At 61.3% G+C, this 68,629-nt stretch overlaps 2 protein-coding genes across 2 annotated transcripts; both read right to left on the bottom strand.

Annotated features, from left to right (window-relative positions):
* Positions 1-4,205: 4,205 nt before the first annotated feature.
* On the bottom strand, positions 4,206-26,255 carry MMEL1 (membrane metalloendopeptidase like 1; the record flags this gene model as incomplete). Its single annotated transcript, XM_081144335.1, has 21 exons — positions 24,904-26,255; positions 18,154-18,210; positions 16,970-17,131; positions 16,699-16,779; positions 14,783-14,878; positions 14,171-14,289; positions 13,602-13,667; positions 12,463-12,597; positions 12,273-12,362; positions 10,053-10,189; positions 9,595-9,688; positions 9,068-9,196; positions 8,504-8,602; positions 7,961-8,044; positions 7,458-7,561; positions 7,123-7,181; positions 6,543-6,662; positions 5,642-5,775; positions 5,501-5,566; positions 4,890-4,985; positions 4,206-4,457 (listed from the first exon to the last, which is right to left on the bottom strand). The coding sequence occupies exons 1-21, from the start codon at positions 25,055-25,057 to the stop codon at positions 4,206-4,208; spliced, it is 2,334 nt and encodes a 777-aa protein (XP_081000461.1). The 5' UTR covers positions 25,058-26,255.
* A 2,793-nt stretch (positions 26,256-29,048) lies between these two features.
* Positions 29,049-48,828, bottom strand: TTC34 (tetratricopeptide repeat domain 34; the record flags this gene model as incomplete). Its single annotated transcript, XM_081144008.1, has 8 exons — positions 29,049-30,986; positions 33,769-33,983; positions 34,800-35,070; positions 36,086-36,252; positions 37,197-37,401; positions 38,418-38,643; positions 39,730-40,576; positions 48,048-48,828. The coding sequence occupies 8 exons, from the start codon at positions 48,826-48,828 to the stop codon at positions 30,459-30,461; spliced, it is 3,240 nt and encodes a 1,079-aa protein (XP_081000134.1). The 3' UTR covers positions 29,049-30,458.
* Between the last annotated feature and the right edge of the window lie 19,801 nt (positions 48,829-68,629).

A 68,629-nucleotide genomic window follows, 5' to 3' on the forward strand; every position in this document is an offset into this window, starting at 1 on the left:
CTCCCCTATCTCTCCTGCCCCCTCAGCTGTGGCCCCAATCCGCATCCCCCTGTCCTGATGGGCCTCCCACTGTGGACCGACAGGGTGGTGCCAGTGGTGACTCTGGCCTGGAATCAGAACCAAAAGTGTTTACTGGGTCAGCGGTACCCCTCCCTCCCCCCGAGTCCCAGCTTTGGTCACTGTAGAGGAGACTCTGAACTTCCCAGATGCGCCTTCAGCAGGAGTCGCTGGGACAAGAGCCCAGGCGAGCTGCCCCCACCTCCACCCCCAGGACCGCACCCTGGGCACCCTCACAGAACTCAGTGGCCGAGTCACCTGTCACCACTGGGCCTCAGCCCATCCCTCTAACAGTGGGGACGCTCAGCCCTGCTCTGCACCTCCCTGCCCTTGGTGGGCGAGCTGGACACCTAGGGTGGACAGAAGGCTGGGTGCAGGAGGGTGAGCCAGGGTGCTGGGCCAGCCTGGGGCACGCACCTGCGACCTCTGTTTTCCGGAGCTCTACCTGAATGAGAGCAAGGGGTACTACAAGGTGCTGAGCTTCCAGCGGTGAGGGAGGGGGGCATGGGGCCCACTGCTGGTTCCTTGCTGTCCTCTCCCTGGGCAAGCAGGCTTTGGAGGCACCCACCACCCTGGCCAGGCCTTCTACCCAGCTCTCTCTTGGGTGCTGTCTGTTGTGGGCTGTGGGTCAGGTTTCTCACCCAGGACCTATCCCCAATGGGTTGCAGAGGGGTCTTGGACCCTAGAGCCTCGGTCAGGGGCCATCCTAGCCCCATAGGGTGCCTGTGCCACAGGCTGGCTGCCCCTCCTGATTGGTGGCGCCAGCTGAGGCAGATCCCTGGGCTTACCCAGCCTGGGGGCCCTGTCCATGCTCCCGCACCCTTTGTGGGACCCTAAGCTTGCCATCTCCTGGCTGGGTGCCCCAGGGCTCCTGCCACTGCTCCTGGCTGAGCAGGTGCTCCTGTGGGCCTGGCTGGTTGCTGGCCTGGCTGCCCTGTGCCCCCTGAACCTCTCAGATGGCTTGTGGCCTGCTGTGGAGACTAGTCTGTGCATCCAGTGGAGATTGGGGGCAGGCCATGGGACTGAGTCTGCACCGACAGTTGGAGCTGGGACAGGCCAGCTGTGTCTTTGCAGGTACTACAGTGGAGCCACCTGCCGGCTGCCCTGGGAAGCCTGTGCCTGAGGTGGTTGCCAAGGTTTGTGACGGCCAACGTTCTGTGGGACTTGGGGTGGCTGGAAGCTCCTGGGGACTTCCCTCTGGGGCTGTTTTCCTCCCTCCAGGCCAGGCTGTCATCCAGGTGAACCTGTCCGAGGGCCTGCCGCCAAAAAGAGGGCTGCTAGTGGTCAAGAAAGTGGGCTGCTGGGCCGGCGTGGCTCAGTGGCTGAGCATCCTTGAGTGTCCCCCTATGAACCAGGAGGCCACAGTTCAATTCCCGGTCAGGGCACATGCCTGGGTTTCAGGCTCGATCCCCAGTGGGAGGCGTGCAGGAGGCAGCCGATCAGTGCCTCTCATCATTAATGTTTCTATCTCTTCCTCTCCCTTCCTCTCTCTGAAATCAAGTGGAAAAAAAAAAAAAAAAAAAAAAGAAGCTATGCTTCCTGCCGGTAATACTGCTATAGTCAGAGGTCTGGAAGCTTGTTCAAGAAAAAAGTAGCCCGGCTGGGCATGGCTCAGCGGTTGAGCGTCGACCTAGGATCCAGGCGATCAGGGTTCGATTCCCGGTCAGGGCACATGCCCGGGTTGCAGGCTGCAGCCGATCAATGACTCTCTCATCACTGATGTTTCTGTCTCTCTCTCTCTCTCCTTTCCTCTCCCTGAAGTCAATAAAGATATATTAAAAAAAAAAAAAAATCATTGTTAAAGGAAAAAAAAGAAAAAAGCTGGCCAGAGGCTGAGGGATGTCAGGGGCCAATGCCAGGTCACACGGGGTGCCAGGGCCGCATCCTCAGGTGGGAAGGCCTTGCTGCCGTGGGTGGGGGTGTAGCAGAACAACCCTCATCTCGGTAAGCAGGTGGGGTCGTGGCCGACCAGGCTGCCTCCATCTTCCTCGCACACCGGCACCCTGACCAGCCCCCGTGGCTGCCGGTGGTGACAGTGCTCCTACACTTTGTCCAGGTGTCCCCAGGAGGCTATATCCCCCGGAAGCGCATCCTGCAGGCCCTGGATCTCTCTGCGGAGGTCTTTCCCAGTAAGCGGCCCCAGGGAAGCTCCGGCTGGGGCAGGCACTGCCTGCCAAGAACCACCCCCTTCTCCCCCAGCCGACTCCCCTGGGTGAAGCGCTTGCCATGGTCAGGGGCTGAGCTGGACCTTCACCTTCAGGTCACCCTAGGATGTCAGTGTCACCCCACTTTGCAGAGGGGAAGCAGGCTGAGACCAGTGAGGGCCAGATTCAGGGGGGCTGGCTGGGCAGGCACAGCAGGGCCCTCCCCAGGGGCTGCAGGCGGGGCAGCTACCCATCCCCGCAGTCTCTGGAGGGCGAGGTTTGTCCCAGGTGACTGTAGGGTGGTCCTGGTGGCTGACCTGTGGCCTGAACGGAGGGGAGGGTCCATTTTTTCCCCTCCTCTACTTGGGTCACTGACTGCTAGCGGGTGGGCCCAGGGCTCTTGACATCGGGGTGTGTGGCCGGCCTCCACAGTGTGACAAGGAGGTGTGCTCGAGGTGAGGGTGCCGGGCTTCTGAGGCCCTGGGAGGCGTCTGCTGCCCCCGGCACGCTGAAGGATGGACGTGAAGAGTTGTTCTGGCATCTCTGGGCTGGGGTGCTGAACCCCGCCTGGTGGGCCGGCCGCACCGAGCATTAAGGTGCCGTTTTTGCTTCGGGGCAGCGTTTCTTCACCCACTCAGAGCCTGTGTCCTCAGGGCCAACGGGGCAGTCATGGGTCCCTGCAGCCTCCCTGGAGAGCTCAGGGCTTTGGCACATGAGTGCCGGGGGTCTGAAGACGGGTCCAGGGTGTGGGTGACGAGGGTGGGGCTGGGCTCCACGGGATCAGGAGGGAGCAGGAGGTGGGATGAGGGCTCCCGCGGGGTGGGAGCTAAATGGGTCTCCTGGGAGGAGATGGTCTCCGTGCCACCACGGGAGTTGGGAGGACGGTCAGAGACTTTGGGAGAGCGGGCTAGTCTGCCCAGAGCACCTTCACTGATATGAGAATTAGTCCCTCGCCCTTGCTGGGGGTGGGGGTTGTCTTGGCCCATCAGGCCCTTCCGGCTACCCCAACACCTTTTCTAAGGGGTGCAGCAGCTCTTCCAACCTCACAGGCCCAGAGCCCAGCTCCCACCCCCACCTCCTGGGGTGCTCTCTGGACTGAGTGGGTTCGGGGTCAGACGACCTTCTCGGTAGCTCCCTGTACCCCCCTGGTCTGGGCCTTGATGACCACAGCGGCCTCCTAGCTGGCCATGCTGCTGACCCCCACATCCCCTGCTGGATCCAGTCCCCGTCTCCCTCAGTGGGCATCTAAAAGCTCAGGGCAGGGGAAGGTGTCCTCCCGGGGCACGTCTCCGGTGGCTTCCAGGTCCAGCTTCTGGCCTGTGGCCCTGGGGTCCCCACGAGCCACCTCTGACCTCGGCTCCTTCCTGTTAGTAGCTCTCCACCTGGATGGGTGGTCCCTGAGGGCCAGGAGCCATCATTTCAGGGGGAATCCTGATCACTGCCCAGGGCGGCTTATCCGGGACACCGCTCCCTCCCCAGGGTGCCCTGCTGTTTCCTCACTTGGCTGTGGTGTTGCCCAAGGCCAGCAGTGGTCAGCATGAGCGGCAGAAGCCGATGCAGTGGGTGGACAGAGCCGGCGCTTACCCTCCTGGCACTGCCCCTCCCGCACACCCACCGGGCCCAGAAAGACAAGGGAGCCGACTTCTTTGAAGCGTTTACTTAGCTCAGGTCTGAAGCTCGCGGACACCCAGCGAGGACACCTGGCGAGGGCACCTGGCGAGGGCACCTGGCGAGGGCACCTGGCGAGGGCACCTGGCGAGGGCAGGCTTTGCAGCGGGCAGAAGGCGGCTGAGTGCGTCGAGGAGGCTGCGATGGGGAGGCCGCGCCAGGCCCGCCTCACCCTCGGGACCCCGGGCGGGGCCCCTGCTCCAGGTGGGCACAGAGGCCCTGCCAGGTGCGGCTCGGGCGCGGGGCGCAGGCGGGTCCCGCCGGCCGCTGCGTCTCCGGCGGCCCGGACGCCTCGGGGCGCGGGTGGGCGTGGGCAGTGCTGGGTCTCGGCCTCGGCTACCAGACGCGGCAGCGCACCTCTGGGTGCATGGCGGTGCCCGGGGCGCAGTGGAAGGCGTCGGAGAAGGCCGCCAGGTTCTGCAGCGAGCCCAGCACCCTGCGGGCAGACGGACGGGCGGCGGGCTGAGCGGCTGGCGGGGGGCGCGGGCGCGGGGCCGCGGGGACCACTTGCCTGTACTTGAGGGGGCTGTGGACGTCCGTCTTGATGGACTGGACGGCGAACTCGGGCCGGTAGGACCCGCACCACACCTGTGGGGCACGAGGGGCGTGGCTTCGGGCCTGGGGCGGGGCCTGGGGAGGGGGCGGGCCTCGGGGTGGGCCGGGGTGCGCGGGACCGAGCGGGGCGGGAGGGCGGTCTCCTTTCTCTCGGGCGCCCGCCGGCCTCAGGCGGCACCTCTGGGTGCGGGAGGGAAGCCGGCGGCCGCCTCTGCCCCCTGCCCCCTGCCCGCTGCCCCCTCCTCCAGGAAGCCGGCCAGGCTGTCGGCTCTGCCCCTGCCCGCTGCCCCCTCCTCCAGGAAGCCGGCCAGGCTGTCGGCTCTGCCCCTGCCCGCTGCCCCCCTCCTCCTGGAAGCCGGCCAGGCTGTCGGTTCTGGTTCTGCCCGGCTCGCCCGGCCCAGGAGGCACCGCACGGGGGGGGGGGGGGGGGAGCCGGGGCGGGGGCGGGGTACCCATGGCCCCCACCTGGGCGTAGTTGATGAAGAATATCTGGTCGGAGGTCAGCTCCAGTCCTGGCAGGTGCTGGTCCTTGCCCCCATCGGCTACCCACTTCAGGTAAGCCTGCGGGCACCAAGCGGGCACTGGGCCCCAGCCTGCCCTCCTCCCTCCTGGGGACGCACCGCCCCTGCCAGAGAGGAGGTCTCTGCCTCCCTTTGGGGGCCCTGCCTCTGCAGCCTAGGGACCCCCCTTGAGCACCCAGGGAAGGCGCTCGCCACCTTCACAACTCGGTGGCCAGCTGGACACGGACACAGGCTGGGCTCGCGCGAGGTTCCCTGCCCGGGCGGCATCCACAGGGTCCCCACCCCCAGCGTGCGCTCCTGACGCCCAGTGCCCGGGGACTGCGGGTACAGGGCTGAGCGATGACTGGCACTGTCTACTTGGAGCTGGACAGTGCCCCGCCTCCCCCCACCCCTCCAAGCACAGAGGCCTTGGCTGAGGTCAAGGTAAAGTGTGTGTGTGGGGGAGCAGCCAGGGGGCTGTCACCTGCCCACGGCCGGGCAGGGTCCCCCAGGGCACGGCTGCCTCCCAGCGGGCAGCAGCGAAGGGTGCGGGCCACCTGGGCCTCTGGGACCCACCTTGTACGCCTGCCGTATCCCGCCGTTGTCAGCGATGTTCTCCCCGAGCGTGCTGAAGCCGTTCACCTGCGCACAGAGACGCGATGGGCAGGGGGCTGCCCGGCCGCCCCCCACAGGCCCGGGCGCCCCGCGGCCGCTCACGTTCTGCTGCTCCGCCAGGTCCCAGGAGTAGTTGCCGTACTGGTAGACCATGCACTCGGACTGCTCCCTGAAGTGCTGCGCCGAGAAGTTGCTCCACCAGTCCAGCATGTTGCCGTTCTCGTCGAAGTTCCGGCCTGCGGGCGAGCGGCGGGCAGAGTGGGCCGTCTGTGCGGCCCGCGGGCCGAGCTCAAGCTTGCGAGCAGGGGGTGGCCCGTGCCACCCTGGACGGTGGGGCCTGGTCTCAGGTCGCAGGGCCCAGAGACACTGCGGTTCCATGACCCTCCCTGCTGTGAACCCAGGTGACAGTGGGCGTGGTGCTGGGACGGGGCTGCCCTGGGAAGGCGCCCATGGTCCAGCTCTGGGTGGACCAGCCTCCCCGGGCTGCAGCTGCAGTCCCTGTGCCTGGTCACAGGCCCCTAGACCCAGGCAGGGCGGCCCCGCCCGGGAGGGAGGTCAGAGTGTTTGGTCAGCACAGCCCAGGGCGGGAGGCTGCGGGCTGCCCTGGAATGACCCCGCGCTGGGCTCAGAGCGTGAAGGTGCACTGGGCTGTGTAGCTGTCCCCGGGTCACAGGCCCAGGGAGGGGAGGGGCCTGTTCATGAGGTAGAGTCAGGACCAGGCCCTCAAACCCTGTCCCCTCTCCTCCATCCCTCTGTCCAGGGGCCAACCCTGTGATTCAAGACCTGCTCTGCCACTGTGTCTCCCCTGGCAAGGGGGCCTGGCAAGTCTTTTCCATGTCGCGGGCCTCAGTGTCCCTGCCTAATCACAAAGGGGTTGGATGGACAGCCCCGGGGCCCCTTCCCAGCAGCCTGACTTGGCCCTCAGGCCCCTTCGGGGCTGCTGCTCAGTGGAGGGGGGTCTGTGGCTTGGAGGTGCAGCTCTGACCAAACAGCAGCCTCCTACCGTTGTCGTCAAAGCCATGGGTGATCTCGTGTCCAATCACCATCCCAATGCCCCCGAAGTTCAGGGCCTGCGGCTGCTCCTTGCTGAAGAAGGGGGGCTGGAGGATCCCAGCGGGGAACACTGCCCCAGGGCGGCATTGGGGGGGACAGAGAATAAGCCGTGAGTGAGCCCACCTTGTGCCGGGCCCTCTGGGGGTCCTGCCTGTTAATCCCATAGACCGGGCCCGGGAGATTGGGACCCCCCCATTTTACAAATGAGAAAGCCAAGGCTCAGAGCTGAGGGGACCGGGTAGGGGGTGGCAGGTCCAGGAACCCAGGTCCAGGTTCCTTTTTATGCTGCGTCCCAGGAAAGGGTCTGCTGCTCTGCCCCCTAAAACCCTCCCAGTGCTGATCACAGACACAGCGAAACCGCCCCTTGGGCTGGACAGGGTGAAGTTCCTACAGGTGGCAGAGGTGGTACCTTTTCCCCTTTCGAGAACGGGCTGGGGGTGCCCGCAGGGGAAGGGTGGGCCGCTCAGGCTCCCCTCTGGCATCAGAGGGATGAGTGCGGGTAGGTGGGCAGGAGGGCGGGGGGAGCGTACCAATCTGGTTCCGGTTTGGAGAGTAGAACGCATTGACCACAGCGGCCCCGATGATCCAGCTGGGATAAGTGAGCGGGTCACCTGTAGTCCCTGTCTCCAGGGACCCTCCTGTGGGCCACCTACTGGGCTGGCCAGGGCGCACCCTGAGGGCCCATGCCACAGCGGCCATGCCATGGGACCAGCACTGCCAACAGCAGGGGCAGGGTCCCGGCCAGTCCAGACAGCTGGCTCCTCCCCCGGCCTCCCTGAAAGCTGGGTGGCTCTGAGACAGACCCAGCTGCCTTCCCCGGCTGGCCTGTGTCCCGTCCTGGCCCCCACGTGCTGTCCCCACTCACAGGTTCTGGTCCACCTTCTTCCGCAGCCTCTTGAGACTCCGCTGGGCGACAGCCTTGAGGTTCTGCAGGCCGTTCTCAAAGTACAGGTGCTCCGAGAAGTTCAGCTACAGGAGAGGAGCTGTCACTGCCAGCGAGCGGGCGGGGGGACGGAAGGTCAAGGGCGGCTGGGGACTGGCCTTGGGACTCCCCGGGCAGTCCTGTGTGTGGCTAACAGGTGCTGGGTGCAGAGGGATGATGGGTGGGGGGTGGGCAACCCTGGCTCTGCATGTTTATGTGTCTTCGAGAAGGTTCCTTTGTCCCCTGGGGCCTCAGTTTCCCCATCGGTAACCGTAATGCTAGAGCGTCCACAGCACATGGAGAGGTGGGTAAGTCATCGACAGAGCCCTGCCTTCCCACCCCAGGTAATCAGGGGCCGGCCCATGGTCCACAGGGGCCGGTCCAGGGCCAGATGGGGCTGGGCGAGGAGACAGGTGGGGCCCTCGAGGGCCGGGCTAGGGGCGCACGTTGGAGTACTCCTTGTCCAGGTGTTTGTTCCTCTCATCCAGAATGTAGTCGGGGTACCCGATCTGCACCTTGATGTTCATTGCCTGGAGAGGAGAGGCCCGGTCCATGCCCGCCCACCACGGGCATCCTGGCTATGCCCCCCCAGCAGGTAGTGGGCTGTGAGGAGGTTAGTGGAGGGACTGTGGAAGGGCTGGGCCCCAGGCCAAACGTTGCCTCGGACATCCGGCCAGGGGTCCCATGGGGTGGGGCCCGGTGGTGCTGCTGGGCTGCTGTCTCACTGGCCCAGAGGGGCTCCTGGAGGGCCTGGCGTCACTTCTGGGCACCCTGCTCCCCGGCCCCTTGTCCTCTGCACCCATTCCCAGGGCGCTGGCGGGTCTCCCAGGCTCGGCTTCCGGTCCTGTCTCTGCCCACAGTCCCCTGCCGAGCCAGCCACCCCAGCTTCGATGTCCGCACTCTAAAGCGAATGTGAGAGTGATGGCCACGTGCCCCCGCCCTGGGGCCGCCGGGAAGCCCTACGCTCGGCATTCCAGCCACCTGCCCACCTTCTCCTGGGCCTTCTTCTTGGACACCTCGTCCATCCAGCTCAGCTCGTCCAGGGTCTCCACGAACACGGCCCTCACCTTGTCGATGAGCTCTTTGACCTGGGGAGCCAGGGCCCACGTGCCCGGGTGACCAGCCGTGGGGTCTCGGCAGGGGCCTGGTCTAAAGCCCCTGCACTGTGGGGATGGCCCTCCTGGGACAGGGTCCTACAGCTGTCTCTGTCGTAGGGGGACCTAGGGCCTCCCACCCCCAGACATACACCTGAACCCTTTCCCAGGCAGCCTGCAGGGCCAACGCCTGGCTGGGGCACAGGCCCCGACGGGCAATGCTTCCCCCTTGGGGAAGGCCGCCAGGGCAAATGTGGGCTCCCAACACCCCCTCCGTCCCCACTGAAAACACCCACACTGCTGGGGGCGGGGGGGTGGGGGGCACAGGGCCTCCTCTCTGGGAGCTCTGGGTCCCAGTACCGGGTGGTGGCGACGGGACCTGCCCCCAACCCTCATAGGCCTGTGTCCCTGCGTGGGCTGCACAGAGTCCCCTGACCGGAGCCGGGTGCCGGCACCCACCAGCGTCTTGCTGTCCCTGGAGAAGGCCTTCTTGACGTAGAGGGAGCCCACGGCGCTCTCCATGTTGCTGTTGACGTAGCTGACGCACTCCCGCCAGCGCACCTCCTCCACTGTCTTGCCGTACAGCACCTGGTGGCCGTTCGTCCACTCATGACCTTGTCCACTCACGGACTCCACGGCATCTGCCAACCTTTACCGCCCCGTCCTAGGCTCCAGGGTGCCCGGGGGTCGGTGGGCGACAAGGGATGAGCTCAGAGACTCGCCTTTGAATGTGGGCGCAGGCGTGGGGAGAGCAGAGTGTGCAGCTTGGAGGGGGCGCTCGAACCCAGGCAGGGAGGGGGGATGGGGGCCCAACCCAGCCCCACGCTCCTCCTGCTTCCCTGTCCTTGTCGCCCTGGGCTCCTGGATGGCTCTGACCCCGGGACCTCAGTGCCGGGCCCCCAGCAGGTGCTCAGCATCACAAACAGACCGAAGGAACGGCGGCTGGCTCGGGGCCGGGCCGGGCCGGGGCCCTGGGTCTCACGCACCTTGCGGTAGTTTGCACGGGCGTCCTTGAACCGCTGGCTCAGGCTGCTGATGCGATCCTGCACCAGGCGCCAGACCAGGTAGTTCTGTATGGTCCTGCGGGCGGCAGCGGAGCGTGGACAGGACGGGTGAGGGGTGTTTGCTCAGGGAGGGGTATTGGTTCTGGGTCCTTGGCCAGCAGGTTGTTCCCCAGGCAGGCAGTTCGGGGTGGTCGGGAAAACCTCCCAAACAGCCCCCCAGACACAGCCTGTCCACCCTGGGTGCCTGAAGGCCTCAGGAGGGGTCCAGAGCTCCGATGGAAGGCGCCATGGACCATCAGCATTTACCCCCCACTGCCTGGGCCCTCAGGCCTCAGAGTGAATGCTGGGGGGGGGGTGTCTCCCTAGAGGAGGAGCTGGTGGGGAGGGGACAGAGCCCGGGCAAAGATTCGGAGGCCTCCCGGGACGCCCTTGGGCTGCACCTGGCCGAGAAGACGCTGATGATGTTTTCGAGCTTCTGGAGGTAGGGGATGCCGTAGACCACCACCTCTTCATCCGGCAGCATCTCGATGTTGACGGAGGACAGAACAGATTGTATGAAGAGCGTCCAGTTGAATCCCTGGGCGGGGGGATGGGAGGGAGGGGGGGGAGGTGGGCACAGCGCCTGGGCGCCCGACACCCAGCCCCACCGGGCATATCCCAGACATAAGAGGGAAGGTGCCGATCATGGGAGTGAGGGGAAAGCACGAGGCGACATCGCGGCAGAGCCTGCAGGCTGTGGAAAGGGCACGAGGCTACGCCGGTGTGTTTGCAAACTTAAGCATAACGGAAAGATCCTGGAAAAACACGGCTTAGCAAATATGACCAAAGAAGAAATGGAAAATACAAGTAGTGTCGTGCGTCATGCACCGGGCGCCCCGTGAGGCCGGCGCTAGGCTGGGCGTCGGCTCTGTAAGACGAGGGAATGACACGGAGTCAGGAGGGCTTGGGAGGGGAGAAATGACACTGCCGGTCTTCACCCCGGCCAGTTTGGCGCAGTGGTTAGAGCGTCGGCCCACAGACGGAAGGGTCCCAGGTTCGAGTTCAGCCAAGGACGTACCTCGGTTGCAGGCCCGATCCCCAGCCCTGGTTGGGGTGCGTGTGGAAGGCAACCAGTCGATGTCTCTTTCACATCAATGCCTCCCTCTCTCTCTCTCTCTCTCTCTCTCTCTCTCTCCGCCTTCCATGCTCTCTGAAAAGCAATGGAAAAAATATCCTTGGGTAACAATTAAGAAAAAATTAAAAACAAAAAAACTGTCACGCTTCACCAAGAACGTGAATTTCTGTGCATAAAACATAAAATCAATGAATATCTACAAGGTGTTAGAGCCAATCCGTGCATCGAGTGAAAGTGCTGTATGCAACGTCCGTGTTTCTGTATATTCCAGCCACAAAGAAGATACATTACAAACGGTACCGTTGACAATCATATAAAAAACGAACTGGGGGCAAATCTCACGAAAGGTGTGGGAGGCGCTGAAAGAGAAAACTACAAAACCTGCGGAGAGAAATGACAGAAAACGCGAACCTACGGAAACATACATCTGGTTCCTGGGTCGCAAGACCCGACAGGAAAGAAGGTGTCAGTTTTCCCCAAATTCACATTTAGATTCAAAGCAACCCCCCTCAAAATCTCCGCAGGCTCGTGTGTGGAGTTGGCCCGCTGACTCTGGGTTTTGTAAGAAAATGCGAAGGACCCAGAATACTGGAGATGACCGGGAGGACAGAGCCGCGAGACTCTCGCTGTCCTATGAGAATTGCCCCAGATCCGCAGCCGTGGGGCGGTGGGTGGTCGGCATGTGGCAGAGGCCCGTGGAACAGAGAGTGAGGACCCACACGCAGGTGCACACTCACCACAAGCCACACAGACTCGATTTTAAGCAGGGGGGCCATGCAGGGAGGGGTTCTGTTCAATAAATGGTGCTGGGTCACCCGGGCATTGGGACGGGAGGCAATGACGTCTACAGGGCTCTCGGTAAAAAAATAAACTAAAGGCTGATTGTGGACCTAAACCACCTTGGATGGGGGGGGACAGATTTCTCGCAGAACCACGACCCTAGCCATGAGGAAAGGTGGATCGTCTGTGATAAGTGGACCAATGGGACTATTTTAAACTTCTGACCATGGGTCTGCTCCAACCTGGTCGCTCTGACTTTGGCCCCATCTGCACCCACACCCTCCTCCCTCCGCCCAGGCAGCAGCTGGCAGGGCTAGACGCCTGTTCCCGCCCCTCCTCCTGCAGGAACAACCCCTCAGGGCTCAGCCGCCCCTCCTGAGGTCTGGCCGGGGCTGAGGGTGGGGCAGGACTGTGGGGAGTTGTGTTGGGGGCCAGAGCAGGACGGGGTGGGGGTCTCCCCAACTCAGCAACCCCTCCCAGCCTGTTTCCTGCTCAGGAAACTGGGGTTATCACAGCAGCCAGCTGGTGAGTACAGTGGCCCCCCTGTTCCCAAACAGCCCAGTGGACACCGGTTGTCCCAGTGGGAAAATGTCCCTGTTTCGGTGACCAGTTCCTGGGCCCCCTGCTCAGGGTTGGGAGGAGTCCTGAGGCTTCAATGAGAGAGGCAGGAAACAGGGAGGGCTGGGGTCAGGGTCTGTCCCCTGGGCAGTCTCCTCCCACCCAGGCTGGCACCACATGGTCCCCCTCCCCCACCACGTGGACTTACATTCAGACCAAACTTGGTCTGGAGCTCCTGCACCCCCATCCTGTGGTACAGGGTAGTGACGTCATGCCTCTCCTCCTGAGGGGCTGTGGCCTGCATCGGGGTGGGGGTGGGTGCCGGGCAGTGAGAAGGGGGTGGTGGCCAGGGCCCAGGTGTGCCCTCCCCCATCTTCCACCTGCGGGCTTGGCCTCACGTTTGCCAGCTGCATCTCCAGCTTCAGCACCTGCACCATGTCCTCCTGCACCAGGTGGCTGTTCCTGGGGAGGTTCATGTCCCCCCGCAGCATCGTGGCCACCGACACCATGAACTGCAGGTAGGCATCACGCACCTGGGCCAAAGGATGCAGGATGGGGTCGGGCCACCTGGCCACCTTGGCCCCCATGGAGCTCTCTGTGGGGTGGGGGTGGGTGTATGACACGGAGCAGGTCCCCAGGGTGCTTGTCTGCCCTCCTGGGCCAGCAAGTTACAGCAGGTCCCAAGGAGCACCACAGATGGTCAGGCCCTCAGCTGTAGCTCACACTCCACAATATGCCTGCCCAGGGGTGGACATGCCTGCTTCCCAGACCTGATCCTGGGCCACAGGACCTGGCCAGGCCCAGACAGCTCAGGGCTGGGAGCCCCATCCTGTCCCTTCCAGCTTGCCCCTGTCCCTGAGCTTCCACGGGACACAGGGGCCTATTCTGCTGGGCTGCCTGGCTGGCACTCTGCAGGTGTTCAGGAAAGGTCCAGGGCCATGCAGGGCTGTTGGGTGCCAGGGTTAAGAGTGGGCTGCCCTAGCCAGGCTGCCTAGCCAGGAGATCAGGAATTGGGCCCTGAGGACGTGTGCCCTGCCTAAACCCTAGCTTGCGGCCCCTCTGCCTGCTGTGGGTCACTCACACCTCCTGCCCTTCCTTCCCGCCTCTCCCTGCCCCCGGCTGGCCCTGGTCCTGCCCCTCTGCCACTGTTTGGCTCTTTGGATCCTGTGGGTGGGGGAGCAGCGTGGCCAAGGGAGCATCCTGGGGTCTGAGCCTGCATTCAGGTCTCTATGGGCCCCTTGCAGGAAACTAGTGGTGTGATGGGTGTGCCCCTGGAGGCTGCTGGGCTGAGCTGGGCTTATCCCCAAGGGTTTAGGGACACTCCCTATGAAGGTGACAAAGCTCGTCCCCAGCCCACAGCTCCAGGCTCCACCCACTCACGTGCTCACAAAAGCTAGCTGTGGGGGAAAGGGCTAAGTGGACAGGGGACACCCAGGGGAGCTGGGCCCCAGGTGGGCCCTGAAGGGACGGGAGGAGGGGCCCAGATGCGAGGGGCCTGCAGTAAGGGCCCTGGGCACGAGGCCTGGCCCGGACTCACCTTCTGGTTGCTGTGCTCCTGGAAATAGTACTCGCGGGATGGCATGCCCAAGGTGGGCTGGTCTATCTGGAGACACAGAGGGTGTGAACCAGGGCCAGGTGCCGGGGGTCCCCACAGCCTGGCCGAGGCAGGCAGCAGCCCTCTCCTCTACCCCAGGAGCCAGAATGGGGACCATGGGGGTGCATGCAGGTGCCCTGGTGCCTGAGCCCTGCTCGCTGAGCAACAGGCGGAGGGCTCCCAGGCTGGACTGCGGGGTGTCTAAGGATTGCACGGGCTCTTTTTGGCCTCTGGCTGTGGCTTCTTAAGGTCAGGCTCCCTGCCCAGGTGCCAAATGGCTGAACAGCTGGTCCTGAGACCCAGCTCAGCTCGTGGGCCTCTGATTAGGATTTGGGTCATTGGCAGCCAGTCCCCCAAACCGAGAGCGGAGACCAGAGCAGAGCCCTGGGGACACACCCGGGGCCCAGCTGCTGGTATGGCCCTGCCCCTGGCCGTCTCCCTGTGCTGCGAGAGCCCCAGCCAGGCATGGGGACCCCCCGCCCGCCGGCCCCCAGGTCCCGTATGGTCCGTACATAGATGATGTGCCTGCTGGAGTTCTGGTCGTCATTCCAGATGAAGAGGTCGATGAGGATGCGCTTGTTGAACTCAGAGTTCAGCACCGCCAGCTGCCGCTCCAGCTGCCAGCTGTGGCCTGGGGAATCAGTGCCCCACGCTGGAGACAGTTGGGGCCCTGAGATCCCAGCCCAGCTCCTTGTCACACCGTGGACCCTGGCCTCCTAAGTCCAGACCTCGAGGGACAGGTAGGGGACCCCTGCACGGCTCACCTGTGGGTCTCAGGGGCTGGGAGACATGGGAGACACACTTCCCCATAGTCCACAGGGCACCACAGGGCCCCAGGAGCAGTGTGTGCTGGGGGCTGCCAGCCCTGCGTGTGCCCCATGCCTGCCCCCCAACCTGGGCTGAACCAGAGTGCAGAGGGCAGAGCCCACGTCCAGAGCTGGGAGCCCTGGGTCCCCAGGCCTTGGCCTAGAAGACAAGTCTTTCTTAGGGATCTGGAAGGGATGCCCCTCTTCAGAGCTGGAAGGGACCAGCCACAGGGAGCCTTCCCACCTCTGGTGCAAAGTCCCCAGCCCCAGGCTCAGGGTCCCCCTGTCTGTGCAAGCTGCCCCAGGCCCTGGCCTTACCTACAGTGTCGTTCCAACTGTCCACAGCCACCGGCCAGCCTCCTACCACCTCTAAGATGTCCAGCAGGGGCTTAGAGTCTCGCTTCTCGATTATGCCTGGGAGGGGAAGGGGAGGGTGGTCTCTCACCCAGACACTGGCGGGTGAAAGACCATGTCACACAGACCCCGGGGATGCTGCACGTCCAGCGCAAAGCTCGGCCTTCCTGTCAGGCTGCAGCTCGAGACACAGAAGGGCCTGGAAGTAGCAGGAACGGGATGCAGGTGTGAAAGGGGCTTGGGGTGGATAACCATACAGGTGCCACCAAAGAGGCCAGAGGGAGGACAGGCCTGGGGGCTGCAAGCAGGCCAGCGACTGTGGGGGAGCCAGTCGGAGGGGGGACCTGTGGCCAGGAGTGGGCGGGGCTCAGAGCTGCCCCAGGTACACTGGGTGCGGGGTGGGGTAGGGTGGCGGGGACCAGCCCAGGGCAGCAGTGGTTTGGCCAGGAGCTTGGAAGAACTTGGCTCCTCTGAGGACATGGGGCGAAGTGGGGATATGCATGTGGAAATAAAGGGAGGCTTGTCAAGTGGGCAGGGGAGGGGAGGGGGAGAGCCCTGTGGGGGGAAAGGGCCTGGGGAGCTTGGGGGCACTGACACCATGCAGCAGGGTGTCCGTGGGGTGGGTTAGGGGCCCCCTGGCTCCTCTGGCTGGTCCTGTTTTGAAAGTGGGGGCTGAAGCGAGGGATGGAGCCCTGTGTCTGGGGCCCATTGGTACAGGTCAGTGTGTGGTTGCCGGGGCTGGGTCCCCGAGGCGATGGACTGGCTTCCTGGTCCAAGTTGGGTTTTTATATATGGTCTGGCCATTGTCCTTTTGTATGTTTGGTCTCGGGCCAGAAGTTCTGCGCAAGTGGGAAGACAGGAAGTCTCCACTGGGCGGGGACTGGCCGGACTGGACGAATGGCCTTTCAGTTGCCATGGGGAGGCGAGGAGATGAGCCTGGGCCTGTGCAAGCACAGCCATGCAGCCAGGGTCTCTGTGAGCCTGTCAGGTATATGAGAAACCAGCCCTGCCCTCCAGGAGACCCCTGAACAACTGCAGGCCTTGAACCTGGGCACCAAGCGGGGAAGCTGGCCCCCAGAGCCTCTGCCCTTCAGGCTGGGTTTGCAAGCCCCCGAGCAGGGACTTAGGTGTCCTGAGTATGTAAGTCCTCTAACAGAAAGGGAAGCACTGGGAAATCCCACAGCACCCCCACAACACAGACACACAGACACACGAGTACACATATATAAACACACAGGCATATACACACACAGGCATGCATGTATGTATACACATATACCTACACAGACACACATAGACGTGTACACACAGAGACAAACACATATCTATAAACATGCATGCACACACATGTAACACACATGCACATGCATATACACAAACACACACATATACACACATACATATATAGATATACGCATGCACACACACATACACAATAGGCATATACATGCACAAGTACACATATACACACACATATGTACACATACACATATACACGTGTACATATACATAAACACATACATATAGAGATATACATATATATATATACACATACACATACACACATGCACACACATGCTTTTCCTGGGGCTCCCAGCCAGGCCTCTCACTGTCTTCCTCTTGTCTGAACAGAGTGTGGCCTGTGCTGGGGTCGGGGTGTGAGGGGGTCACGGGCAGCTGGCCGTAAGCCCGGTCCCCACGGGGAGCCTGGACTCAGTGGCCAGGTGGGGGCCCAGCGCACAGCCCTTCTGGCCTGCGTCCCGAGTGGCACCCACCCCACCGTGCACACTGCAGCGGCTGGGGGCCCGGAGCTGAAGTGGGTCCCGGCAGGGGCAGCCCCCCCCGCTTGCCCCGTTCCTGCCGGGGCGGCCCCCGCTCACTCTCGTTCATGCAGGAGCGGTACAGCGTCTTCGCCTTCTGCACAGCCGGCCGGTCCTTGGCGGTGGAATTCTCCAGCACCCCTGCGGCCAGGAGGAAGCCAGACAGAGGCTGAGGCGGCTGCTGAGGGGCCAGGTCAAAGGTCCCCCCACTTCTACCACATTCAGGGACAGGCCTTTATCCCGGGGGTCCCTTCTCCCCTGTCCACTGGACGGAGGGCTCAGCGGCTGTCCCGGGGCCCCGCTTTGACCTTGGGCAGGCCGGCCAGCTCACTTTTGAGGATGACCTCCAGCTCGTCCCGCAGGATGTCAAAGACGCTGTAGCGGGAGCTGGTCTCGGGGACCACGTGGCGTCGCAGCCAGCCTCCACACGCGTACTGGTAGAAGTCGTCACACGGGTCCTTGGACTCGTCCATGTTGTGGAGGATCCTGGCGGCTGCTCGGCCCCAGGAGGTGGAGAGGAAAGGGGGGCGCGATTGTGAGCCCCCGGGGGGCTGTCCAGACTCAGCTGTGTGCCCTTAGGAGCGTTAGTCACCCTCTCTGAGCCTCGGCGACGTTGGAAACGGGACTCAACTTCTAGAACCACCACATATCAGCCACATGACCTTGAACCCCCGTGACCTCTCTGATCCCTCCATTCCCTGACCTTGAATTTTGGGAAGGCAGCCGTCTGACGAGGGGGTGACAGACAGACTGCAGGCTGACAGGGTGCTGGGCTGGCGGCCAGGTGTCCTCAGGATGCGAGGAGGGGCGGCCCTCACCCACCACTGTGTGTGTGTGTGTGTGTGCATGTATATGCGTGTGCATGTATATGTGTGTGCATGCATGTGCGCACATGTATATGTGTGTATGTATATGCGTGTGCATGTATGTGTGTGTTGTTTTCTGTGAGAGGAGATAGCTTTGCCCCCGGAACCCCACGTGTGCAGGGTCAGTGGGGCCCCGCTCCTGGCTGCCCCGTCAGCAGAGGTGGCCGGGTTGGGCCCCTCCAGGACCCGCCGTTGGTTGGGCCCCCGAGAGGAGCAGCAGCTGGAGCCCTCCCGACCCCAGCGATTCCACTAGTGATTCCTCACACCGTTTTCACTGGTGTTTATCTGCAACTAGCAGCACCTGACCCCCAGTTTTAAGACCAATTCCTGGGAGAAAACGTGATTGAGGGTGTACGTTCGTGTGGCTTTTCTTTCCGTAAATGCAAAGAATTGCCCCTCGAGTCCCGTGAGGCCAGGGGCCTGAGCGGGAGGGGGGGCGCTGCCGGGACGGGGCGCGGGGAGGTGAGAAGGGGGAGCAGAACCAGCTTCCTCGGCCCAACACGGAGTCCCATCGCTGGGCCCATGTGTACCCTCGGCCCAGTGCCAGTCTCCAGGCTGCCTCCCTGGCCTGAGCAGGGCCTGTGCCAGCGTCACCGGCAGCCCCCGCCCCCCGCGGGCCGGGGCAGGAGGCGTGGGGGAAGGGGCTTACCTGCTATCACGCAGCCGGCGCTGGTGCACGCCTGGTCCTTCTGGGGCTCTTCGACGGCTGCGGGCAAGGAGCAGTGTGAGCCCTGAGGCCGGGAGGGCGCGGGCGGGAGTGGGTGGGGCGCAGGTGGGCAGGCCGGCCTGGGACCCTGAGGCGTGTTCGGAGGGCAGCCCCGGGTCCTCCCGAGGGCCCAGGCCTGAGGCCTTGAGTGAGGGTGAGTCATTCTGGCTCGACCACCCCCGTGCGAGCGCCAGGCCCGCCCGGCGTGTCTGGGGGAAGGCAAGGCTACCTCGGGGCTTTCGCTTTACAGTGATCTCTTCCCGGCAGGAGGAAAGCTGGCCCGTGAGGAGCGGCAGCTGCTTCCCTGGGGAGAGACACAGCGCTCAGCCCTGGCCTCCAGCCACGGCTCCTGGCACCTCGGGGACTCCTCGGGAGAGCGCTGGCATCCTCCTGCCGTGCCAGGGTCCCGGGTGCTCGGGGCTCCCCGTGTGGGGCTGGGGCCCTCCCCTCTGTAGTGAGGGCCGATCACCAGGGGACCAACACACAGGGGCCCCGGCAGAACTCATCTCTGAGCCGAGGGGTACGGGGCTCCCTGGGATCCCCCATCTGCTGGGGCTCAGAGGGTTCCTGAGGCAGGGGCTCCTCTTCCCCAGAGAAGCCTCTCACTTTTCCTTCTACCTCGTGGCCCTGAGCCACCCCACGCAAGGTGGGCAGCTCCGGGGTCCTGCCGAGGCAGGAACAGCAGGCTCGTCTAGGGAAAAGCGTGTCCCGTGGAGGGAACACTGTCAGACCCGTCGGCCACCCTCAGCTCCAGTCCCTCCACCTTTGCTGTCTGTTGAAGGTGCAGACCCGCCCGCCCGCCATCCCTCCTACATGGGGGCACTGCCTGCTGGGCGTCGGGATCTTCTGGGGTGGGCGGTCATCTCTACCTGGAGCGGGGAGAGGGAGGAGGGGCGAGGTGCAGGGGCAGGGGAGTCAGGTCAGGGGCCTGGCCACCTTCAGATCTCGCTGTGGCTGAACATCCCCCCCGAGAGGCCATGGAGACCTGACACGCAGGAGGGAACGGGGCCTGTCCAGTCAGGGCTGTGGGCAGGGCCGGGCCCTGGCTCAGCCCCAGTCACAGAGTCTTCAGGGGGCGTGGGCGGCCCTGGGAATCACGGGTATTCCCTGCTGTCCTGGCTGTTCGAGGAAAAGTTTACGAAAAGGGATGGGGGTGGGGGGGGTGACTCTCCTCCTGTTGGCCGATGCTCTTTCCACCTGTCACCTGCTCACCCGCTAATCTGACATTTGTTGGTTATTGTAAGACAGGCTGTGCTGGGCCCTGGAGGTTCCCGTATGAGCCTGACCCGGGCCTTGCCCTCAAGAAGCCCCCAGGGCAGTGGAAGTGGCAGAGGGTGTTGAGTGACACAGATATGGAGGCAGGTCTGAGCTTCAGAGAGGAGAGGATGGCCTGGTAACAGGTGCTGAGTCCCGGCTGCCTCGTGGTCAACCCAGCAGCAATGAGCACATGTAGCACTCAGGTCTTTTTTTTTTTTTTTTTTTTTTAATATATTTTTATTGATTTCAGAGAGAGGAAGGGAGCGGGAGAGAGAGAGAGAGAAACATCAATGATGAGAGTCATTGATGGGCTGCCTCCTGCACGCCCCCTGCTGGGCATCGAGCCCGAAACCTGGGCCTGTGCCCGGACCGGGAATCGAACCCTGATCTCCCGGATCCTAGGTTGATGCTCAACCACTGAGCCAGGCCCAGCCGGGCACCCAGGTCTTTATTCCTAACACTGTGATGCAATAAAAGGAGCCAGGGGACCCGTCTGGCGTGGCTCAGCCGCGACCATCGACCTAGGATCCAGGAGATCGCAGTTTGATTCTGGGTCAGGGCACAGGCCCGCGTTGTGGGCTCAATGCCCAGCAGGGGGCAGTCAATTGGTGACTCATCATTGATGTTTCTCTCTCTCTCCCCCTCTCCCTTCCTCTCTCTGAAATCAATAAAGATATATTTAAAAAAAAAAAAAAAAAGGAGCCGGGGTCCTTGGAGAGATGATTGATTCTATACCTGGGGCAGGAATTATCCAAGATGAGCCGGGAACACTCTATAGGGCCAGGAAGTAAGAAAACGCTACTCGTCAAAGACGAAATACCCGCGATGACCCAGGTATGCCAATGGGCATAGAAGCCAAATGCAGGGCCCCCAGTGGCCACAGTCAGAACAGTCTGAGCAAGAAAAGAAAGTCGTATGGGACTCTAACTCAAAGTACAAAATAAATATGCCCACCCTGACATAAATAAATCATTGACTAAAAATGGGGAGAACAGACAAGTCTCCCGTCCAGAAGGATTCCAGATACCCCAGGTAGACGCCCCACCTCTACGCATGACTCCCCCACCCTTACGTAGAGCAGCACCCGGTGACTGCCTTCTAAGAGGACAGCGTGGACAGGAAGGGTCAGCAGTAAGTTTACAGGGTCAAAACCCTGACAAACGCTGCCTCAAGCCAAGCGACCAAGGTCAACATCAGCGGTGATAAGCGCGTGGCAGGATGTGTCCACCAAAAAAAAAAAGTCTGAGAAACCATCACCGTCAAGAGGACCCTAAGCAGATTTGACAACTAACTGTAATGTGGGGTCCTAAAGGAGACTGGATGCTGGGACCCAAAAGGACATGAGGTAAAAAACTGAGGAACGGGCTTAGTTAAAAGTAGCGTATTAATATTGGTTTATTACTTGCAACAAATGCATCACACTAATGTAAGGTGTTAACGGCAGGACACTCACGTGGCCTGCATGGGAACTCCATTCTATCTTTGCAGTAATTCTGCAAACCTAAAACTGTTCCAAAATTTTTTAAAAACTAGTTTTCAAACAACAAAGGATGTGAGGCCTGTGGGACAACAGTAAATGGCCCGACATATGTGTAACGGGAGGAGAGACGACATGGGTCAGCGCAATCTTTGAAGAGCTGGAGGCCACAGATTTTTCAAAACTCACGAAAGACATGAATCTACAGATCCAAGAAGTGCCATATGTCTCAGGCAGGACAAATACAAAGAGATCCACACACACAGCAGCACCACAGTCAAAATACGGAGGGAGGAGAAAGAAACAGAAATTCTTAAGAGCAGTCAGAGGAAAGAAGACATCACATCCAGCAGAACAACCGTAAGCGTGATGGTTGGCTTCTCATCACCTGGGGCAGAGCTCTGGGCTATTTCAGGTTAGACGCTGCCAGGGCTTTTTCACTGAAGCTTGTAATTAACCTGTTATAGGAAATAGTGACCTGTAACTACCTGCACAACGTTAAAAGCTGCTCACTTCTAAATAATTGTTTGGGAAAAAAGATCATAAGACGTGCCATTGTGAATGGACTTACATCTAGAGTCATTAACGGCAAGTGTCTTTTTGGAACTAGTAGTACCTTGTACTCAGGTCGCACAATGACCTAAAATATGTTTTACAGGCATAAGGTGGACATCTGAGATGGACAAAGACAGGCTTGTAATCAAATAATTTGACAGAAAGAAAGCTCTGTAAACAAGGTAGCTATTAAGGAAAAGAAAACCAAATAATAACAAAAAAGGAAATCCAACTATTCTTCAAAGTCCAACTATTCTTCATAGCTCTGTTGTAAAAAAAATACTTAATGGAAATACTCTAAATGATGACTGTGGATTTATCCAAAAGCAGCGATATACCTGGATTGGGTGGGTGGGGGCCAGGGAGGCTGAAGGAGCTAAATCTGCCTTCCAATCAGGATGTCAATAACAATATTGATAATGGGCCAGTGACAACATCTGATATTTTATTATTAAATCTGATCATAAACAGCATGGTAGACATTTTTCTAAATCATTATTTAGAAAATATATTAAATCATTGTATTAAAATGTATTAAAACGTATTAAATCATTGATCCCTCAAGTGCGCCTCTAACATTGTACTATGTCATGCTCCATTATGCAGATGAGGAAACCGAGGCACAGAGGTACAAAGGAAGCCTCCCAGGGTCACACAGCTGGGATGTGGGGAGCTGGCCTGCCCGTCAGGCTGTCGGATGTATTCGCTGGGGTGTTAGCCACAACCTTGTGCCTCTCAGGACCTGACATCGATAATACAGAGAGGCCTCAAAGTCTAGGTTGAAAATATGAGAAGACCCTCCAGTCCAGGGGTTGGCAATCTTTCTCTGTAAAGGGCCAGATAGGAAGTATTTTAGGGCCACATAGAGACTGTTTCACCTATTCTCTTAGCTCTGGTAGCATGAAAGCATCCACAGATAATATGTAAATGAATGGTGCAGCTGTGTTCCAATAAAACTTTATTTACAAAAACAGGCAGTGGGCCACAGTGTCCTAGTGTCTGCCCAAGACAGCAAATGTGGTACCTTCTGAGGATCACAATTCCAGGGTGGGCAGAAGTGCCAGTGTGGACGGTATTTCCCACTGCAATTTTAATAAGAACATTTGATTTTTCTGAAAAGGGTTTATCCATAACTTTAAAAATCACAAACATTTAAAAAAAAAAAATCTAAGCTAACCATGGAAAAGATAGAAATATAAAACTTCCAAGCCAGGTGAGGGAAAATGGACTGAAAAATAAGAGCTCAATAGAAAATAAGGGAAGAAAAGAGAAAAAAGAGCTGTAGGGAGCATCAAAGAACACAACAGGGAAAACGTAATTTCAGGCCTCACAGTAAATGCAAATGGACTAAATCTTCCAGGTAACAGACAGAGACCAACGCCAGTTACACGCTGTTGGGTGAGATACATCTAAGACTAAAGACACAAAGTTTCAGTAAAAAGATTGAAAAGAACAGATGAAGCGAACGCTAAGGAGCATTTACCTACGGTGCTCTCATCAGACAAAGGAGGGCTGAAAACAACAGAATTAAAGGCCAAAAGCACCGTTAAGAGAGAAAGGGTCAGTATGTAATTACATGGATTGGAAGGCAGACCAATTTTAAATTTGTATTCACATGACCATGCAGCCTTGCAGCAGGTAAATTGATACTTGACTTAACTACAAGGGAAATCGATGGTTCTCTAGGGCAGTATTTTAACACACACACCTTTCAATAATGGAAAGATCAAGAAAGTGAAAAAGGCGAGCATATAGAGGATTCACCTGGTGGATACATTTGTATCTACACTGTATCCGTATCTGCATCTGTTTCCATTTTCGTCCAACAGTGATTGGCTGTATTCCATAGCACACACGAATTATTTATAAAACTGACCGGGTGCTAGCCCTCTAGCCAGCCTCAGCAAGTAGGAGAGAATCAATAGCCCATAAATCATGGTTTCTGACAACAAAGCAATTTAGTTAGAAACCAATTAAAAAAAAAGCCAACTAAAAAAATCTCTATCCATCTGGAAATTAAAAAAAAAGTTTTTCTAAATAACCCATGAAGCAATAAAAAAAAAAACATAGCGAAAATGAAAAAAATACTTAGAAATAAAAAAATAACACTGCATATAAACCCTTGCACCAGCTCAACTTGGTCTTTTCTGGGGGTGGGGGCCCAAGGGTCCTGACTGTGGGGCCCTGGCAGAGACTGGGCAGGGAGGGTCCCTCTTGTTGGGGTGGGCTTTGCCGCTCTTCACTACCCAGGAGAAGACAGGCCCCCTTGCACCCCACAGGTGGGGTGGGGGGTTCAGCCTTGTTCCTTGGAAATCTCTAAGCCAGGTGTTTGCAGGCTGGGGAGCTCCGAACAGAGGTGCTCTGGGTTTGGCTGCCCAGGACTCTGTGCAGTGAGCAACCTTTCCCTGTCCCCCCTGTTCCATGTCCATGGAGTTGGCTGTGCCCATCTCCCCTGGCAGGAGACCAAGAGGGGCCAGAGAGCACAACAGCTGGCACCTGGTCAGGCCCGGAGCAGCCCTGGTGGGGATGCCTGTAGGCTGGGCCCATTTCTGGGTCACAGAAGCAGCCTTACCCAGGGATGGATGGATGGATGGATGGATGGATGGATGGATGGATGGATGGATGGATGGTCCTACTGCCACCGTAGATGGGCACGGGGCTCGGGCGGGGAGGGAGCATTCCAGTACAAAGGCTGAGGGGTCAGCGCTTTTCCTACAGATTCCCCTGAGCCCGTGGGAGGAGCTCACAGCACCTGCCAGCAGGTGCACACCTGATGTGCATGCTCCCCCCCCCCCAAGGGTGCCTCAGGGCTGCCTGGTGCTCAGGTGCATGCCCGTGAGCCCCCCACCTTGCCCCGGACCTGAGGGGGGGACAGCTCCGGCCCCTCCACGTGGTCTGGGAGGGGACAGGGGCGGGGACTGCCGGCAGTGCCGCTGCGCCGCCGTCTCCCCGGGGCCCCAGGCCGGCGCCTCCCACCACCTGGCAGTGACACAGCCTGTCTGGGAAGCCAGGGCCCCCGCGACCCGGGCCTTCCCGGGGCCGGGGCGGCACCGCGGCGGGTCCTTCTGCGGGGTGGCCGCGGAGGCGCCAGGAGGCGCTCGGGCTCCCGCTGCCGGCCGCGCCCGGAGGGCCGGGGGCGCGCGAGGGGCGGGGCCGGGTCCGCGCATCTCCGGCCCCGAGAGGCCCGCGGGCGCTGCGCCCGCAGACCCGCCGCGCTCCCGCCCCGCGCCCGGGCGGCGCCGCCTGGAGGGGCCGGGCCCGCAGGTCAGTGACCTCCCGCGGCGCCCGCAGCCCCCGGAGCCCCGCGCAGCCCCCGCCCGCGCCCCGGGGTGGGCGGCGCGCGGACCCCCGGAGGGCGCGCGGCCGGGCGGGGCGGGGCGGGGCGGGGGCGGGCCCGCACTCACCTCTGCTGTGGGCGTAGAGGAGGCCCAGGGCCACCAGGGCGCCGGTCACCAGGACCAGCAGGAGCAGCAGCCCCCACTCCAGGAAGCCTGGGCGCTTCTGCCGGGACCGGCCCGCCGTCTCCACCGTCCCCGCGGAGCCTTCCAGCTTCCCCATCGCGGAGTCTCTGGACACGAAGGGTGCGCGGCTGAGCAACCCCAGGCCCAGGGCAGGGGTGCGTCCGGCCCGGGCAGGGGAAACGTGCTCTGGAGCCTCCGAGGCCCTGCCCGAGGCTGGACGAGCCTGACGCTGGCCGGGAGCCGGTGCCAGGGCCTCTCCGGGCGCTCAGGACCCTCTCCATCGCCAAGTCCACTCCCCGGCTCTTGAAACCTGTGTCTCAGGGCCGGAGTCTCGGAGGGCCCGGGGCCCCGGAGTGTGGGAGGCCCAGCCCGCTGACCCCGGTGACCGTCTCGTCTGGAGGCTGGCCTCTCCAAGCCCAGGGCCGACGGGAGGTGGTCTGGGGGCCGCTGTGCTCACAGCCGGGGGTCCACGTGCCACGTCCAGGAGGCCGGCTCCGGGGTTGGGGGGTGGCTGCAGAGGAGCCTGCCTGGGCCCACTCACACCCACTCTCACACCCACAGGCACATTCAGGTTCACACATGTGAGTGTGCACGTGAGTGTGCACACGTGCTCCGTGTACATGTGAGTGTGCATGTAAGCATGTGCATGCATGTGCACACCTGCATGTGTCATGCACCTGCGCGAGCATGCATGTGTGTGAACACATGTGCACATGCACACGTGCCTGTTTGTGCGTCTGCACCTCCTCTGCTGTACTTGGAGCTCTGTGCCCAAAGCTGCACGGGCACCTGGGGAGCGGCTGGCACTGCCTCACTCAGGACGAACACATACCTGAAGCCTGCGCCGGTGCCCAGCCTATGTGGGGCGAGGCCGAAGTCTGGGAGAAGCCTGGGAACACTGACCAGTCCTGCCCTGGGCAGAAGCGTCCGGCCGCTCAGACCACCAGGGCTGGGTTAGATGTTCCTACCTGCCAACGCAGGGGCCGCCTGAGTTCTGTCCCGACTCGGGCATCATGTGCCACCTGCCACCTGCCCCAGCTTGAGAGGAGAGGCCAGGCCTGCTCTGATCTCGGGACCCTCCGGAGTCCCCGTCATCTCTCACCTGCCCCCTGCCATCCTCCCTGCCCCAGATCCCCGCTGGCCGCCCTTTGCCCCTGAGAATCCCTGCTCAAGTCACCCCCAGCAAGGCCTCCCCGGGGTCCCATTCAACGCTGCCAGCCCAGCACCCCCGGCACTCCAGACTTATTTCTGTTTTACCACCAGACATAGAGCCCTTATTTTTATGTCCATTTCCATCTCCCTGTCGGGAACGGCAGCTCCAAGGGCAGGGGACGTTTTCCCTGGGTCCCCAGCCCCCCCCCCAGGCATCAGTTAGCATTCACTGAATGAATGAGTGAATGAATGGAGAATGAATGGTGACTGGATGAATGGCGAATGAATGAATGAGTGAACTGGGTGGGACAGCTCCGGGCCCTGGCTCAGCGTCTGTGGCTCTGGCTTCACCAGCGTCACCTTTTGGCACCAGGACTAGTGAGTTCCCCGGCTCATCCAGCTACTCCACTTCCTTTGCCCTGCTCATTCCAGGGACCCAGGCACGAGGAAAGCCGTCCAGTCAAGGGCGGGCCAAAGCCAGGCTTTCTGCTAGAGACCCAGAGGGCTGCCGGGGCCCCGCTGGGCAGCGAGGTCTCACCTGTGGCCTCTCCAGGCTATTGCGGCCGCAGGACGGGGGTACCTGGGAGCTGCCTGCCCAGGTACAGGCTACGCTGCACATAAAAGGCCCCGCCTGCCCCCTGGGGAATGGGCTGGGTGCTGGAGGGTGTTTTCGGGGCGCTGCCCAGGAAGGCTGGCCAGGCTCGCAGCCCCTCCATCAGCCTACCTTCAGGTCACTCAGGAATGGCCGTCGCCCGTGGACAGGTCTGGACGGTAGGGTCGCGATGCCTAGGGTTATGGCGAGCAGGGCCGGGCGGAGGGGCTCCCGAGCAGGGCCTGTGGCTTCCGAGCCCCCTTTGTGATGCGGTGGGTTCCCTGGGCGGGGTTCCCGGGAGGCGCTGACCCTTCTGGTCCTAGCGAGTTCTGTCTAGGTTGGGTGCGGGGGAGGGGGCAGTTCCTGGGGCGCCCGGCTCCCTGCTGAGTGCGCCCCTTCTAGAGCCTCCGGCCCTGCCTCTTGGCTCTCTCCTCCTTTGCTCCTTGACCCCCCCATCCAAAGGGGCTGCAGGGACAGCTGGAAAGGGAGCCAGACCCTTTCCCACGCTGGCCAGAGAGGTCGAGAGGTCAGGACCAGGGCACCGGCTGGCAGTGGGCTCCTTTCCCTTCAGTCTCCAGGGAGGGTCCTGGGGGCCTCGCCAAGTGTAGGGGAGGTGGGGAGGGGCTCGGGCTTGGCAGGGACCCCAGTGCTTCGGAGGGTGACTCAGCCGCCCCAGCCCCGGGGGCTCTGAGCAGGCCCCGGTCAGAACTCAGACGGGCCTTCTTCAGGCCTGACAGGAGAAAAGGGAACAGGGTGGTCCGACTCTGCCCTGGGTCTCTGTCATCGAGCCACCAACTGAGTCCCAACAACTGGAGCCTGAGTCCCCTCCCTTATAAGGTTTGTCAGGGAGTCGGCGGAGAAAACGGAGGCACAGTGCCAGGCACAGAGGTGTGGTCAGGAAACACCTGCCAGGGGGCTCGGGGCGCCGGCAGACAGCCTGCGGGAGAGGCCGGGTCATTTCTGAGCCCTGCAGGTACTGCTTCTAGGATCCCAGTTAAAACTCTGACTCCCGTTCCATAATTAACACCTTCAAACTAATTACCAATTTTTTTTGGGGGGGGGGGGAGAGAAACATCGATTTATTGTTTCAATTATTTGTGCATCCCTTGGTGATTTTTGTATGTGCCCTGACTGGAGATTGAACCTGTAACCTTGGGGTGTCAGAGCGACACTCTAACCAACCGAGCTGCCCAGCCAGGGACCCTGAAACTAGGAAGGGGATGTCTGGTCCGGCTCAGATGAAACTCAGGACCTTGAGCCCCCAAGTCCACTGAGCCCCTCTTTCCAGCGGGAGTGGCTTGTCCTCCAGCGTCGGATGAGACCAGCCTTTTCTTGTCACAAACCCTGTGAGAACCTTGCAGGGGTCCGGGGCCTAGCGAGAGGGTGCTCCCCCTCCCCACCCGCTGTTTGTAGGGTCAGATCTCAGCATGTGCGGGGGGGGGGGGGGGGGGGGGGGGAGGGGTCAAGTGCAAAGGCTGACCCAGGAGGAAATAGCATATGCACCCCCGAAATCGCAAGATTTCCTAGGTCACACTGAGAAACCCGGGAAGTCTGTGTGGGAACGGAGTCTAAGTGTATCAGACCACGGCGGAGGGGGTGCCACGCCGGGCTGACTGTACTAACGGGGTACACCTGCCGGAGCCGCTGAACATAACTCACCGTCGACTGCTGCCACTCTGACCACCCACGTGGGGAACGAAACCTGGACTCGCTGGTGGTCCACGGGGACTGAAGTGAAGATGACGGGACTCCCCCCGCGTGATGCTCAGGAAGGACCCAAAGGCGCAGGGAGACCGCACGTTGGACTGATCGCGTGTGACTGGCGCACCCCACAGCAGCCCCGCGGGGATCACGGGGCTTATTTTTCCTCCACAGAATGCACCTCACATGGAGCCGTCCTTGCATCCCGCACGCGTCGCTCATGGGGCGCCATCCTCTCACTGTGCCGCTGGATTTGGGTTTGTTGGCGTTTCCCTTAGGACTTGTGACCTGGGCTTTAAAGGAAATCAGCTGTGGCTTTCGCTGGGCTGAGAGCAAGCCGTCTTCGAAAAGGCCCCGGAAGCCTTCCTTCTCGGCTCCGAAGGAGCTGAAGGCAGCCTGTGACGGACTGTTCCTTACAGGCCGGTCCGTGTCCCGACACCCCCGGGCCCGGGCCTGCCCTGGGCAGGGCTCCTTCACCACCCTCTTCCCGCCACGGTCATTGTCCTGTGTTTTACCTACGTCCATTCTGGAGCCAGTTTAGTTAAATACTATGTTCCTAGGTACTAACCCATGTCGTCCAGGCTTCAGGTTTATTTACAGAGTTGAGAAAAGTAATCTCTTATGCTTCTTTCTTTTTAAATACGTCTTTATTGATTTCAGAGAGAGGGAGAGGGGGAGAGAATGAGAGTCATCGGCCGGCTGCCTCCTGCACGCCCCCTACTGGGCATCGAGGAGCCCGCAACCCAGGCCTGCGCCCCCACCAGGAATCGAACCGCGATCTCCTGGTTCACAGGTCGATGCCCAACCGCTGAGCCACGCCGGCCGGGCACTTAGGCTTTTTTCGGTCCCCTCTGTTACTCTGTCCTTGTCACTTTTTACAATGTTGTGTCTGCAGTGGAAGTGCCTGACGTTAAGCTTCTGATTGTCATTTCAAAAGATACCCACCTCGAGTAAACATATTGCCAGCTGTGGGCTGCAGCCAACAGCAAAACCACCAGATGAGGAACTGGGCCGCCCCCACCCTCAAAGCTCCAAACTCGGGGGACCCAGACAACTGACTGTGTAGGCGGCCCTGCCTCTAGCCTCCTGAGACCTAATTCCCTTTTATGTGCCAAATTAGCCAATAATGAGGGATCCCGGAAAACCCCAGACACCCACCCTCGACCCCAGTGAAGGCAGAGCCCCAGGCCCTTGAGCTCTTGCTCGGCACCCCCCCCTTGACCTTGATGTGTGGCCCCGGACATGCTGTGTACCCTCCGGGACCTGCAAGTAACGAACCTTGTTCCTCAAAGTTCCCTGATGGCGTCTGCTGAGTTTTTTCCTGACATCACAATAACAAGGGCCAGTGCAGCCCCAACACTGGCTCCAAACGGGGACACGTCTGTGGTGCCCCCCGCAGGCAGCACAGGCCCAGGAGAGCGCCCCAGGCCTCCCCAGCAGGGAGCATCCGTCAGCAGGCTGGGGTGACACAAGTGTCTTTTTCTTTCTTGATTGTTTGCTATTGGTTCATCTGTTTTGTTTTTGAATAACCGCATTTTGGATTTACTTGTTAGTTCCTCCATGCTGCTATCCCTAGTCTCCCAATTTCTGCTTTTCTCCTTGTTAATCTCTGCCTTCTGATTCCGTCTACGGCCTTTTTCTAACCTCTTGAACTGAGCAGGTACTTTAATTGTTTTCATCTGTGTGGCTGCATAACTGGCTCCAAAGGGGGACATGTCTGAGTTTTGTCCTTGGGGGGTCCCGCCTGAGGCTTAGGCCAGGGTCAAAGGCTGCTTCTTGCCAAGGGAAGGGGTAAACCATCTTCCTGGGGCCACCAGGGGCTGGTCTTAAACCTGCTGCCCCACCCAGCTTTGGCGATCAGGGTGCCATTGCAGCAAGGGACTCTAGGCCTCCCAGGACGGCCGCTCCAGGCCAGCAGGACTCCCTTCTCTCTGCTTCTCACCGCCGACCCACCCACCCCACGGCTGGGAGGGAGGGAGGGAGGGGGGGCACCTCCCTGGTTTGGGGGAAAAATGACAGGGTGGCCCTGTGACTGGGCCTGGCAAGCATGGGGTTAGTGGAGCCGGCAGCCAGAGGCTGCTTCCCTCCGGACTCTCGCCTTCAGCTTCCTCAGGCCGCAGTGCTCCGGGTCCACTAGGAGCCCGCTCTCAGCCGCCGTCCAGGCCTCGGAGTACTGCTGGTCCTCCAGGCAGCTCTGCCCGTGGCTCAGCAACACCTGGGCGGTGGGGGCGCGGCCTGGCCGCTGCCACAGGCTGCTCTGGGCTGGGGCGGGTGCCAGCTTGAGGGCCTGGGCAAAGGCCCCTGCGGCCCCGGCCTTGTTTCCCAGGCTCAGGAGTAGGCGGCCCCTGGAGCACAAGTCCTCTGCCCTCATTGGGAGGTCGCCATCCCCTGCACCCTCCCGCAGCAGAAGGTCCAGGTCTCTGAGTGCCCGGCTAAACTCCTGCAGCTGGGCCAGGCAGGTGGCCCGCAGGCGCAGGTGACAGGCGCTGCGACCACCAGCCAGGACAGCCAGTGAGCAGTAGCCCAGCGCCTGCCGAGGCTGCCCGGAGGTCAGGAGGGCGCTGGCTTCCTGGGCTGCGGCCTGCAGAGGGGACAGAGGGGGGCAGTGCCGGTCAGCCCAGGTTGCCGCAGCCCCTCAACAGTCCTGCACACCCGGCCTCTGCAGGAGCTGCTCCCGTCCTCCTGGGGGGGCCCCGACCTGCTACCCCACAGGCCTGGCATTTCTGCAGGTGGCTCAGAGGTCACCTTCACTCCCCTGGCCTCCTCACTGCCCGACTGCCGTTCTCACCCGGGCCACCTCTTCCCTCCGCCCCTCTGCAGCCATCTCCCCCGCAGGCCCCTCTGAGGCGCGGATGTCCTAGTGGCCCCCCCCCCCCCGCCCACCCTCCCAAGTCGGCCTGGCCCTGGGGACAGCAGCAAACACCACCTCTGCCCAGCCAGGTCCTTGCGCCCCCTCCGTGGAACCAAGGTCAGGAAGCCCTCGCGGGCTCCTCACCGCGGCCCCGCTGCACCAGTCACAGCTGGGGCGCGTCTCTGCTGCTGGCCCTCCCGCGCCCCCGCACCCCCAGGCATCTGGCAGCGCGCCCCCAGGTGCTGCCCCGACTCCCTGCCTCTCCGCGCGCCTCTAGCCCGCGCTCCACGCCGTCCGGGGACACTCGGCTGCCCCGCGACGATCCCTGCCCCCCCGGGGCGCACAGCCACTCGGCCAAGACCAGGGCGCAAGACCTGCCCGGGCGCGCGGCTCCGCGGCCGAGCATCGATCAGCCCGGCGTCGGGGAGACGCGGCTCCAGGCCCCGGGCGGCGCGCTCACCCCGGCAGGGGGCGCGCAGGAGGCGGCACGGGGGACTCATCACCGACGTTTCCCTCCCTCTCCTTCTCCTTCCCTCCCTCGCCCTCTCCCTCCCTCTGCATATGTTAAAAAAAAAAAGGAAAAACGACCCTGCGGCGGCCCCTCCCGGGCTCTTCTCCGCACAGCCGGGCGCCGCGTCCCCAGGGGCCCCGGAGCTCCCCACGCGCAGCAGGGGCGCCGTCGGGGCACGAACGTCAGGCTGGGGCGCCGCCGGGAGCGCCGGGAGCTGTGTCCCGCCCGGCGAGGCGCTGGGACCCTCCCAGGCGCGGGGGCCCCGCCCGCCCTGCAGCCCCGGTGCGCGCAGCCCGCCCGCCTCCCCCGGGGACCCCGCCCAGCCGCGGACACGTGCTGCGCGCTCCCGACAGCCTCCGCGCGTCCCGGCTCAGGGGCGGGGCCGCTGGCCGCGCAGGCGCCGTGCCGCCGGAATCGGTCACTTCCGGTTCCCTTCCGGGTCGGTACGTGTCGCCGGGCAACGGGAGCGCGTCGCGCGGTTTCTCCCCGCGGCCGGAAACCAGCCTCGGCGCCGCCCTGCGCGGCCGGCTCTTGGCGCAGAGACCCCGGCCGGGCCCCTCCTCGGCCACCCCGCGCCCTGCGGCCCCTCCCGCGTCCCTGGTCCCCGCGACCCGCCGCACTCGCTGCTCCCTCGGCCCGGGGGCTGCGCGCCCGCCGCTTTCCCCGCTGCGCTTTGTTCTTCGGGCGCAGCCAGCGCCTCTATTAAATAAACGCCTCGTGGAAACGCCTGGCGCTGTTTCTCTTTATGGCGGACCGAGCGCTGGAGCCCCCGACAGCCATGGGCGCCCCGAGTCCGTGGGCTCCAGCATGCAATGCTCCTGGCGTCCCCTGCTCCCCCCAAAGGCCGAATTCAGCCGCGCGGGGGATGCAAGGGGGGATGCGCGGGATGCACGGGGATGCACGGGGGATGCACGGGGATGCACCGGGATGCACGGGGATGCACGGGGATGCACGGGGGATGCACGGGGATGCACAGGGATGCACCGGGATGCACGGGGATGCACGGGGATGCACGGGGGATGCACGGGGATGCACGGGGATGCACCGGGATGCACGGGGGATGCACGGGGATGCACCGAGGATGCACGGGGAATGCATGGGAATGCACGGGGATGCACGGGGGATACACGGGGATACACCGAAGATGCACGGGTTTCCACCCCCACCTGCGGCCTCGCCCAGTGCACGGGGTAGTGGTCAGAGCAGAACCGACCACACGCTGCCCGCTGCCGCGGCCCGGCTTGCTCCTTGAGACTGGCTTCCACTAGAGTTCAGGCTGGAAACCGCCCTCCACCCCAGCCCCCGCTTCCTCCACTCCACACATTACCTGCTTTCCTGAATATTCTGAGCTCTGTCCCACATCCAGGCCATTGCCTAGGCCGGTCTGTCCCCACCCTGGGTTCACCTCCAGTGCGACCTTGCCACTGCCCTGCTCTGGGGTCTGCGACACTGACACTCTCTGAGGTGAACCCCTATTGACTTCCCTGAGGTTCCAGGGCCACAGGGCGGGGCTGTGCCCCCCTCCCCCCAGCATCTGGGGAAGGTGCTCATACATTCTTGGCAGATAAAGAGTAGAATGAAAAACCAGCCAGCCCCACATCCCTTCACAGCCCCTCTCAGCTCCCCACCTGTAGGAGCCGCCTCCCTACCCACGCTCTTACTGGGAGGAACGCGTCTCTCCTGGCCTGACCCGGGGTTGGGATAGGCCCACGGCAAGAGCAAGGTGCTCCTGGCTGGTTCCACCTGGCTCTGAGGAGGGGATCCCCTCCCTCTCCCCCACCCAAGTCACCTGTTGTTTATATGCCTCCTGCAAAGAAGCTGGAAGGTCACTGGAGTTGCCAGAACTTAGCTTGAGATGGTGACACCTGGGTGCCTATGGCTCACAACCCCACCCTCCCCACACCCACCTGAAATCAGCACACAGGGAATGCAGAGCTGCCCAAAGTGCTCATGGTGCTGGGGAGGGGCTGACGTGGGGGCTCCTTGGGCCACTGCACACACCTGGGCCAGGCTCTGCCGCTCCGAGGCCTCCAGGAGGCGCAGCAGGAAGCTGAGGTCCCCGGTGTCCGTCTCCACCAGGCACTGCAGGTCCCGAGCAGCAGCTGGCATGTCTCCCTTCTTGAGCCCAAGCAGGCCCCGCCGGGCCTGGGCCACCTCTGATGGCGGAGTGGGGCGCAGGGCTTCTTGTAGGTGGGCGCCAGCCTCTTCATAGTTGCCTGTCAGGGATTCGGGAAGGATGGTCAGGGTGGCACTGGGGCCAGGGGGTAAAGAGGTGGGCCTCCCTGGCCACCGTGCTGGGAGCCCACCACAGCTTTTCTTGCTCTGTGCTGGCTGTGGGGCAGCAGGTGAGGGAAGGGCTCGGTCCGAGGAAGGACAGTCAGGAGCAGAGGGACATGGTGACACCGTGCTGGTCACATGGACTTGCCTGCTACCAGTACCCCCACCTGGGGAGGTGTCACTGAAGTCCATGTCCCCCAGGCCAAGCAGCAGGGCTCTGAGCCCCTCATTGTGGTCACCACAAGGGTCTGCTCTTTCCTGGGCACCCACGGGAGCAGACAGCATGGGGCCGGAGCTGGACTGGAGGTGAGGATGACAGGCGGGGACATGCAGGCTGCACAGGGGCCTCCCCTTTCAAGTTAGTGCTGAAATGTATCCAGGATTTTTCAGGAAAGGCCGACATTTTGGCACATGTGGGAGTAAGAAACCCCCCATATCCCCACCTCCCATGGGACCTGGGTCCTGGGGACAGTTGGTCAACATCTAGTGAATTAACACAGGAGTTACTCAGGAGGCCGGAGCCTTGTAAGAAGCCCCAAGTCACTGCTCATTTCTGCCCCCTGCAGGCAAAGCCACGCAGGTGACCGAGAGCTAGAGACACATGCACACCAGGCCCACATAGGGACCTAGTCCCAGGAGCTGGGATTCGGGTGGAAGGGATCTTAGAAGCCACTGAGTCTAGGGTCTCTCTCTGGTTTTACAGGAGAGACTCCAGGGGTGAGAGGAGCCGGGACAGACACTGTGCCGCCGCATACCCATGGCGGTGAGCACGTCTACCAGGAGGATGTGCCCGCTCAGCTGCCCAGCATCGAGTTTGATCAGTGCCTCCCCTGCAGCGAGGAGGCCCTGGACGTCCCTGTCACTGAGGGGGGCCCCAGTGTCCAGCAGCTGGCTCAGGAGGGCCCGGCAGCCGGATGACAGGACCTGCGTGATGAGGGCCTGGGCCTCCGGCTTCAGAGAGCGGATCTCAGGGACCGCCGTCCGTGGATCCAGCTTCAGAGCAGAGAGGATGTCGTCCACAGCCTCCTGCAAGGGGGAGTGCAGGGCAGGTGGCAGAAGTCATCCCGGCTGGGTATTGTCAAGCGTTTGTTCTCCCAGTGTCTGGACGTTGGGGACACCAGGAAGGGTAGACAGCCCAGTCCCTGCCCTCTCACAACCTGGTGAGTGTGTCAGCTAAAATGAAGAGCTAATGGCCTGTGGAGAGCGCCCGGGGTCCCCCTGCAGCAGGGGCCTGGCCAAGCCCACTTGCTTAATGGGCTTGTCCCTGGGAAACACGGGTGCTGGCCCAGCCCAGGAAAGGACACACAGAGTGCTGGGCTCCCAACCCCAAGTGTGCCCAGGTGGGAATTGGCATGAGGCTGCCCACACATGCTGTTGGGGGAAACAGGCATCCTGACGGGCAGAAGTAAGCGCCCTGGGAGACGCCCTCGTGTGGTGGCAGCTTGGATTGTTTTTCTCACTCCCGAGGACACCAGCTCTTAGGCGAAACAGGGAACCTGGCAGGCAGTTCACCCCCGGGCTGCTCTCATCCAGCGAGGCTCTGGGCAGACAGCCAATTTCAGCCACCCGCCAGTGACATTGTCTTGGCTGAGAAGTGCCTTGTCCAGGGTCACTCAGTGGTGGCTGCCTCTGGGCACGTCTTCTCTGTGATAGGCACCTGCCCGGGGCCTGGCAGTGGACCCTCCTGCCCTGCCCTGCATGCCAATGATCCGAATCCACAGGCCCTGTGTAGACAGCTCAGCGTGGCACTGAGGGTGGCAGCCCAGGTCTCATTATTTTAAGCTGGGGAGTCCCCTGGCAGCCCTGAGGGTTTTGCATGTGTCCATGCTGACCAAGGTGGAGGCACAGGACTCATCGGAAGAAAGGGAGAGGCTCCTGAAACCGGGGATGTGAGGATGAGGTGCCCGTGAGCCCCAGAGCAACAGGGTTTTGATGGGCATCCCACAGCCAGGATGGCCTGACCCCACTCCCTCTCTTCTCTTCCCCCAAAGCACCCCCCACTCCGCTTGCCCAGTCCCAGGTGTGGGGGGTGGGCCCGTACCTTCTGCTGGTCCAGGGCCAGGTGCAGGAGCGCCCGCCCACACAGGGCCTGCACGTTCCCCGGCTCGGCCCGCAGCGCCGAGTTGAAGTCGAACAGGGCGGTCTTCCTCTGGCCCAGGACCGCATAGCATCGGGCACGGGTGAGCAGGGACTCGCTGGCCTGACGCCCTGGAGGAAGGAGTGTGGCATCAGGACCACTCACTGGCCACAGATGGGCACGGGTGGGCACAGTGCATGTGTCTTCATCCAGCATTTACTGTGCTCCTCCTGGTGTCCGATGGGGGAGGACCCAAGGGTGCCCCAGCTGTTGGGCCACCTCGGTGAGCTCACAGGCCGCTGGGCACCAAGACACTTGGCGGGGGGGGCAGTCTGGGAGGGTGGGCAGACAGTCAGAAGCGGCTTCCAAGAGAAGGGGGCACTGCAGCTGCATCTGAGGTGAGGGGCCAGGAGGAGGGTCCTCGGGGCTGGGCATGAAATGGCCACAAGCATGAAGGTGCCAGGAGGGCAGGAGGAGCCCTATGAATTCTGGCACAGGAAGCCCCTCCCCACAGAGGTTGTCACCAAGTGTGTGTCCAGTGATGGACCCAGGAAACAGTGCTCTGGGCTCCACATTGTGCCTTGGGTCGCATCCCCCGCCCAGCTAACCTGTGTGGGGTGCGGACCCTGCACCACGCACCATCTGTGGCTGTCCTAGAATTAGCTCACTTAACCCAATCGCCCCCCAACCCCCTCCAGGCGTCTCTGTCATCTCACTTGGATAGGAGGTGCCAGTAAGGGCAGAGCCAGAGACCCACTGGTATTGGGAGTCCAAGTCCACACTGAATCCCAAGCCCCCAAGGAACCCCCTTGTCACCCTGTGACCCTCTGGCCGGGTCCTGCCTGGCATCCAGGGCGGGGCGGGGAGGCTGGCTGGGTGAGCCGGGGGCCAGGGGCACACATACAGGGACATGCCCACTATTCCCAGGAAGGGTTGAGGGAAGCTGAGCCCTCGCCTCCCACGGTTGGAGGGAGAGGGGGGAGATTAGTAGAGAGCCCCAGCTAGGCAGAGATCCCCATGCCCCGGCGTACCCGGCACAGGGTGGGGGCCCCGTGGGCGGGCGGGCAGCTCCTACCTGCAGCAAAGATGGCCAGGGAGAGGTAGGCGATGGCCTCCCTGGTGTGGGCCTCGCCCTCGGCCCCGCCCGGCTGCGCCCGCAGGATGGCCACGGCCCTCGCGTGGCAGTGGCCCCGCAGCAGCTCCCGGTCCTCCCGGCGGAAGACATCCAGGGTGGGCTGCAGGCAGGCGGTGTCCCCAGACTGGACGACTTTCTTCGCCAGCTGCCGGGGCAGGAAAGTCATAGCAGTTCCTCCTGCGCCCTGGTCCTTCCCACCCAACGCTCCCGGCAGGGTCGGCTCGCAGGGGCGTGGCCAAAGGGGCGTGACTCACGGGGGAATGACCAACGGGGGCGTGACTCACGGGGGAATGACCAATGGGCGTGCTCACGGGGCGCTACCAACGGGCGCGGTCGATGGGGGCGTGACTCACGGGGGAATGACCAATGGGCGTGCTCACGCGGGCGTTACCAATGGGCGTGGTCAATGGGGCGTGGCTTGTGAGGGCGTGGCCCGGAGGCGTGGCCAATGGGGATAGCTAGGGCTGGAGTGTGGCTCGTGGGCCTGGCTCGTCTTGGGGCGGGCGCTGCGAGTCTCCCAGGAAGGCTGGGGTGCAGGGGATGCGAGCGCCCCTTTGGGCTGCTGCGTGGCGGGAGTTGGGGGGCCCCAATGTCCCTGGGCCGCGCCTCCTCCTCTGTGCTATGGGAGGCGGAGGAACCGAAGCCCTGAGACCAATGCGCGCTCTGGGCGGGGCGAGGCCGCAGGTGGACGTGACCTTGGAGTTCAGAGCAGCTCCCCCCAAGGAGACCCGATGGTGCCCCTGCCGGCCGCTCGCTGTGGACACGGGTCCCAAGGCATCCTGTCCTCCCACCTGTACCGCCCAGCGCGGGGAGACCAGACGCCCGACCCAGGTCAGAGGGGACGGAGGCCGCTGACGGGCCGCACAGCTTCGGTCCCCGAGCCCGACACCTTCCCCGGGACACACCCTCCTGACCACGGCCCAGCAGGAAGCCCTCGCGTATACGGAGCGCCTGCCGCATGCTGGAGGCCTGCTGGGGCCTGGGGCACCTACTCCAGCGAATTCCCACGACAACCCGCAAGACCAGGGCACAGAGGAGGAGCCTGGGGGTCAGAGAGGCGACGGACCGGCCGCCAGAGGTGGCAGAGCCGGGGCTGGGAGAAGATCTGTCTGCTCCAAGGTCCGGGTTGTGGGGCACAGAGCGAGGGGCCACCGACCTCACCTGGTTGGCGTCGTAGAAGAAGCCCCTCCGGAGCTGCAGCAGGGCCAGCCGCACCAGCACGGGGGCCGCCTGGGGCCTCCGGGAGAGGGCCACCAGCAGCGCCTTGTGGGCCTCGTCCAGGCGGCCCAGGCGGTACAGGGCATCGGCGGCCAGGAGGCGTGAGGCCTCATCTTCGGCGTCCAGCTCCATCAGGAGTGTGGCCAGCTGGTACACGCCCTGGGCGTCCCTGCAGAGAGAGAAGCTGGGGGAGCGTGAGCCCCTCCCTACACCCTGGCCACGGGCAAGGCCTACCCTGTGCACCCGGCCCAGGCGGCTCCCTTTCTGCTGGGCTACGGAGACCAGGGTGCTGCTGGAAGGACCCTTATGGTGCCGTCCCCAGAATCCTTGGCCCCCGCCCCTCTGTACCCTCCCACCACCCCGTGGGGCAGGCATCTTGCAGAGCGGAGGGGTTGTGTGCTGACCCCAGCCAGCCCTGCCTTCCTTTCCTTTCCTGCGGGAGGGTAACCATGTCGGCCTTGCTGAGCTCAGGGGAGTGTGGGAGGCAGAGCCGGGGACGCACCAGATTCGGCTCCTGGTGCCCTGGGGATGTGAAATGAACTCCCGCTGGGAGAAGGGGTGGGGGCCCTGGAGTGAAAATCCCCAGAGAGAACAAATACAAAGGGTCCCAGCCCCACAGGTGAAAGTTCTTTCTCACCAGCAAATCCGAGCAACCAGGGGGAGAGGAAGTGTGTGTGTGTGTGTGTGAGAGATGGTCACATCAAGCACCAGGCCCCCTCCCGGGGCCCAGAGGGGCAGGCGGGCAGCTCCAGAAGCCCAGGACCTCACAGGCCACACTGCCCGACCCAGGATGCCCCCTCTGCCTCCAGGTTAAGGAGACAGGAGTTACCGGGGATGCGTTATAACTAAGAGCAGAAGCTGGGTCCTGATGGTGAGGCCACGGAGGGGCTCCTGGGCTGCGGTAACCTAGCTAGCGGCAAAGGAAATGTCCACGATCTACTGAGTAAAATAAGCGGGCTATAAATGGCATATAAGCACAATTCATTTTGGTGAGCTGTGTTTTCTATGCACAAAGAACCAGCTGGAAAGGGGAGGCTAACGGTGGGGTGAGGGGTTTTATGTTTTCATTTCCGTGCTTGGGTTTCTAATGTTCTATCTCAGTCCTTAACGCGTCGCTGTCAAGGACTGAGATCTGGGCTCTGGCGCTAAATCTGCCTCCAATGACTTAAAGAAATCACCCGGCTGCCTGCCTCAGTTTACTCATCTGCAAGACAGGACGCAGCCCCAGGAGGGCGCGCACGGAGCTAGTTTTTACCCTTCCTGCGCAGCGGAGCCGTCCGTCTCCGCGGCCTGACTGCGGCGGCCCCGCGCGCCCGCGGGTCCCCGGTCCGGCCTCCGCTGCAGCATCCTGCGGCCCTCCTCCCGCAGCACGGTCAGCAGCAGCCCCCGCTGGTTCCAGGGCACGTAGGCCTTGGCGACGAGCAGGGCCTCGTCCGGCTGCAGCCGGCAGGCGGTGACATAGTCCAGCGCGCCCAGGAACGCGCTCCCCGCCAGCACCCGCAGCAGCCCGCGGCCGCACAGGGCGCGCACGCAGCCGCCGGGGTGCGGAGGCCCCTGCTCCACCACCTCCTGGAAGTCCTCTCGGGCGCACGGAGCGTCGCCGGCGTGCAGCGCGCAGAAGCCTCGGAGCGCCAGCAGGGGCGCGCGGTTCCCGGCGCGTCTCCCCGCGCGATCCCTGGGGCGCGAGGGCCGCAGCAGGCGCTCGCACAGCGCTCGGGCGCCCGCCGCATCCCCGGCCAGCAGCAGGCACTCGGCCAGTCGGGCTCCCAGGGCCGGGCGCGCCCCGGGCGGCGCCACACGCAGCAGGACGCGGAGCGCGCGCGTCACCGGGGCCAGCAGCTCTCGGCCGGAGTCCTGGCGGAGCTCGGGGCGGCTCCGCACTGCCTCCTGGAAGTGGGCGAAACCCACATCCGCGGCCTCCTGCACCTGGGCCAGCACGCGCTCCCGGTCCCCCGCCGAGAGCACGGCCTCGAATTGCCTCCGCGCCGCCGAGGGGCTCTCGCGGAAGGCCTCATGCAGGTCCCGAAGCAGGTCCTGGGCCCCTCTGTCCAGAAAGAAGGCTGCGGCGGCGCGGGTGACCAGCAGGGCGGCCAGACGCTCCCCTGGGGGAGAGAACGGAGGATCTGTTGCACCAGGTCCTACCTGTAGCCCCCCAACCGTCCAGCGCTTTGGACCCTCTGGAGCACCGCCGGGAGGAGCTCCAGCTGGAGGCGGGGAACGAGGCCGGACAGCGCGGTGCGCGGCTGCTCCGGATGCCTCCCCAGCCCCGTTCTCTCAGTCTGGGTTCAAAGTCAGGCTCGCTGCTCAGCCACCATGGAAATCTAGTTACAACACCTCTTCCCCAGCCCCCCCCCCCCCAATAATGGATTTTAGGGTTTATCTTTCTCCTGGGATCAGCTCCAGGCCCTGTGACCGTGGTAGGGGCCGGCTGTCACTGTGGCATCTTTGTTTCCTGACTCCTTTGGGCTACACCGGGACTCAGTACTTTCCTCCCTGAGACAGAGCCCGCCTCCCCTTCCCCCGGAGTCCAGGAAACAGGGGATGGCGCTCCCAATGCCTCCCATGAGAGTGGGGGACTCGGGCCATTTACTGAACTCCCATGCCTCAGTTTCCTCTTCTGCTTTGTTACAGGGTGACATGGTCTACAGTCACAGAGCTTTGAGAGTGAAATGGGTTAGTGTGTGCCCAGGGCCCGGAACAGGGCCTGATGGGTGTATTACTCAGTGAGGAATCACATCAGTACAGAAAGCCAAGCCACCCAGTCCCCAACAGCGCCCCAGGTGGGTGCATGCCACTGAGGGAATCTCAGAAAACTCAGTACTGGCGGGAGCTCAAGGTCATGGGTGATCCCCCCCCCCCCCATATAACAGGTTAGGAAAGTGCTGCCAGGGAGAGGAAAGCTTCTCCCCCAGTGCATCTCCATCCCAGGTCTCTGAACCTCCCCTGCAGTGCTTTTTGCACTGAGTCCTTCGGAATTCTCTGCTTTTCCTGATAATGCAACATAGTTGCCACAGTAACAGTCCTTTACATTGAAACAGAAGCAGGCAGGAAAGCAAATCTGCCACAGTCCGGCCTTGTTGCCACAGTGGGGGAGCATCACCACACAGCCCAGAGCCAAGTCAAAAGAGCATCTTGCACCCTGAGATCAACCGACCAATGAAACAACCAGCAGTAGGATCATCCTGTCTAGTGCTGGTGGCCAAAGTAAAAGAAACTTTGAGACTTTCCTGTCAGTTACCAACTCCTGACACAATAACTCTTATCCCCGATTTGCACAATAGTTCATGGGCCCTAGTACTTGCAGCAGGTACAGAGCCCTCGGGTTCCAGGGGAGCCGTTATTTCTTTACCCACATGGAGGTGTGCTCTCTGCTCTGCTTCTGAGACTCCAGTTACACACATTAGACTTCTATAGGTTGTCCCACAGGGCACTGAGGCTCTGTACATTTTTCCTCTGTTTGTCACATTGGATAATTTCTTTTCTGAGTTTAAGCTCATGGACTCTTCTACTGTCTCCAATATGTTATGAATTTTTCATTTCATTTATGTGTTTTTCAGATCTAGAATTTTCATAGTTTCTATTTATTTACTGAGATTCCATATCTGTTCATTCATTATGATCATATTTTCATTTAGTCCTTGAGTATATTACTAATAGTTCCTTTAAAGTCCTTACTATGCCAAGTTCAGCACCTGGATCATCTAGAGGTTGGTTTCTAGTGATTTCTTTTTCTCCTGACTGTGGCTCACATTTTATTTTCTGGTTTCTTTGCATGTCTAGCAATCTTTTTCTAAAATTTATCTTTATTGTTGAAAGTACTACAGGTGTCCCATTCCCCCCCGCCCCCCAATTGACCCCCTCCACTGCACTCCCACCCCCTCCCCAGGCCTTCACCCTGTTATTGACTGTGTCCGTGGGTTATGCATATATGCATATAACTTCTTTGGTTAATCCCATTCCCACCCTCCACCCCCCTTCCCTCTTTCCTCTGAAATAGGATCGTATGTTACATGCGTCAATGTCTCTGGATCTATTTAGTTCGTCAGATTCTCTTGTTCATTAGCTTCTTCTTAAAGAAGACCCTTCAACTTTTCCTGTAGTGCTGGTCTGGTGGTGATGAAGCCCTTTAGCTTTTTCTTATCTGAGAAGCTCTTTATCTGACCTTCAATTCTAAATGATAGCTTTGCTGGGTAGAGTAATCTTGGTTGTAGTTCCTTGTTTTTCATCACTTTGAATATTTCTTGCCACTCCCTTCTGGCCTGCAAGGTTTGTTGAGAAATCAGCTGACAGTCATATGGGTGATCCCTTGTAGGTAACTAATTTCTTTTCTCTTGCTGCTTTTAAGATTCTCTTTGTCTTGAACCTTTGGCATTTTAATTGTGATGTGTCTTGCTGTGGGCCTCTTTGGGTTCCTCTTGTTTGGGACCCTCTGTGCTTCCTGGACTTGTAAGTCGATTTCTTTCCCCAGGTAGGGGAAGTTTTCTGTCATTATTTTTTTCAAATAGGTTTTCAACTTCTTGCTCTCTTTCTTCCCCTTCTGGCATCACAATAATATGAATGTTTGGCCTCTTGAAGTTGTCCCAGAGGCTCCTTATACTATTTTCATATTTCTGGATTCTTTTTTCTTTTTGCTCTTCTTGTTGGCTGTTTTTTGTTTCCTCATGTTCCAAATTGCTGATCTGATTCTCAGTGTCCTCTACTCTGCTGTTGACTCCCTGTAAATTATTCTTCATTTCAGTTTGTGTAGCCTTCATTTCAAATTGGTACTTTATTATGTTATCGATTTTCTCAGTTATTTCCCTAATAGTCTGCTTAAACACCCTTACAAACAAAATTCTGAACTCTGTATCTGTTAGCTTGCTTGGATCTATTTCATTTAGTTCCTCTTCTAGAGATTTTTTCTGTTCTTTCCTTTGTGACATGTTTCTTTGCCTCTGCATTTTGGCTGCTTCCAGGTGTTTGTTTCTGTGTATTAGGTAGAGCTGCTATGTCTCCTGGAGTTTGTAGAGTGGCTTTGTGTAGTAGGTGTCCTGTAGGGCCCAGTGGCTCAGCCTCCCCAGTTCCCTGAGCTGCGCCTTCTAGGTGCTCCCCTGTGTGGGCTGTGTGCTCTGAACAGTTGTAGTTGAGCCTTGGATGCTGTTGGTGTCACTGGGAGGAATTGACCCCGAGGCCAATCAGCTGTGAGGACCAGCTGCAACTACAGCCAGAGAGCTGCTGTGCTGGAGACATCCCTATGAAGCAGGATTTACTTCAGTGGGGCTTTGGTGTTCACCAAGTGCGCCCCTTGAGTGTGTCACTCGTGGATGTGGTAGGGTTGTAATGCAGTGTGGTCGAGTCTGACCACCAGGTGCACTGTCTCTGGGGCCTCCTGGGAGGTGCAGAGTCAGCCTGCGTCAGTGCCTTGCCCAGGGGCACCCAGCATGAGCTACACAGCAAACCGTAGTTGGCTGCTACTTGTGCTGAGCTTGGAGGTGTCCAGGAGAGGCCAAGCTATGAGCCAATGCAGGCTGCCCCTAGTGCCAGGCCTGGGGCCACTTATCAAGAGGTAGGGGACCCACTGCTGCTTGTTTGAGAGATTTTAGGAAAGTCCTAAGCATGCGGGTCCAGAGGCCACTTGCATAGAAAAACCCCTGGAAATGGCCTGGATGAGCTGCAGGTGGAGAGGGGCGGGGCGTCCGGGAATCACAGGGTGGGGCCAAAGGTGCGAGTCAGGTGCTGGCAATTCAAACATGGCGCCTGCCTGCCGGCTGTGTGCGGGGAGGACTCGCCAGAGGAGCCATGGCCTCCGCCAGCCCTTCTGCCTGGGAGGAAGCCACCCTCCACCTCTCGCCCGGATTTCAGGCAGGTTAGTTCCTCCCCAAGTGCCCCAGCTCCTTTCAAGCTGCTGCCCGGTGCTGGACTCAGAGGGAGCGTCCGAGTGAGTCATGTGCGGCCCTTTGAGAGGAGCTGCTGGGGCTCCTGCAGCCTCTGCGACCCTCAGCCACAGTCCCTGCTGGTTTCACAGCCTGGAGTTGTGGGGACGTCTCTTCCTGGCCTTGGAGCCCTGGCCTGGGGGCCTGCTGTGGGGCTGGGACCCCTCCCTCCTCCGGGAAACCTCTGCCGCCGAGATTCCCTCCCGGGTTTCAACCTCGGCACCAGGTGTGGGCCCACGGCCGCGTCTCCGGGATTCAGCCCTATCCGCCCGCGTCTCCGCCCCTCCTACTGGTCTCGGTGCTTCCTCAGTTCCCTGGTTGTAGGGCTGTTCAGCCAGATTTCAGGAGGCTCTGAGTGATGGTGGTTCTGTATTTTAGTTGTGATTTTGATGTGGTTGCGGGAGGCGGCGGGTACAGCGGTTACCTACGCCACCATCTTGTTTCCTCCCCCTGCATGTCTAGCAATTTTTTATTGTACACTAGACATCTGGTTGATGCTTTGTAGAGACTGGATTAAGTTATGTTCCTCTGAAGAGAAAAGAATTTTGTTGGAGCAGGCCGTTAAACTGGATAGAATCAAACTTCATATTCTGTCTATTTGGTGAGTAGCAGCTGAAATCTCCATTAAGTTCTTGCAGTTTCCAGCTTCAGCTTTTTCCAGACCACCTAGTCTCTCCCTTGTATGTGGTAGTTTGGGGGTCAGCTGAGGAGTTGAGTGGACTTTGGGTCTCATCCCTTCTGTGGCTTCCCTCCTTTTCAGGACTTCCTTTCTAACGTTCCTGCCACTTATTATTTTCAGCCCAAACTCAGTTCTGTGACATCACAAGCCAGTAAAACTGCTGTTTTCTATTTTTATGTGGATAAAACCTGGATTGAGGAGTTTCCTCAGGCAAAAAGCTACAAGCATGAAAACCTCACCTTCCACAGTCCTCATATTTCAAGGGTCAATTTTCAGTTTCTGCCTGCACTTGGTCGCTGTTTAGTGTCTTCCAATGGTTGCATTTTATATTTTGTCCAAATTTTATTATTGCTATCTGTGGGGTACACAGTCTAGTCAAGCTACTCTACCATCCCTGGAAGCCAGACTCTTCTATTGTTAGACTTAAAAAATTTGGCAATCTGAGGGGATATAAAATGCTATCCCATTGTTGGTTTAATTTTCATTTTCCTGCTGACTAGTGAGGCTCATTTATTTAAAAATACATTTCTCCCCAATCTGGTGGGTAGAAAGTGGTATCTCGTTTTCATTCACATTTGTATAATTACTACGATGTTGGATATTTTCCACATGTTCATTAGCCATCTGCGTTGTTTTCTCTTTGGGGAAATGCTTTTGCAAATTCTAGCACCAGATTTTTTTTCTTAGTGACATGTAGGAATTCTTCAAATACTCTGGGTACTACTTTTTTGCCTATGTACATTTTGCAAATATTCTCTCTCTGCTGTGGCTTGTCCTGCCATTTTCTGTAGTTATAGGCAAAACAGAAGTTAAATTTTTAAAATTTCATCAAATGTATTACATTTTCCTTTATTGTTTCCATTTTTTTGTATCTTAAGAAGCCCAGATGTTCACAGAAGTCTTAACGATATTCTCTTACATCTTTCATTTTTGTAAAACTTAGATATTGACATAATCCCCCTAGACTTTACTTTTTCATGTGGTTTGAAGTAGAGAATCAGTGCCGTCCATTGAATAACAGTTCTCTTCTTTCACTGTAGGTTTGCAATGCTCACTCTCACATATTAAGTTCCAGATATATACAGCTCTGTTTCTGGCCCAATTTGTTTTATTGGCCTTTCTATCTCCTTCTGTATTGGTTAGTATAGTTTTGCATCAACTAGTAGAGCAAATCCTTATATCTCTACTTTTTTTTCTCTGTCTCTTCCCCCCTCCCATCCTTCTTCATCTTGTCTATTATTGGTCCTTTGCTCTTTTATAATGTTGTCAAATCTTTCTAACAATAGACATTGAACACCTCTCTACTTATATAATTATTCTTTATTATCTTTTAATAAAGTTTTATAATTTCCTTCATAAAGTCATATTACTCTGAAATGAATTATTTTCTGTTGCTATAGTAATTGGTATATGTTTAAACCACAAAAGTTTCTATTTCTTGCTGGTGTCTGTAAACAAACACTTTTTTGTATATCCTGCTAAATTCTGTTCCTGTATTTAATACATTTTTTTGTTGTTTCTTTTGCGGTCTCTACAAAGCTAATTATATTGTGTGGAATAATGATAACTTTGTTCCTTCCTTTCTGCTTTACATGTTTTTCTCCCTTCTTATCTTATTGCATTGGCTAGTGTCTCTAGTACAATGATGGATACATGCTCCCAAGAATGAGGCAGCCACCTCAATCTTGATTTTAAGTGGAAGGCTTCTAAAACATCACCATTAAGTATGATGTGTTTGGTAGGTTTTTGATGTATGCTATTTTTCTGTATAGTTCTTAATGAAGAAGCTTGAATGCATAGGAGGTGGTTGCCCTGGGTTCTTTGGGAGGATACATGCTCAGGAAACCATGGCACATAGATGCTTACACGCGGGGAGATTTGAGTTAAAGCTCTGTGTGTCTCCTTACTAAGAAGGACAGAGCACTTTCCAAAATATAGAAGGTTGTTCAATGTTTGCAAAGACTTTTGATAAGTAATCTTGAGAATAGAATACCTTTGCTATGGGAAACTACATTTGTAAGAAGTTTGAGATAGGAAATTTATTTGTTCACGTCGTGAGCCACACTTGTGCTTCTGGTGGTGATGAGGTGACTCCATGTGACACAGACGACTTAGGTCTAATTAATGCAGTGATTCTTAGGGAAGGTGCTCCACCCAATTCAGAGCCAAGGCAGGACAGACATGCTTCCTGACACTCTCCCCTGGTGGTGGTGGGGGAGCAGTTTTTCCAGCACACTGGTTCTCCGAGGCTGTAGCCCTTTAGGGGTTCTGAATTTCTGCAGGGTCTCTACTGGTCATTGAAGTGGACGACCCCCTCCACCTGGGAGTTGCTTAATGCCCCCAACCTGCCGTGGCATCGGCCCCTGCTCTCCAGCCACTGCACGTTTGTGTTTTGGGCATGGAGGGTCCCCTAATTTCTCATGAGCTCAGGATTCTTTGTGGTTCTGTTGAGCATTTTTGTAGCTTTTATAGTGGGAGGATTTCAGGGTATCTGGTTCAGTGTAGTTCCGTAAACAAGTTTTCCCACTCACTTTTCAGTTCTCTCTGGTCCCCCTCCCACGCTGGGGTCACCCTCACCTCCCCGTGGCACGTTCTACAGACACTTCCTGTCCTCTCCTGCTGGATGTCTCAGCCGCAGCTCTCGCCACATACACCTTTTCACCTTGCAGACGCCATTGCCTTCACCGTCTGCCCTCGCCAGCACCCTGCCCCCTCCCCCTTTGCTGGGTCCTCTTTAGGAGCATCCTGGGGGCCAGATTCCAGCTCACCATGAATACTCCATGTGGCCTTGGCATCTCCATGGGCACCGGGGATGTGGCCACACCCACCTCCAGGGGTGGCTGAGGGGGTTCAATGTCACTGTGGCGTCCCCAGCCTCAGCACAACCCCCTTCCCCCCATAAATAGGACTTGACTGTATTGTGAAGAGATGGCTCGAGTGACCTTCACCCTTACCCTTGGGGGACGTCTCCCGCACTCCTACCTTGGGATCGGCTGCCTGTTGGGTCGGACTCAAGGGCCCGGCTGCACGCTGCCTGGCAGTCTTCATACCTGCCACCTCGGAGCAGAACTTCAGGTGACAGGGTGTTGCCCCAGGTGCCCCCGGGGTCCAGGGCTGCCAGGAGTCTCTGGCAGTTGGTCTCCTGCTGGCTGGCGCTGTCTCCAGCCTGCTGGCGCCTTGAGATGTGGCCCTGGAGGATGCTGACCAGCACAGGGAGGTAGGGCTGCTGGTGGGTGAGGGTGAAGGCCACAGTGCGGTCAGCCGTCGAGGCGAAGGCCTGAAGGTAGTCGGCCAGGCCAGCGTCCACCTGCGCCCCGGACAGGATCCAGGCCAGGGCCCGGGTCAGCCGCAGCTCTAGGGCTTGCTGGGAGTGAGCGTCCAGCAGGGCGCCACACCGCCGCACCACCTCCCCGTGGCGCCCGCGGGCCAGCAGGCCGGCCAGGGAGTGCAGGACTGCGGCGGGGTGGTCGGGGCACAGGGTGGCCAGGAAGGCGGAGGCCAGGGTCCCTGTCAGGGACACCACTGCCATGCCGTCCCAGTGGATGGCTGGGATCTGGCTCTCCCCTCGGCACCAGGCCTCCAGGGTGGCCACCACGGATGCCCCCCGAGCCTCGGCCAAGGCGGCTCGGACGCTCCTCACGGCTGAAGGGGCGTGGCAACTGAACGCAGCCAGGTAGAAGGCGGTGGCCAGCAGGGGCTCCCCCAGGGCCAGGTGCTGGTCCCCCTCCCGGCAGAGGCAGGTCACAAGCTCCTGGGCCGACATCACAGCTGTGCCCCCAGTGAGTCCATGGCCCGGCCTCACAGCACCTGCGGCGGGAAGGGGAGCGTGGTTAGTGCTCACACGGCAGCCAGCCCACGGGCCCTGCGGCACCCCAGCCCTGCGGCTCCCCAGCCCTGCGGCTCCCCCAGCCCTGCGGCACCCCAGCCCTGCGGCACCCCAGCCCTGTGGCACCCCCAGCCCTGCGGCACCCCCAGCCCTGCGGCACCCCAGCCCTGTGGCACCCCCAGCCCTGCGGCACCCCCAGCCCTGCGGCACCCCAGCCCTGCGGCTCCCCAGCCCTGCGGCACCCCAGCCCTGCGGCTCCCCAGCCCTGCGGCACCCCAGCCCTGCGGCTCCCCCAGCCCTGCGGCACCCCAGCCCTGCGGCTCCCCCAGCCCTGCGGCACCCCAGCCCTGCGGCTCCCCCAGCCCTGCGGCACCCCAGCCCTGCGGCTCCCCAGCCCTGCGGCACCCCAGCCCTGCGGCTCCCCCAGCCCTGCGGCACCCCAGCCCTGCGGCCCCCCCAGCCCTGCGGCACCCCAGCCCTGCGGCTCCCCCAGCCCTGCGGCACCCCAGCCCTGCGGCTCCCCCAGCCTTGCGGCACCCCCAGCCCTGCGGCACCCCAGCCCTGCGGCACCCCAGCCCTGCGGCTCCCCCAGCCCTGCGGCACCCCAGCCCTGCGGCTCCCCCAGCCCTGCGGCACCCCAGCCCTGCGGCTCCCCCAGCCCTGCGGCACCCCAGCCCTGCGGCTCCCCCAGCCTTGCGGCACCCCCAGCCCTGCGGCACCCCAGCCCTGTGGCACCCCAGCCCTGCTCTAGAGCAGCCTCGGCCCCGTCCCCCAGACTGCAGGGCCAGTGCTGAGTCCCCTGAGTGAAAACATCCAATCCAGCCCTTCAGGTGGCGTTTGCTCTGCAGGCCGTCTCCACAGCCCGGGGTGGTGACCAGGGTCTGCCTGGCCAGGCCCCCAGACCACAGTTTGCCTCTGGGCCTCAGCTCCCTCCTCTGTAGAAAGGAACCTCGACCCTGCTCAGCAATTGATATGCTATGTTTGATGCCCCCCAGTGCCCACCTGGGGAGGCGCTGGGTCGCCCGAGGGGGCAGGGTCCGGATCCCTCGCTCCACCTCCTGCGCCTCCTGGCACAGGGCCCTCAGGAAACAGGACGCCCCCCTCAATCAGGCCAGGTCACACAAGCGCCCCAGCCTTCTCGGCACTGACTCCACAGGCCTGTCCACCCTCAGGCCACGCCCCTGCCCCCTGGCGCCCCTGGCGCCCCTGGCACACCTGGCACACCTGTGCGCGGAGGCTGCGCGGCCGCGGGGAAGGGGAAGGCGCGCTTCCTGGGGGTGCACGAGCTCCCCCGGAGGGTCCGCGGGCTGGGCTCCCGGGCGCCCCACCGCCTCCGCGCCCGCGGGCTGCGCGATGGGTGCGTTTCCCTGCGCGGTGGGTGCGTTTCCCTGCGCGATGGGTGCGTTTCCCGGGAGAGAGTCAACACCCCGCCGCCCGCTGCTCAGCTGCGCCCCCAGCGGCCGGGCGCCCCTGCCCGCCGCGCCCTTCAGCTCGCCCCCAACCTGCCCCCTGCCCGCCGCCGGCCGGTTCCCTCGCTTCCCAGCCCGGAGCGCGCGGGGAGGGAGCCAGGAGGGCCACCCCTGAGTCCAGGCCCGGGCAGCTTGGGGCAGACCTGGGCTCTGGGTGCGGGCCCTGGATGCCGGGCGCCGGGGAGACCCCTCCCTCCACATCCTCCCCGTCCTCCCAGCGGAGAGAGGAGCCCCGGGGGGTGGGGTGGGCGCGCCCGGGCCCCTGGCTCCCAGAACTCGGCAGCCCTCTCGAGGTCCTTTCAGCCCAGCCTGCCTGCCCTCCTGCAGGCTGCTGCGGGAAACGGCCCCCAGGCCACGTCCCCTGGGTTCCCCTGGGTCCCCCCAGCTGTGGTGGGCGCCCTCCCCCTCAAACTCCCCCCAGCATGGGGAAGGCAGACCGGACCCTTGGCACAACCAGCCCCTCTCTCGCCAGCTTCCTCCCCCGGCCCAGAAGGTGGCTCTAAGGAGCTGTGACCTGAGCCCGCAGGTTGGGGTCACCTTGGCTGTGGTTGAGGAAGGCGCTGCAGCATCAGGTGATATTTTAGGCCCCCCCCCCTCCAGCAGCAGCAGGACCAGGCCCTCTGCTGCTGACACCCTGGGAGGCCCCTGGGGAGGGGAGGGAGTTGCAGGTCCCTGGAAAGATGGTGCCGCTTTGGGCAAGGGCCCCTCCCAACTCGAGATGCAATGGGCCCAGGTGCCAGGCGACGCCCCAGTCCTTTGCAGGCTCCGGTGGCCAGGTGCCCACAGTGGGGCCCGGCGGCGGGGGCACTGGGAGTGTGGGTGCTGCATCTCTGGTTTCCTCCTCAGGGCCTGGGCCTCCTGGGGGTAGACCAGGCCTGTTAGGGAGTCTGGGCTCGAGGCTGCAGTGGGCAGGCAGTGGGCAGCCGGGCGGGCCTTCCTGTTGGGCCCCGGCCTGCTGTGCAGCTCCTTGCCCTTCACAAAGGCACAGTGCACGAGCCACGAATGCAGCGGTGACAGTTTATTAAGATTTCCCGTCGCTTTGATTACTTTCATTTTAATCACCCTAATTAAGCAGGAGCCATAATGGAGCGGGGCTGTCACACCGGCGGTGGGAAGGGCCCGGGGCCAGGAGGCGGCCGGGCTGCCCGACGCTCTCGGTCGCATTAGCCCCAATCGGTCCCCGGAGCCTCCGCAGGGCACACGGTGCCCAGGACCCGCAGGCGCCGGCCAGATGGGCCGGGAGGTCTAGGGAGCGCGTCACCAGCTGTGATCACGGCCCCACCTCAGGCGGCACACCTGTGCAGGTAACCCCAGGGCGCCTTTGGCCGGGGTGGGGTCCGGATGCGGGACCCCGGGCAGGTGTGGGGTGTACAGACATGTGGTGCTGAATTCGGAAGGAGGCCGCCCTCCTCCAGCTGCGGCCGGAGCTTCTCTGGGCCGCCGGTGGGGGGGATGCTGAGCTCCTGCCCTTTGCACTGTTGTGCCTGTCAAACCTGGACAGGACAGGACAGGACAGGTGGCATCTCTGTGGGAAGTTCATGGCATGTCCACGGCTTTCGGGGCAAACGGAGTTTCATTGCGAAGGAAGTGCCAGGCCCTGACTGAACCACGTCGACTGGCCCATCCTGCTGGGCCAGGAACCGAGTGAGAGCCGCCCGAGCCCAGGGCCAAGGCATCGCAGGCGCGATGGGAACATGGCCCCTGAAGTGTTCCTGAGGCCGGGGGCTGCTCCTCCTGCTCCCGGGAGTTCACCTGCGGTGGCCCCAGTGTGTGTGGTCAGTCCTGGCTGGGCTTAGGGAGGGACAGGGCGCTGCCCCCAGCCGTCTTCAGGGACCCCTGGACTCCCTGAAACGGCCACGAACTGGCTGCCCCGAGGGACATGGGTGCCGTTGTGGTCCCAGCAGGAGCCCTTGGTCCCTGCTGCAGATGCCATTGTCACATCCCTGACTCTGAAAGGGGGCTCCGAGGGCTGTCCCCAGCATTTTCGTTGGAAACGGAAGTTTATGAACGTGCACAGGTGGCGATGGCCTTACATTTCTGTGGCCTTCCCCCCGCGTGAAGCGGGGCGGGGGGCAGGCTTCTCCCAGGTCCTGTCTGCAGACACACAGCGCGGCGAGGTCCCTGCCTGGGCCGAGGGGCTCCTACTGCATCTCCATGACCCCTGGGTGCTTCCCGAGGGCCTTCGGGTGGGAGTCCACTTTACCCACCACCTTTACCGAAGCAGGCGCATTCTCCTCGCCTTGCCCACTGCCCGCCCTCCAGACACCTGCCCTCCAGAGCTGCTCCAGGCCAGCTGCCATCCCAGCGCCAGGCCCAGAAACCGGGAGGTGGGTGCCGGGTGAGGTCCCCACCTGCAGACCCCACTGAGGCCCTGGGAGGACCCACAGCTCCCAGGCTGCTCTTCCCCGGCCCAGAGAAAGGCCTGAAGCCTCCTGACACCCGTGAGCCAATGTTACTGCCAAGGCCCAGGGCGGGGCTTCCAAATGAGGGCTCTTGACAGGACCCTGGAGGCAAATGGGTAGGCCTTGCCCCCCCCTTCCCGCAGTGGCACAGGAGGGAGACAGGGCCCACACAGCCCAGGCCCCAGCTTACTCTGCTCCCTGTGGGCTCCCCTGGGGCACCCCCCTCCCCCTCCTCCACAGGCACCCATCCAGGAAGGCGGATCTCTCAGCCAATCCCAATTAGAAACAAGAGCGCTTAGCAACAGCCCATGACTGCACCGAGCCCCCCAAAGGTGACTTTGGACTCTCTCAGGGGTGCTCCCCCCCCACCGGGAGCAGGTGCAGCTCTGGCCCTGTCCCTGGGTGCAGCTCCCACCACCCCATGGCCCCCCGGGTGCTCTCTGAGGGTGTGTGAGCTCACCCAGGCCCCCCTCCCCCACTGCCAGTGCTCAGGACACCCCAGGACTTCGAGCAGCCTTTCAGCTCCAGGGACTTACCTGTGGCTGCAGTGGCTGGACGCCCGCGGGGATCCAGGGGACCAGGGTGGCCAGGGGCCTGGTCGTCACAGATGAAATTTCAGCCTCTGGTCCCTGCTGCCCGACAGGCAGGAATTGCAGGCGGAGGACAGTCCTGGAGGCTGGAGCCTGGCCGGGAGGCCCCTTCCCCCAGGACTCCCATCCTGGCCCACGGCTACCCACCGGCCCTCCCCCCTCCCCCCGCCTCGTGGGCCTCCGGAGCCTCTAGCAGCCTGGCGGCAGGCCAGCGGGCAGGGCACACCTGTCGCGGTGGCTCTCCAGGTCCGTCCCTGATCAATAATGCAGGGCGGGGAGGAGCGTCCCCGCCGCCCCCTCACCCACCGGCCCACCTGTCGCTCTGGGTGTGTCCTAATCTCAGTTACAGTGCTGGTGGCTTGCCCAGGGCCAGCTCCGTGTTAGGGATGCTGTAGTGGGCGCCACTCCTGTCTAGGGGGGAGCAGGTTTGAGACATGATGTCCTAGTGCCGTGGAGATGGCCCTTCTGTTTTTATCAGGCTCCCGGGGCTCCCCCTGAACTACCAGCCCCGCCCCCACCCTCTGCTGCCCATCTCCCAGCACCCTGGCCCTCAGTCCAGCCACACTGCCCCTCGCTGTGCCAACCCCACCCCGTTCCCCCACAAGCCTGTTTCTGCCCCAGGACCTTTGCACTTCCCCTCTCTCCACACTCCTCCCTCACTCCCTTCAGGTCCCTCGTCCCTCCGCCCGCCTCAGAGGGACCCTTGCTGAGCCCCTCGCTCCTCTCGGCCCCTCGCCCGCCCCATGCCCGGCGCCATCCACTCCTCTGCTGTGGGCTTTTCCCTTCGGGGTGTTGGCTCCAGGAGGGCAGGGCTGGGCTGCCACCGCCCAGCAGGCACCTGGCAGGTGGGAGAGGAAGGAGGAAGGGAGGGAGGAGGGAAGCTGGGTGTCCGGACTCCCTCCCAGGGGCAGGCCTCCCCTAGTCACAGATGTCCCCCAAATTTAGCACCTTAGACAGACCCCCTGTGACTGTGTCAGAGCAGATTCGAGAGAGAGAGCCCTAAAAGCAGGCTGGTCCGGAGGTTCACGTCCCCCCAAAGCTGCCCAGCTCCCCCCTCAGCCTCTCCTTTCTCCGAAACCTGGTGGCCAGCAGGGAAGGGGAAGAGCGGCCGAGCCTCGATGGTTGGCACTCCCGAAGTTTCTCAGCCAGGCGCGGAACCATTAATCACGCAGAGAAATAACACAGGAAAATGACTTTTCAAAATGTCGTTGGCATAATTATCATCGCTCCCCTTCCACTAAATGCTGCCATTTATATCTGCGACGTTAAGTATGCAAACAGTAATTAACGTGGTAATGAACCGGGGGCCCCAGAGCCTCCCCGCCCAGAGCTCATTTGCATGTTAATTATCATTAGTGACCAGGGAAACAAGTTATAAACAGCCTAATTAGCAGCCGGATCATTTTTACAAGAAACCGTGTGCACTTTGACACGCGAGCGAGGGTTAGATTAATGAAGTCAGCGAGCTGCCTCTCGGGGGGCGGGGGGTGCCCTGGGTGGGGGGGCTTTGGTGGCCTCGGTGGCAGCAGCAGCAGGGCGCTGTCGGGAGTTGGCGCCCCCGTTTGCAGCGCCCAGAGAGTGAAGACGAGGCTGAAGCATCACGGGGTGGGCCTGTCCCTGTCCCTGTCCCTGTCCCTGTCCCTGTCCCGGTCCCTGTCCCTGTCCCTGTCCCGGTCCCTGTCCCTGTCCTGGTCCCGGTCCCTGTCCCGGTCCCTGTCCCTGTCCCGGTCCCGGTCCCTGTCCCTGTCCTGGTCCCTGTCCCTGTCCCGGTCCCGGTCCCTGTCCCTGTCCCGGTCCCTGTCCCTGTCCCGGTCCCGGTCCCTGTCCCTGTCCTGGTCCCTGTCCCTGTCCCTGTCCCGGTCCCTGTCCCTGTCCCTCGGGCTGTGGTCTCAGGATGGACAGGAGCAGCGGAGGATCTGGCTGGGCTGCACGGGGCCGGGGCGGGGCGGTCGCTGTTGGAGGTAATATCATCCTGACACTTGTCAGAGCCATAAGGAAGTTTAATCGGAGACTTGCAGCCGGGGAGACTGAGCGAGCTCACTCCGCACACCAAGGACAAGGGGCTACCGCCCAGGAACGGGCAAGGGCGTCGGTGGGTGGAAAAATGACAGAGAGGGGACATCAGGGTCGGGGATTCCTGCTGAAGGCCGGCCAGGGGGTCCGACATCCAGGGTGGGGTGAGGAATTCGATCTGATACCGAGGGCGTCTGGCCCCACCGACTCGGCAGGGCCCTTTTTTTTTTTTTTAAAATATATCTTTATTGATTTCAGAGAGAGGAGAGGAGAGGGAGAGACAGAAACATCAATGATGAGAGTCATTGATGGAGCCCGCAACCCGGGCATGTGCCCTGACCGGGGATCGAACCCCGATCGCCTGGATCCCAGGTCGACGCTCAACCGCTGAGCCACGCCCAGCCGGGCAGGGCCCTTTTTTTGTTGTTAATGTTCCCCCGAGGATATTTTTTCCATCGCTTTCAGACTGGAAGGGGGAGAGAGGGAGACATCCATTGGCTGCCTCCCGCATGCGCCCCAACCCGGGCTGGGGATCGAGCCCGTAACCCGAGGTACGTGCCCTCGCCTGGGATCGAACCCGAGGCCCTGCAGTCCTAGGCTCTAACCACTGAGCCAGACTGGCCAGGGCTTAGCGGGACTCTTGCTACCAGGGGCCTTGGCCGGCTGAGGTCGGGGCGCCCAGTGGAGAAAGGGCTGGGAGCCTGTCTGAAGTGCGGTTAAGGGGGGACCTTGGCCGCCGCGAAGTCCACGTTCTGCGGTTGTGCACCTGCCCCCCCCCGGACCCCAGCTCCTCAGCCGAATGCTGGGTCTAGCTTCTCACAAGAGGTGACGTTCATCCGGCTCCTATTCCGGGTCCCCCTCCCTGCCGGCTTCTCGCTGCAGAACAGCCCTGGGGGGGCGAGCGGCCTCTTGGTCTGAGGGTGTCACGGGGCCTGCCCCACGATGGCCCTGTGATCTTCATGATTATCGTGACCGTCGGCCTCTGGAGACACGAGGCGCCTCAGGGGTGCTTCTCAAGCCCATTCCTTGGGTGTCAGGAAAAGACCCCCCCCCCCGCGTTCGATGAAGTGATGTGGAAAAACTTGGGCTTTCAGGTGAAAATACTTTGCTATTTAAAAATATTTAGAGAGAAGACCTCCCGCCCAGATTTGGAGACGCATTCCGAGCGTGGGAGGGTCGTACTGGGCGGGTCCTGCTGCGCTAACACCCGTGGCTTCTCCGTGGCTTCTCCGTGGCTCCCAGCCCCGGGCGGGAGGGTGACCAGGTGCCTGCGGCTCTTCTAGGCTCAGCTCGCCCGCCTCTCGTTCCAGACCCCGGCCGAAGGGCAGCCTCTGTCGGGCAGTGGTGCCACCTGGAGGGGCGCTGGGCAGAATGAGGACCCCAGACGTTCCCACATGCGAGTCCCCCCGAAAACCCGCCGACGAGTGACCTCACACGGTGGAAGGAACTTTGAAGACAGGTTAAGTGGGGGATCTTGAGATGGGTTGCCTTAGGGAGCCTGGGGTGTGCGGTTCAGAAAGTTGGGGGACGGCCTCGCAGCGGCTGGAGGATGCATCCGGGGCGCTCTCGGGTCTGCAGCGTGCGCTGCCTCCGAGTTTTCCGAGAAGCTACGTGAAGGCCACCAGGCTCCTTTGCGGCCCAGACACACCTGTGGTCCACCACGGCCACGCGTTTCTGGGCCACGGGACGTGCGGACGGCGGATTGACTGCCCCTCTGCTGGTCCCCACCAGCCTGATTCCGGGCCCGGGCTGGGTGAGGGCGGCTGCCCACCCCGGCGCCCCGACTGATGACCGGACTTAAACCCCAGCCTCGCACCGCGAGACCAGCCCTTTTTAGGAGCCGCGGCCCGGTGGCTATAAAAAGCCGGCCTCGGAGCATGAGAAAGGTCGCTGGGGGGGAGGGGGCCGCGCAAGTCATTTCCCCGGAGAGTCACCATCCTGTCCCCTTGGAGGACGGGAACCCTGCAAAGAGATGGCACAGCCAAGTGTCCTCCTCACGCCTGTTGTTAAATGTGGACAGAATCTCCCGCTGGGTGTTTTAGGAGCTTCGATAGTTGAGAGAATGTGGCCCATGAGACCGTCCAACAGACCAGCCTTACGCGTCCGCTCTAATGTTGTGAATAATCGCTCCAGGTGGGTGATTTTTAAGTTGAACGACATCCGGTGGCTTTACTAAGTCTGTGAAAGTGCTGGATTTTTAAGAGAATGTAAAGATTTCTCTGTATTTATCAGTTTTAACTCATTGGAATAGTAAGTTCTTTAACGAGTCCTGAGGGAGGTTTGTTTCATCAGAACATGGAAGTATTTAAAAAGGAAATAAAATCTATTCCCTTCGATATGTCTAAAATGGGTAAAGGGATTTCGCTACTCTCTCCCCTTTAAAAATGATGGTCGTAATTTTAAAATAGGCGAGAGAATAGTGAGATGTCTGTGTAGCTCAGGAGCTTGGGGAAGAGCTGGGTTTTAACCCTACAAGGGCTCTGGCTCCACGGCTCCTCACCAGGTGCCCTGAGTTTCTTGAAGCACCAGAACACAAAAATGCTCCCTGCACACGTGTGCATGCGTGCGCGTGTGCACCTGTATGTGCGTGTGCATGAGGCAGGTGTGTGCGTGCAGGTGTGTGCGTGCAGGCGTGTGCATGCGTATGTCTCGGCGTGCGTAAGGCAGGAACTCCATGACTTGCCTCAACCTCAGCAGCCTCAGTTTTGTCTCCATAGAGGTGACCCTGAGCTCATGGGGTCAGAGGGCTCAACAAATGAGGCTTTTCTGGGAGTGGGTGTGGGTGTGGGTGGCAGGCTGGCGCAGTCCTGGTTTCCACCTATTTGCATGTGGTTCCTGGGTGGGGCTTGAGTGCCAGGACAGGGGTGGGGGCCGGGGGCCAGGCCATGGTGGCCCCACACTCCCAGGTGGGCTCAGTCCTGGCTGACCCCGGCCGGTGTCCTGTGGTGGCCCCCGCGCAGGAATGATGGTGGACAGGGGACAGGAACCGCCCAGCCTTTGCTGTAGGGACAGACTGACAGTTGGCCCCTGTTTGTTCCTGCTGAGGCCGCCTGCCCCTCTCCAGGACCAGGGGGTCCCCATGATGGTGATGAAAGAGGCCCTCCATCTGCCTGGCTAGTGAGTTCTGTGGCCGCCTGCTGCACCCTGGCGTCTTGGCAGAGGTGGCAACTGGGAGCGAAGAAGCCAGGCCGGGGACCAGACGGAGCTGGTGGGTGACTTGGTGACCTGTGCCTCAGTTTTGTCACCTGGGCAATGGGTGGAGGGTGATAACCTGGTGCTCGTGTGGCTCTCCCAGTCCAGAAGCGGGCAGTGACCTCACCTCCAGATCCCCGTGCCTCAGTTTCCCTCCTGAACCCGAGGCTGCCTGCCCTGCTCACAGCGAGCGCTCAGTGGACTCTGGCTCTGTCCATCAGGGGCAGGGCCGAACCTGGGGCTGCGGCCAGGTGGGGGGGGCGGCCTTCACGGCCCCTCCATCCCAGGCCTGCAGAGGAGCAGCCGGGCGACCACCCCGACTCCCTCCCGTGGTCATTGCACATAATCACCAGCAGGGGGCGGCCGTGCTCCACACACAGATGGGCCCAGGGCCCAGTGGCTCCTTCCCAGGTGGTGGCCGGAGGCCGGGAGGGCTGGGGCCTGGGCCACACAAAGGTGGGGCGGCGGGACTGGCCATCTGCAGGGCCTGGGAGGGGGAGACAACTGGTCTCAGAGATGTCACAGCGTGAGAGTCTGCTGGCCTGACCTCTCCACGTCCGGCCTGCGCTCTTGAGCGTCCATACGTGGCCCTATGGAGCTTGGGCTGGGGGACAGTGCACAGGAGGGGAGACTGAGGCAGGCGGGGCCGGGGGCTTGCTTAGGGCCAGGCAACTGCAGCTCCTTAGGGCCCTGCAGTCCATTTCAGGGGCCCCTGTCTGGGTTCTGCCAACGAGAGGGGTGTGGGACGGGAGAGGGGCCCTGACTGTAAACTCCACAGACATGGGGTTTTCCACACCATCTGGTTCTGACCCCCGGGAACCAATGTTGGCCGAACCTGTGGGGTGGGGGTGGGGGTGGCCTCCACCCTCTGCAGCTGCATGACCCTCTCCTGGTTGGACAGAGTGGACAGAGGCCAAGAGGTGGCCGGCCGACCCGGAGGCGAGTGCCTGGCCCGTCTTCTTCGAGAGTCTGGCCCCGTCAGGGCAGGAGCATGGGGACTGCGGTCTTCTCCCGCGAGCTCGCAGCCCAGACCGGGTTGGGGGCTCCAGGCCCTGCCTGCAGGTGGCCCCGGGGCATTTGCCGAGGTGGTCAGGTGAGAACACAGCTCTGCAGAGTTCCCAGCGCTCCCTGCGACCTTGGGTCCCAACGTCCTCTCTCCTGCGATGTCAGGGCCTGAGCCTGTGCGGGAGCCAGGCAGCAGGCTTGCTGCGTGAGCTGAGGGCGTGCCTGTGTGTCTGGAGGTGTCCACGGGGCAGACCCCACAGAGGGAGCCAGAGCCCCACCCGAGATGGTCCTCAAACAGCCCCGAGGGCTCAGGAGCAATCCTGGAGGTGGACTCGGGACAGACCGGGGCCTGGCCCTGCTGCCAGCCAGGGGTCCGGCCCTGCCCTGCCCCTCCGAGCTTCCCAGAAATAAAGGTGAATGGCTCTTGTTGGAAAACAAAAGCAATAATAAATCTAAACAGAACTTGCTCTAAGTCCTTCAGGGCTCTTTAAGGAACGTATTGGGGTTCAAGGAGGCCGGGGGCGCAAATCCACAAACAGGGTGTAGGGGGACCCCTGCGAACCAGACAAGGTGGGACAGCACCCAGGGAGCAGGCGGCTTCTCTCCGGATCTCTCTGTGCTCCCCACTCCCCGGGCCCTGCGATGCCACCCGGCGCCCTCTCACTAGCCCCCCATTCTTTCTGCTGGGATTACTGGGAGAAAAGGTCTGAGGTTCCTGCAGGGGTCCCAAAAGAGGGAGTAGGGAGGGGGCAGGGGCGGGGGTGTGGGGGAGCTCTGGGGCTGAGGATCCTGACCCCACTGCCTCCCTCAGGCCAGTTGCTCACCTTCCAGGCACTGGGGGGCCCCTGGGGGTCCTTTCCTGAGTCTCACCCAGGGCCCTCCAGCTGAAAGGGGAGCCCCAGCTCCATGCCCCTGCGCCAGCCCACCCGGGCCTCGCGGGCGTCGAAGGGGCTCCCAGTGTGTCCGTCTGTGTCTTGTCCTCTGGAAGCGCTAAGGGTGGTGACTCAGTATCCCCAGAACAGGGCCCAGAGTGACCCGGGTGACGGCCACATCCCGCGGGGCACGCTCCTGCTGGGCGTTTGATGTCGCTCTGTGGGGCTCCAGTGCCTGACCCCACACCCCGCTGCCCCCAGGAGGGTGGGGGTGGCAGCTTCTTCACAGGGAGCAGGTCCCTCCAGCTCTTCCTGCCACCCAGGGCCTCGCGCGGGTCCCTGGGGACCAGATGAGGCCCCAGGCGGTGGGTCCCGGGGTGGGCTCCGTGGCAGGGGCCGGGGTTTAACGAGCAGCACGTGTGGGTCCCGCCCGGCATCCTGTGCGCTGTGCGCCCAGAGGACGGCTCTTTGTGGCGATGGAAGAATTTGGCTCCTTTCCCGCGTGCCCGCCGCGGGGCCTCCACCCCGGCAGCGGGGTCTTGGCAGCTGAGCTCCCCAGACGCAGCCGCGGGGGGCGGGCACCCACATCTGGGTGGAAACGCGGGGGCAGGAGCCGCGCGGACCGAGAGGGGCCTCGGCGTAGGAGCCATTAACCGCCAGGTAACAGATTTGATTAATTTTGTGCCTGGAGGGTTTTTTTTTTCTTTTCCCAAAGAATCAGAGAAAACAAAATATTTTTCTAATTAAATAAATCTACGGTGCACGCTAATGGAGCCCGTCTGTGGGCTCGTGACAGGGCAGGGGAGACGTGGAATAATGATTTTATTTTTTCATTAAATAGAATTATAGGCAGTTACTCAAAGCAACGCTGAGCCTAATTGAAAGAAACCCATTTCTCCTTAATTTACTTTCACGGTTTTGGCTGATAAAAGAGCGTGTTCGTTGGAAAATTAAATAAAAAACACAACCCATGGAAAGGGGCTCCTTCAGGTGTGGTGCTGGCTCCTTCGAGTTTTAAGGACGGTCACCAGCTCAGATGAGGGGGGCTCGGGCCTTGGGGACTCCACCCTGGGGGGTCTTGGGGTGGAGAGAGGGTGGAGACGTGACCCCAGGCTCTGTGGGGTCACGTCTCCCCTCCTTGGGACCCCCCGCAGTCTTACGCGGCCCAGCGTCTGTCCCGGACCCTCGCCCCCCGACTTCCATGGGGTCTGGCCCTCCCTCCCGAAAGCATTTCTGCTCATCGGAATCCTCGAGAAGTTTGGGGCCCTCGAGACCTCTGGTCAGTGTGTCCCTGGGTCCGTGTACACCTTGGTCCATGTCGTGGCTGCCAGGACCCCTGGAGGGCCCCCACCCCCAAGGTCTGTGCCGTTGTCTCTGACCAGCTGCCCCCACCTTCCTTCCCATTCCCTCCTCAGCTCCCCCCCCCACTGCCCGACAGGCCACTTCTTCCAGGAAGCCCTCCCTGACCAGCCCCTCCCATTCGCTCCTCTCACCCTGCCCATTTCTGGGTGCGCCCCCCACCCGGGCAGCAGATGGGGGTGCAGCTCTTGGAGTATTTACTGAGTCCCTACTCCGCACAGGAGACCCGAGGAGACCGGGCTGGGGGCGCTGGGCCACCTGCTCTGTGGCCGGGGACACCCAGCGCCTGCCTCCGAACTGCCTGCACCATCCACGGGCGGCCCCCGGCCCCGTGTGAGCTGTAGCTCGTGTGACTCAGGAGCTGAAGTTTAGATTTTACTTATTGTAATTAATTTCGTTGAACTCGCCACGTCCGGCTGGTGGCCGCCGCATTGCGCGGTCGTCTGAAATCCTGGCCACCTCCTCACGAGTTAGCTACAGCCTCCTGACCCGGAGAGGAGGTCCCAGGTCCCCGTAGCACTCACGCCCCCCTTCCTCACTCAGTTTTGGGGCCGAACAGCATTTCTTGGGTGAGAGAAATGTACGCTCAGACGTGTGAGGACATTTATTTTTAATGGAATTGTTTTTTTAAAAAACATACGGTGAAGTTCAGAACACACAACAGTTTCCAGGGAGAAGCGTGGCCCAGGCGCCCCTCCCAGCCCCTGGTCCCCCTGGTCCCCCGGTCCCCCTGGTCCCCCTGCTCCATCGGGCTCCCGTCCCTGAAGACCTGGTCTCTCGGGGTCTCCCAGCCCCACCAGCAGGGGCTGACCGTGGCCTGAGGCCTGCGGTGGGTTTCCGACTGTCTGTGCTGCTGTGGTTGGGGGTCACCTCTGGGCGAGGCCACTCCTGTGGGGCCACCTGCTGGGGAGACGCTTCCTGCTACTCCCGACACTGACTCGGGAGGGCCGGGGCCTCGGGTAGCGGTTCCGTCTGCGCAGCCTCCCCGGGCGGCTGGCGCCCCCTCCAGGCTGGGCCCACAGACCCCCGAAGCCCTGACCCCTGACTCCCAAGGGAGGCGCTGACGGGTCCTCACGGCGGCCCCTTGGCCTTGCTCTCACAGGACCCGGCGGAGGAACCTCCGAGGGGCTGTATGCATGGGGGTGGCCTTCGCCTTCTGTCCCTGAGGACGCCTGATAGGTCCTCCCTCGGCCTTGGTGCTTTGCCCGCAGCGGGCAGATGCCGCACAAAGCTGCCCACGCAGGCTGGTCACCGCCACCCACAGGCGCGTAGGAAGCACCAGCTGTGCGCCCGGCCCTGAGCTGGGCCCTGCGGCTGGGAGGCTGGGTGGGTGCTGCCGGGAGCACAGCTGCACCCACCTGTATCCCTGCTTCCTTCTGGGGGAAACTGAGACACCCTAGACCCCCCCCCCCCCCATTCTCTGTTTCCCACGTAAAAGTCAGATGTCTGCCGGGCTCCACCTTGCACACCCGCCCTGACCAGCTGGCCTGGCTGCCTGGGCGGCTGGGGGGTCACCGCTGGGTCTGGGCTCAGCAGCAACGCACGTGGCGACTGATCCGTGATGCGTGATTGACTAGTGATGGCTGCCGCGAGTGCGGGACAGAGCGCGAGCTCGAGGGGCAGGTATTTCCTCCTGTCGACTGAATCATTTCTGACCCCACCTGGCCCCGGTCGTCTTTGAGTTGGTGAAGGTGGGTGCTGCTGGGCCCCCCAACCCCACCCTGGGGCCCGGTCACTGCTTCTTTCATCACCATCGGTTCCCCAAAGTGTTCGTGAGTCTCATCACCCCCAACACGACGTAGGGGTCACTCCGTGCAGAGGGAGGCTGTGTGTGTCAGGATGGGGACATGAGCAGAGTCAAGCAGCCTGTCCCGCCAGGTGGAGAGGAACGTGGGGTGCGGGCGGGTGAAGCTCCGGGACAGGAGGGAGCCCCGGGCTTGCCGGCCAGGGTGCAGGACCCTCGGGGGCACCCAGGCTGTGCCGAGTATGAGCTGTGCTAGGCCTCAGAGTCGTGCCCGGGGGCTCTGTACCCCAGTTCCTCTGCCCGGGCTTGCTAAGGGGAAGGGGAGCCTGGCGGTCAGCAGTGCCTCCCCTTTCTGGGGTCCTCCGTCAGCAGCCCAGCACCTGCCCCACCCCACTGGCCCCAGGCTTCCGAAGGGTCATGGTCCTCTTGCCCTCTGGGCATCACACCCACAAGGGGGGTGAGAAAGGCCCAAGCTCTCACCCCCATGGCAAACCAGGGGCGCCCGCTCCCCAGCACTCCCCTCATAGGAGGAGGGGGTGTCTGGCCTCAGTCAGCCTGGGGGCAGGTAGCCAGGGTCAGGCGGAGAGGTGCAGGTGCTGAGCGGGGGGCCCCTCCTCGGGGGCCTGGGTACCCCTGCCTCACCCACGCTTCCTCCCTGGTGGCCTCAGACCCCCTGGGGGGAGCCGACACCACAGGGACAACCGTGGCGTGAGGCCGACGGACCAGCCGTGGAGGCTCGCCTGGGGCGTGATGGATGGGGGCCACCGTCCTGCGAGGCCGTGACAAATGTCCCTCTCGCTCGCAGGCTCACTTTGGAATCCTCTAATACTCCTCGAAGGTGAAGTCCCATTTTTCCCCTGTAATCACAGTATTAAACTTTAATACCCAGTATTAATAAAACATACTCTTCCTAACAGAGCCAGCGGGAGCCAGGCCCGAGCGAGGGCCCGGATGGTCCCTGGGTGACGGTCTCTGACTGTTACCCCTCCCGCCTGGTGCTGGCGACAGCGGTGCTGAGGGGGCAGTGGGGAGGGGGGCCTTGGGGGGGCCTTGGGGGGCAGTGGGGAGGGGGCAGTGGGGAGGGTGGGGGCAGCCGGACAGGCACCTCCTGAGCCCTTTCGCCTGCTGGCAGCACTGGCCCCTCGACGAGCCCTGAGGGGCTTCTCTGAGTAGTGGGTGGGACAGTGGTCTCAGGGGACCGGGTGTGGCCCCCTGACTCCAGTGGGCTCTGTGTTTTGCCCAGAGCTGAGAGGCCCTGGTGGCCACTGAGTTGCCACCTGAGATGGCCGTACGGGGACAATGCGGGTCCACGCCCACCACACGGCACACGCTCTGTGAGTGACCCTCCGGCAGCCCCTGAGGAGACGGGGAACGGGCACAGATGGCGGGCGCCACGCTCCCTTCCTCCGGCACCCGCGCAGCCAGGACGAAGGGCGGCATCTTGCCCCGGCCCTCCCCGGGCGGGCGCCTGGCCCGAGTCTGTCCCGCCTTCCCCACCAGCCTGCCGTGGGCACCGGGAGCGGGAGGAGGGGCAGTTCCTGGGGTCTGCAGGCTCAGCCCCAGGCCTGGGGGCTTGAGGCGCTTACAGAGGCTGGGCTGGGCCAGGTGGGGACAAAGGGGCTTTGCTGGGAGGAGCGGCCAGCGGACGGGAAACCTTCGTGGAAAATGCAGCTGCGGCTCTGGGGTCTGGCTGGGAGGGCGGTGGGCGAGGAGAATGGAGCTCTGTGTGCCTGCCCTCTCCACGAACCTCGGGGAGCGCAGGGCGCCCTCCTGCGTCCCGCCACCCGGAGCCTTCCTGAGCCCGGCCTCCCCTGGCTGGGGCCGTCCTGTGGTTGGGGCCAGAGGCCCTGGGGACCCCAGAGGTGGTGAATTCCAGGAGTGTGGGTTTGGGTTCAGGTTTCAAGGCTGTGCCCTGGGTGCTGGGTGCTGGGTGCTGGGTGGGGAGACAGATGGAGAAGGAGCTGGTGGGTAGGGACAGAGCCAGGGGCACCGCTCCATCTTTCTTATTTAAAAGCTTTTAGATCACTTTGTTGAGGCACAACGGACATATGATAAAATGCACCCATTAGAACCACCTTAGTAGAGCGGCCACTGGACACCCAGCAGGTGCTGGCGAGGACATGGGGACACCGGAGCCTCTGGCCCTGCTGGCAGGAATGGAGAAAGGTGCGGCTGCCCTGGAAGACTGTAGGGCGGTTCCTCAAAAAGGTCAGGACAGAACTACCCGCCCCAAATAGCTCCAGCAGCTCCACTTCTGGGCATAGACCCCAAAGAACTGAAAGCAGGGCCTTGAACAGGTGTCCATGCCCCTGTGTCCACAGGGGCATCATTCACAACCACCCAAATGGCCCACAGCTGGGTGCATGGATACGGCACATGCGCACGATGGACTATTTCCCAGCGTTGAGAAGGAAGTTCTGGCCCTGGCCCGTGTGGCTCAGTGGTTAGAGGGTCGGCCCGCGCACCGCAGGGTCGCAGGACCCATCCCCTCCCTAACCCTTCCTCTCTCTCACGTTGATGTTTCTCTCTCTCTTCCCCCCTCCCTTCCACTCTCTCTAAAAAAAAGAAAAATCAATGGAAAAAATATCCTCAAGTGAGGATTAACCAAAAAACCCAGACAAACAGGAGATTCTGCTGCCTGCCGCAGCGCGGATTCCCCACCGCGCCCACCGCAGCGCCCTTCAGCCCGGCCGCTCCGGGAACGTTCTGGAGACGACGGTGCTGGTGGCTGCCCCGTGGTGTGACTGCGCTTGACTCACTGAACCGTATACTTAAAAATGGCCGGCGTGGTACATTTTATGTTATGTGTATTTTACCGCAATTAGAAAACGCACCCAGTAAAGGATCCGGTTAGATGAGTTCTGACAGACGTCAACACCGTCGTAGGCCCACCTCCCATTCAAGTTCTAGGACATTGCCCGTCTCTCCAGAAAGTTCTCTCCCCCCCCCCGCCCCCAGCCAGGCCTGGATCTGATTCCTATCACTGTGGACTCGGTTGGGCTCCCCCAGAGTTTTCCACAAGTGGACGGCAGGACGTGCTCCTTTGGGTCTGGCTTCTTTCTCTCAGCACAGTTATCTTGTGACTCATCTCTGTTGCCGTGAGTATCAACGCTTCGCTCTTTCCAAGGCTAGGTGACAGGCACCCTCCACGGTGCCATCGCACACATCACACACTCATCCATCCACTGTATCTATTTACACATTGTATCTGTTACATGGGTTGATACATTGTACCTACCAGATGTATCCACCGTCTCCCCCGCATGTATCCATCCATCACGTCTGCTAAATGTATCTACTGTACGTATTAATACATTGTATCCACTGCACGGCCGGCTCCTGGAGTCTGGGTAGTTGCAGTGCGGCTCTGAACACAGTTGCTTTGGACGTTCACTTACAAGTCTCTGGGTGGCCGCCTGTTTTCATTTCTTAGATAAATAGCTATTAAGTGCAGTAGCTGGGTCCTCTGGTGAGTTTAGGTTTAACTTGTTAACTGTTTTCCAGAACCGTGCTCCGTGCTATGCTGCGTTTTAGTCGCTCCAGGGCCTCGTGAGCGCTCGGCGGCCGGGGCCTCTTTGATTCTAGCCATCCTGCTGTTTCATCTTATCTTGGGCCCCCCGGTTTTCTCCCCGGCTCCTGAGCAGGGTCTCCCCAGCTTCCTGCTGCTCTTCCGTCAGCCTCTCTCCCTGCCCTGCCCGGCCCCTCCCTCCGCGCAGGAGGCACCGTGAGCCGAGGCGGTGTCAGCTCTGCGCCAGGGGCCCGGCTGCTGAGACATGGCCCGAGGGGGCGTCTGGCGCTGCTGGGAGCTGAGACTTGAATACAGCAGGGGGACCCTGGGACCCCTGGCCAGTATGGGCTCCTGTGGGGCCACCAGGGCACTGCCCGGAGGAGACAGGAATGAGGCTGAGCTTAGAGGCTACAGACAAGGGAGGAGAGAAACTTCCCTGTGGGCCCACGTGTGTGCTGCTCAGGCCTCAGGCCCGGCGTCGTCGCGCTGGACGGTCTCTGACACGGTCCTCGCCTTCCCGAGGGCGGGAGGCGCAGGGCTGAGCCACAGGTGAGCCCGGCTCCGAGCCTACCATGGGCTTCGGTGAGGTAGAGGCTGCGGGAAGGGGAGGGACCCACGGCAGGGGGGCCACTCACCTGGCAGGGTCCTGGGCCTAACCGGGTAAGGCAGCGGGTGCTGGAGACGGAGCGCGGAGGGCGCTGAGCCGGGGGGCCTCTGCCCTGCCAGGGCTCAGCCTGGTCACAGTTTCTCAGCTCAGCCAGGAGGCCAGAGCCTCGCGGAACCGGCCCACGAAGGCCTGTGACCCCCAGTCTCCGTGTCCGGCCCCAGAGGCGGAGAGAGGCTTCCAGGTGAGCTTGCCCAGCGGTCCCGCTCAGCGGGCCTTGTCTGGGACTTTGCCGTGGACTGTTCTAGAAAAGCTGAGGCTGCCGGCTGTGAGCACGTTGGGGGCGGAGGCAGACTGGTGATTTACACAGCTCTCGCTTTAAGCCCCGGACTCTATAAACAGGCCATAAACCAAGGTCAAGCACCCTTGCCAGGTCCCCGCAAGCTGGTGGGCAGGACGCTGGGGCTCTGCTTGGAGCTCTGGGTCCCTCGCTGAGCCCCGTGGAGCTGGTGAGTGCAGGAGGGGCCCATTTCCTTCTTGCTCTCCCCTGGCCTGGGTTTAGGGACTTTTTTTTTTTTTTTTTAAAAAAAAACACACAACTGCCTTCATTAAATAATAATTATTTCAGTTTCTCTTAAAAAAAAAAAAAAAAAGGCAGAGCCATCCCCAGCTGCCAAGCTGAGGTCTGATCGGCCGCGATAACACGGGGTGATGGGATTCCAGCCCGGAGCTCGGAAACTCGACGCTCCCCGCAGCCGGGAAATGTAGGATTTCCGTTTGGCTTGTGGTAACACCGAGGCCAGCTCCGGGGACCCGGGCTCCCGCTCTGCAGCCCCCCAGTGTGGCGCGAGGGTTCTGCCTTGTGTGTGTGTTCTTCTCCGGTCCCCTCCGCCCCTCGGAAGCTTCCAGAACCCCCCGGACGCCGGGCCGGGGGCCGCAGCAGGAGCCGGGCGCCGGGCCAGCCCCCGCCTCGCCCGCGG

Source organism: Miniopterus schreibersii (assembly GCF_964146895.1).
Source record: "Miniopterus schreibersii genome assembly, chromosome: 8".
Classification (NCBI taxonomy): domain Eukaryota; kingdom Metazoa; phylum Chordata; class Mammalia; order Chiroptera; family Miniopteridae; genus Miniopterus; species Miniopterus schreibersii.